This window comes from Gorilla gorilla, chromosome X (genome assembly GCF_029281585.2).
Source record: "Gorilla gorilla gorilla isolate KB3781 chromosome X, NHGRI_mGorGor1-v2.1_pri, whole genome shotgun sequence".
Lineage (NCBI taxonomy): Eukaryota > Metazoa > Chordata > Mammalia > Primates > Hominidae > Gorilla > Gorilla gorilla.
In genome coordinates, this window is record NC_073247.2 from 59037591 (window position 1) to 59109679 (window position 72089).

General features: G+C 48.5%; 2 protein-coding genes and 1 non-coding gene across 4 annotated transcripts; 2 read left to right on the plus strand and 1 right to left on the minus strand.

The window, feature by feature from the left end:
• Nucleotides 1-18881: 18881 nt before the first annotated feature.
• Nucleotides 18882-26401, plus strand: WAS (WASP actin nucleation promoting factor). The gene is made up of 12 exons (XM_031006146.3): nt 18882-19068; nt 19366-19506; nt 20631-20717; nt 20818-20920; nt 21030-21071; nt 21165-21218; nt 21865-22039; nt 23141-23183; nt 23387-23540; nt 23747-24153; nt 24407-24521; nt 26184-26401. Exons 1-12 carry the CDS (start codon nt 18937-18939, stop codon nt 26237-26239), a joined length of 1509 nt encoding a protein of 502 aa, XP_030862006.1. The 5' UTR covers nt 18882-18936; the 3' UTR covers nt 26240-26401.
• A 4243-nt stretch (nt 26402-30644) lies between these two features.
• SUV39H1 (SUV39H1 histone lysine methyltransferase) lies at nt 30645-44103 on the plus strand. Of its 2 annotated transcripts, none has more exons than XM_055375724.1 (6): nt 30645-30961; nt 33993-34138; nt 35184-35846; nt 41357-41503; nt 41590-41719; nt 42524-44103. In XM_055375724.1, exons 1-6 carry the CDS (start codon nt 30910-30912, stop codon nt 42655-42657), a joined length of 1272 nt encoding a protein of 423 aa, XP_055231699.1. In that variant the 5' UTR covers nt 30645-30909; the 3' UTR covers nt 42658-44103. The 2 variants fall into 2 exon arrangements, with proteins under 2 accessions (XP_055231699.1, XP_004064151.1); XM_004064103.4 differs by lacking the exon at nt 30645-30961 and adding an exon at nt 31397-31893.
• Nucleotides 44104-59456: 15353 nt separating this feature from the next.
• LOC115932477 (U6 spliceosomal RNA) lies at nt 59457-59563 on the minus strand. Its single transcript, XR_004068756.1, has one exon. It is a non-coding gene; the product is annotated as a U6 spliceosomal RNA (small nuclear RNA).
• Between the last annotated feature and the right edge of the window lie 12526 nt (nt 59564-72089).

Sequence of the window (72089 nt, forward strand, 5' to 3'; positions counted from 1 at the left end):
ATAGACATTTATAAGGAAACAGCCATTAGCACACCCATATGATACACTTTGCTCTTTTTTTTTTTTTTGAGACATAGCCTTGTTCTGTCACCCAGGCTGGAGTGCAGTGGCATGATCTTGGCTCACTGCAACCTCCGCCTCCCAGGTTCAAGTGATTTTCCTGCCTCAGTCCCCCAAGTAGCTGGGACTATAGGTGTGCACCACCAAGCCCGGCTAATTTTTGTATTTTTAGTAGAGACAGGGTTTCACCATGTTGGCCAGGCTGGTCTCGAACTCCTGGCCTCAGATGATCTGCCCCCCCCCCCCCCGCCCCTTGGCTTCCCAAAGTGCTGGGATTACAGGTGCGAGCCACTGTGCCCGGCCTCACTTTGCTCTATCTTTTGGTCTGGTTTCCCCAGGCACTGTGGAGGGAACACAAATATGAGTCACTGTTCCTGTCCTCCAACTGCTTCCTGCCTCTTCGGGGAGCTCAGCCCTGTACCGTCCAAAGAGAGGACTACCAGCCTGGGCAATATAGCGAGACACCAACTTTACAAAAAATTTTTTAGAAATTAGCTGGGCATGGTGGCACACACCTGTAGTCACGGCTACTTGGGAAGCTGAGGTGAGAGGATCGCTTGAGCCCAGGAGTCTGAGACTACAGTAGGCTATCACAACACTGCACGCCAGCCTGGGTGACAGAGCAAGACCCTGTCTAAAAAAAATAAAAATAAATAACAAAGAGGGGACTAGCAGAGCCATGTGGGAAGTAGTAAGTCACTTGTAGTAATAGCCACTTGTAATTAATCACTTCACAGATCAAAGTAGTTCATATTTAGCCTACTCATCAGCACCTGACTATAAAGGTGCCAGGCCAGAGTCTCCATTTCACAACTTAAATTAAAGTGATTGTTCTCGGCCGGGCGCAATGGCTCACACCTGTAATCCCAGCACTTTGGGAGGCCAAGGCCAGAGGATCACTTGAGGTTAGGAGTTCGAGACCAACCTGGCCAACATGGCAAAACCCCATCTCCACTAAAAATACAAAAAAAAAAAAAATTAGCTGGGTGTGGTGGTGCGTGCCTGTAGTTCCAGCTACTAGGGAGACTGAGGCAGGAGAATTGCTTGAACCCAGGAGGCAGAGGTTGCAGTGATTCAAGATCACACCACTGCACCCAGCCTGGGCGAGAGAGTGAGACTCTGTCAAAACAAAACAAAACAAAAAAAACACCACCAAAGCGATCATTCTCATGTTTGAATTGGGAAATTAATTTAGACTAACCAAACTTTAGTTGCCTCCTTCTCGAATGACATCAGTTCACTTCCCTTCCTTCAGCTGCCCTCCCTCCTTCCTCTTAGGCCATTTGGGCTGCCAAAACCAAATATGATAGGCTGACTAGCTGATAAATGACAGAACTTGAGAAACAGTTCCGGAGCCTGGGAAATCCACAATTGAAGTGCCGCAGATTCAGTGTCTGGTGAGGGCCACTTTCTGGGTCACAGTTGGTGCCTCCTCGTTGTGTCCTCACATGGTGGAAGGGGCAAGGGAACTCTCTGGGTCCTCTTCTCACTGATGTCACTCACTAATCATCGTTCAAGGCCCCACCTCCTAATATGATTATATTGGGAATAAGGTTTCAAGGTACTACTTCTGGAGGGACACAGACATTCAGATAATAGCACTGCCCTCTCTCAATTCCTTGAGCATGGCTCACCTCTCCTCCAGCCCAGGGCACACTGCACGACCATCAGTTGTTTTCTGGGGTCTGGACCTGAACCCACAAGGTCAGGCACATTCACTTTTGTATTACATCCCGGACTCAGCATGGGGCCTGGACCCATGTAAGGAGGCAAATGAGTGTTAAGGGAGGCTGAAGGTTTGTTGAAACTTTTGGAGTACCTCATTCACACGTTCATTCGTTCACTTACTCACTCATCCAACAGCATTTTTTTTTTTTTTTTGAGACAGGGTCTCACTCTGTCACCCAGGCTGGAGTGCAGTGGTGCAATCATGACTCACTGCAACCTCGACCTCCCGGGCTCAAGCAATCCCCCCACCTCAGCCTCCCGAGTAGCTGGGACCACAGGCACACAACGCTATGCCTGGCTAATTTTTTCATTTTCAGTAGAGACGAGGTCTCGCTATGTTGCCCAGGCTGGTCTTGAACTCCTGGGCTCATGTGATCCGCCTGCCTGGCCTCCCAAAGTGTTGGGATTATAGACGTGAGCCACGGCGTCTGGCCACCAGCGATTTCTTAAATGTCTATACACGCCTGAAACTGAAATAAGGCCGGGAAGTCTCTTGCCCACTTAGCAATTACAGAGAAGGAATATATGGGTTTATAGTAAATGTGACGAGTAAGTCCAGGGGGCCCTGGGAACACACGACAGGCACAGAACTTGAACCCAGGGTGTCAGGGAAGGAGTCCTGGGGAAAGTGAGGTCTCAGCTAACATCTGAAGGCTGAACAGGAGTTTGACATATGAATGGGGTGAGGGGATGTGGGAGCTGGGGTCCGGATATCTGAGGAAACAGTTCAGCTTTATTTCAGCTGGCCGTGTGGCTTTAAGCAAACAAGTCACAAAAATTCTCTCAGATTCCCATTACTAAAATGGGGATAAAAGGAGCTGCCTTGGCTGGGCGCAGCAGCTCATGCCTTTAATCCCAGCACTTTGGGAGGCCGAGGCGAGCGGATCAGGAGGTGAGGAGTTCGAGACCAGCCTGGCTAACATGGTGAAACCCTGTCTCTACTAAAAATACAAAAACTTAGCTGGGCATAGTGCCGGGTGCCTGTAATCCCAGCTACTCAGGAGGCTGAGGCAGGAGAATTGCTTGAACCCAGGAGGCGGAGGTTACAGTGAGCCGAGATCGCGCCACTGCACTCCAGCCTGGGCGACAGTGTGAGACTCCGTGTCAAAAAAAAAAAGAAAAGAAAAAGAAAAAAAAAAGAAAAGGAGCTTCCTCGTGCATCCATTGTGAGGGTTAAATAAGATCATGTGGGCCAAATGCCTGGCATATAGTAGATGCTCAATGGACATCTGATGGCATAGGGGCGCCTCAGCAATCCCTCAGCATGACACCCTGTATTAAAGCCAGGCAGATCTCTTGTGTTTTGCCAAAGATCCATTTTGAGATCCTATTCACCTTGGCTCTCAAGCTGAGAGTAGACTAAGAAGGCCTCAAGTGTTCAGCTAGTGATGACAGCTGAGCAAACCAATAGGGAGTTACTGCACACGCCAGGCCATCAGATGCCAAAAAATTTTGTTTTGCAAATTATATAGACCAAAAGGGAAATTGAGCCTGAAAGTTCCAGTGTGTGGATGCGAGAACACACTAAAGAAATCTCTACCTGAAGCCTGGGGAAGGGGCTGCTGATGGTGCTCTGCTCACATCATTTTCAGCTCCTGCCACCAGCAGCAGCTTCATCTTCCTTTTAAAAATTTTTATTGAAAATAGAGACAAGGTCTCACTATGTTGCCCGGGCTGCTCTTGAACTCCTGGGCTCAAGTGAGCCTCCTGCCTCGGCCTCCCAAAGTGCTGGGATTACAGACATGAGCCACGTCAGCAGCCATGTTCTAAGCCAGCAGCTTCATGTTCTAAGAGGGCAGATTTCAAGTTTAGGATCCTGAATTTCTCTGTATGGAAGTGAGCAGATCACACCTTCTCAAGCAGGGAAATGCTCAGCTCTGCCAAAAAGAGAAACAAGTTATTGAGACTGAGAAATCCGACATTTTTGGTGAGTTAGCTGAGTTTGCAAACAGTAAACTGTGTTTTCAAAGACATAATGCTGTAGCAATATCTTCAGAATAAAATCAGGTAATGTAATTGATCCTAAATTTGTTATTTTGGAGCCAAGTAATCAATAGCTGCCTGGTGACCTGGGCATCTTCCTTCTAGATCATGGCTCTGTGAGGACAGCAGCTCTGCCCATGTTGTTCACCACAGGGCTGAACACCATGCCACATACTTGGCATTCAAAATTGTTTGTTCTCCAACCTGGGCGACAGAGTGAGACCCCATCTCTAACAAAAAAAGAAAGAAAAAATTTTGTTGAATGAGTGAATTTTGATTAGATAGATCTAATACATTGTATAAAGTTCATAAGTGTTTCTCTCCTAAGTCCAATCCTGAATTCTTGTGTAGTAATAACCTCATTGAATTATTTTAGCAGAATAATTGGATATCAAGGATGGGTGTGTCAGCTACCAAATCACTCCATCATATTAGACTTCTCTCTTTGAGAACCCTGACACGGCTCCGTGATCCATAGGAACACACGTGTCTGTGTGTGTATGCATATAATGTACACACATCTGTTTGTCCGTACAAAGGCCATATAAAGATTGTGTAACTGTCAAGAGCCTTTCCAGCTCATTAGATGGGTTCCTGGACATCTCTTAACTCTGTGGTTCAGCTTTCCCCCTGCAAAGTGGAGATGTATTTCAGTTTCCTATTTCAGTGAAAGTTTAGAAGAATTATCATGACATCATTTTCCTGAATGACAAATGTCCACTTAGCTGCAGGGAATTCCTTCTAGGAAACTGAAGATCAAAAATTGAAAATTTATATTACAAAGCAATATTAAGATGTACGCCTTTTTTTTTTTTTTTTGAGACGGAGTCTTACTCTGTAGCCTAGGCTGGAGTGCGGTGGCACAATCTTGGCTCACTGCAACCTCTGCCTCCCGGGTTCAAGCAATTCTCCTGCCTCAGCCTCCTAAGTAGCTGGGATTACAGTCGCACACCACCACACCTGGCTAATTTTTTTTTTTTTTGAGATGGAGTCTCGCTCTGTCACCCAGGCTGGAGTGCAGTTTCACAATCTCGGCTCACTGCAAGCTCCGCCTCCCAGGTTCACACCATTCTCCTGCCTCAGCCTCCCGAGTAGCTGGGACTACAGGTGCCCGCCACCACACCCAGCTAATTTTTTGTATTTTTAGTAGATATGGGGTTTCACCGTGTTAGCCAGGATGGTCTCAATCTCCTGACCTCGTGATCTGCCCGCCTCGGCCTCCCAAAGTGCTGGGATTACGGGCGTGAGCCACCGCGCCCAGCCACACCTGGATAATTTTTGTATTTTTAGTAGAGATGGGGTTTCACCATGTTGGTCAGGCTAGTCTTGAACTCTTGACCTCGTGATCTGCCCGCCTCGGCCTCCCAAAGTTCTGGGATTACAGGCGTGAGCCACCACACCTGGCCAAGATGTATGCCTTTATGTTGATCAAAAGCAAACCTACTCACTGCTTAATCAAAATATGAAATGTGGGCCAGGCGCAGTGGCTCACGCCTGTAATCCCAGCACTTTGAGAGGCCAGGTGGGTGGATCACCTGAGGTCAGGAGTTGGAGACCAGCCTGGCCAACATGGTGAAACCCCATCTCTACAAAAAGTACAAAAAGTAGCCGGGTGTGGTGACAGGTGCCTGTAATCTCAGCTACTTTGGAGGCTGAGGCGGGAGAATCCCCTGAACCCAGGAGGCAGAGATTGCAGTGAGCCAAGATCACACCACCGCACTCCAGCCTGGGCGACAAGTGCGAGACTCCCATCTCAAAAAACAAAAACAAAAACAAATATGAAATGTGAACTCATATCCTGAAATACAATGCTCATTTTGGTGGGGGGAAAAGACCGTTTAAATAATCTTGGGTTTTTTTGTTTGTTTTTGAGACAGAGACTCGCTCTGTTGCCCAGGCTGGAGTGCAGTGGCGCAATCTCGGCTCACTGCAAGCTCTGCCTCCTGGGTTCACATCATTCTCCTGCCTCAGCCTCCCAAGTAGCTGGGACTACAGGTGCCCGCCACCATGCCCAGCTAATTTTTTGTATTTTTAGTAGAGACGGGGTTTCACCATGTTAGCCAGGATGGTCTCCATCTCCTGACCTCGTGATCTGTCCGCCTTGGCCTCCCAAAGTGCTGGGATTACAGGTGTGAGCCACCGCGCCCAGCCGGGGTTTTTGTTTTTGAGACAGGGTCTTGCTTGGCTGCCCAGGCTAGACTCCAGGGACACAATCATGGCTCACAGCAGCCTCGAACTCCCAGACTAACATGATCCTTCCACCTCAGCCTCCTGAGTAGCTGGGACCACAGGCATGCACCACGATGCCCAGCTAATTATTTTTTAATTTATACTTTGTAGAGATGGGGGTCTTCCCATGTTGCCCAGGCTGCTCTCAAACTCCTGGGCTCAAGCGATCCTCCTGCTTCAGCCTCCCAAAATGCTGAGATTACAGGCATGAGCCATCGCACCTGGCCTGTATTTTTTTTTTTTAAGAGATGGGGTTGGCCGGGCACAGTGGCTCACGCCTGTAACCCCAGCACTTTGGGAGGCTGAGGTGGGTGAATCACGAGGTCAGGAGATCGAGATCATCCTGGCTAACATGGTGAAACCCTGTTTCTACTAAAAATACAAAAATTATCCAGGCGTGGTGTCACACACCTGTAGTCTCAGCTACTCGGGAGGCTGAGGCAGAAGAATCGCTTGAACCTGGCAGGCGGAGGTTGCAGTGAGCTGAGATCATGCCACTGTACTCCAACCTGGGCAACAGAGCGAGACTCCGTCTCAAAAAAAAATAAAAAGAGAGACGGGGTCTTGCTGTCACCCAGGCTAGACTGCAGTGGTGCAATGATAGTTCACTGCAACCTCCAACTCCTGGGCTCAAGGAATACTCCTACCGCAGCCTCCCAAGTAGCTGGGACTACAGGCATGTGCCACCGCATCCCGCCAATTTTTTTTTTTTTAGTGGACACAGCGTCTTGCTATGTTGCCCAGGCTAGCCTCAAACTCCTGGCCTCAAGTGATTATCTTGCCTTGCCTCCCAAAGCACTGGGCTTACAAGCATGAGCCATGGTGCCCAGCCATATAATAATACTGTACTAGAGAATGTTTTTGAAAATCTTCAGCAAAAATGATACTTCTTTGTATGAGGAGAGATTTCCAGCCACTTAGTGCCAACAAGTTCCTGATGGAGATTACAATTTAACATTATGGGTTTGGTTTTGAGACCAACTGAAAATTCCAACTACTCTTTGGCAATAGAAAGAATTTTGTAATAGACTGAGCAAACATATCAAAACAGGTGATTTTTGACTGGGCGTGGTGGCTCATGCCTGTAATGCCACCACTTTGGGAGGCTGAGGTGGGCGGATCACCTGAGGTCAGGAGTTCGAGACCAGCCTGGCCAACATGGTGAAACCCTGTCTCTACTAAAAATACAAAAATTAGCTGGGCATGGTGGGGCATGCCTGTAGTCCCAGCTACTCAGGAGGCTGAGGCAGGAGAATCACTTGAACCCAGGAGGTGGAGGTTGCAGTGAGCTGAGATCACGCCACTGCACTCCAGCCTGGGCAACAGAGGGAGACTCCATCTCTAAACGAAACAAAACAAACAGGCTATTTCAATAGTCTTTTTCTCTCTTGAAGGATGTTGTTTCTTTTTTTTTTTTTTTGAGACAGAGTCTAGCTCTATCGCCCAGGCTGGAGTTCAGTGGTGCAATCTTGGCTCACTGCAACCTCCACCTCCCGGGTTCAAGTGATTCTTCCGCCTCAGCCTCCCAAGTAGCTGGGATTACAGATGCGCACCACCACGACCGGGTAATTTTTATATTTTTAGTAGAGACAGGGTTTCACCACGTTGGCCAGACTGGTCTCGAACTCCTGGCTTCAAGTGATTTGCCTGCCTCAACCTCTCAAAGTGCTGGGATCACAGGCGTGAGCCACCACGTTCGGCCGACGGATGTTGTTTCATTTGAAATTAGCGCTTTAGCAGGACGCGGTGGCTCACTCCTATAATCCCAGCATTTTGGGAGGCCGAGGCAGGCAGATCACCTGAGGTCAGGAGTTCAAGACCAGCCTGGCCAACATGATGAAACCCTGTCTCTTCTAAAAATATAAAAAATTAGGTGGGCATGGTGGCGGGTGCCTGTCATCCCAGCCACTCAGGAGGCTGAGGCAGGAGAATTGCTTGAACCTGGGACACGGAGGTTGCAGTGAGCTGAGATCGCGCCACTGTACTCCAACCTGGGCAACAAAAGTGAAACTCTGTCTCAAAAAAAAAGAAGGGCTGGGCGCAGTGGCTTATGCCTGTAATCCCAGCACTTTGGGAGGCCAAGGTGGGTGGATCACCTGAGGTCAGGAGTTCGAGACCAGCCTAGCCAACATGGTGAAACCCCGTCTCTACTAAAAATACAAAAATTAGCTGGGCATGGTGGTGTCCATCTGTAATCCCAGCTACTTGGCAGGCTGAGGGAGGAGAACGCTTGAACCCAGGAGGCAGAGGTTGCAGTGAGTCAAGATCATGCCACTACACTCCAGCCTGGGCGACAGAATGACACTCCATCTCAAAAAAAAAAAAAAAAACAATTAGCACCTTCACATTGGTTATTCACACTAATTAGGCATTCAAATTGTATACCATCACTTGCCCACAGTATACCTTGTAGAGACACTTACTTGGTGAAAGTTCGTAATTGCTTTAAAAAACTTTTTTGAATTTCCAGTAGTTATCACCACAATTTCTAAGACAAGAAAGGCTGTTGTGTCATCAGGGTTGGTTTCTGGTGAGGCCTCTCTCCTTAGCTTTCAAACGGCTGCCTTCTTGCTGTGTGGCCTCACATGGTCTTTTCCCCGTGCATGAGCGTCCATCATGTCTCTTCTTATAAGGACACCAGTCCTATTGGATTAGGACCCTCCTTTTATGACCTCATTTAACCGGAATTACCTCCCTAAAGTCCCTATCTCAAATACGGTCACATCTGGGGTTAGAGCTTCAATATATGAATTAAGGGAGGGGAGACACAATTCAGTCCATAGCACCCCCTTTGCAAACAATCTACCCCAAATGCATCTAGTGATACACAAGATGTTTTACTCCATTTACTTGCTTTGATTTCAGTACATGGTTTCTTCTGGGAAAATAAAATCTTTGGGATGAAGAAAGTGGTCCAAAAGCTGGCTGGACCTCTATGGCTACTAACTGCCCTATAGGCTGGCATCTGTTTTTACTCTTTGTGAAACCTAAACCTACAGCAGGTTGTTCAGGGATACTACAAGTAAGTATTCAGAGAGATCTTGGCTCACTGCAACCTCCGCCTCCCAGGTTCAAGCGATTCTCCTGACTTAGCCTCTCCAGTAGCTGGGATTACATGCCCGGCTAATTTTTTAATTTTTAGTAGAGACAGGGTTTCGCCATGTTGGCCAGGCCGGTCTCAAATTCCTGACCTCGGGTGATCTGCCCACCTCAGCCTCCCAAAATGCTGGGATTATAGGCGTGAGCCACTGCGCCCGACCCAGAGTTTCACTCTTGTTGCCCAGGTTAGAGTGCAATGGCGCAATCTCTGCTCACTGCAAACTCCGCCTCCCGGGTTCAAGCAATTCTCCTGCCTCAGCCTCCCAAGTACCTGGAATTACAGGTGCTCGCCACCACGCCTGGCTAATTTTTGTATTTTTAGTAGAGACGGGGTTTCACCATCTTGGCCAGGCTGGTCTTGAACTCCTGCCCTCAGGTGATTCGCCCACTCTGGCCTCCCAAAGTGCTGGGATTACAGGCGTGAGCCATTGCGCCCAGCCAGTTAATAACTTTTTAAAGCTTCCATGAGCAACTTACATCACTCACACCTGCTATGCTAACACTACGTATATGTACATATTTATCACCTAATCTTCTGAAAACTCAATTGATCATAAGATTATAAACACACATACTGCATTTTTCCCTAAGTTGCCAAACTTAGTCTCCTCCCCCCACCAACCCCCACCAAAAAAACTCTTTCTCTTCAAGTTGCCATAATAAAGGTCTAAAATGGGGTTGATGATGGTGATAAAATTCTTACTATTTAAATGGCTACTGATTTATAAGGCAAGCTATATTTATTGGAATGTGGGATTCTTTTTAGCATTTTATTCTATTCAAATAGGCTTTTTCTTTTATTCATAAGCTAAAGATTTTCTTTTCTTCCCTCTTGCCTTCTTTAATTGTATTACTTTTGTTTGTGTTTCTCTAAAAGAGGTTATATAGTTTATTCTGTTTGACTATACCATATTACAACCATTAGGGCAAGATCCCAAAGAAAAACAATGCACCTCTCACCTCCTACGGCGCCTGCGCAGAGGTACTAAAGTGAAGTATGCATGTTACAAGGCCAGCCACCCTCAGAAACATTCAATGATGACTAAATGCTCACACTTTATCTGAACCTTTGATGTGTTGTACCCAGCTCTCTAATCCTCTGCACACGATCTTCCTCGGGACAAGACCTGATACAAAGATCAGTGTGTGTTTTCAGCAGTGGAGGCAGCACTGGGCTCTTTGAGTTTCCAAGCTAATTAAGGGAAATTTGTCCCAGTTGGTGAAGGCAGATGCCTTAGGGGTCAGTCTTCCTAACATTTTGGGCACCAAGTTAAAAAATCAACAGTCCCCCTTCCCTTCATCATGTGACTTACCCCAGGGCAATGAATTGGGTCCCCTCTGCTCCATCCCTATAACTCATACATTTATACATAGTTACATATTTTATTCATTTATTTGTGAGACATAGTCTTGCTGTGTCACCCAGGCTGGAGTGCAGTGGCGCAATCTCGGCTCACTGCAACCTTCGCAACCCGCGTTCAAGTGATTCTCCTGCCTCGGCCTCCCGAGTAGCTGGGACTACAGGCGTGCACCACCATGCCCGGCTAATTTTCGTATTTTTAGTAGAGACGGGGTTTCACCATGTTGGCCAGGCTGGTCTCGAACTCCTGGCTTCAAGTGATCTGCCCACCTCGGCCTCCCAAAGTGCTGGGATTACAGGCGTCAGCCTCCGCGCCCAGCCTTGTTACATACTTTCATAATGCTTGTAATATATACTTCTATTTCAACTTACATAAACATGAAATGTAAAAATTTCAATCTGTAAAGAGGTAAGTGGCTACCTCACCTACGATGTGGTAAATAAGACGTGTCAACGCAGCCATCCTGCCCCAGCCGACCAGACCTTAATGCTCCAAAACCATCCGTTTGCGCCTGGAAAACTGAGGAAAGTGTTTATTCCCTTACACACGCTTCGCCAAAGGCCCTGGCACGTAGGGCTTTTTCACTGCCGCGAACGTTAGACCGGCCTGTGATAAGGAGTACAATTAATCTAACTTTGGTATACTGTATCCAGAGACCACAGGGGGCTCGCTCTGCGATTTATGGTGCGAGGAGGACCAGACACCCCCTGTGCCCGTCCTACTCCTGCAGATCAAACTCACAGCCACACTTTTCGGAATGAGAAACTGGACAGTAAATGAACGCAAGAACCATGGTGCCCAGGCAGAGAACCCCGCTGGGTTTGCTACGAAGGTTGCGGTGGAGGCGCCCAGTGCACCAGGCGCCACGGCCCGGTATGTGACCTCACTAACCTCCGCCAGCGCGCACCCTGTCCTGCCCCTTCACGGGCCAACAACCCCACACGACGCAGCGGTGTGAGAACCAGCAACCGGAACCGCAAAAGCACGGCTTTCCTGGAGCCCGGGCTCTGGACTGGCACCCATTGCGCATGCCCCAGAGCGGCGACCAATGGGAGCCCGGCGCGCAGGGGCGGAGGCGGGCCCGGGCCGCTACCGAGAAGCACAGGGACCCGACTTCGGTCATCGACCAATCAGAGCTCACAGCCCCCCACGCCCCCTCCCCCCCGGCCCTGAGCCAATTGCCCGCTCGGGTGCGGGAGGGCCGGGTCAAGACTAAGTCAAAGGAGGAGAGGGCAACGCGGTGGGCGGGAGAGAGGCCAACGGCCGCCCGGGGCGGGGGGAGCCGGTAGGACGGGACCAGGACTGGCCGACCCGGCCCCGCGCGGGGAAGGGGGCGCCTTCCTCCCACAACACAAAACGGTGCGCCCGGGTTGGCCGCCCCTCCCCAGTGGTGCGGCCCCGGGTGGACGCTTCCGTGCGCGCGTCCATGCCTAGCCATTGCGGGCTGCGGGCTCCAAGGGTCGCACACGCTGGGGAGTGCACGCTGCCGGGTCCACCCACAGGGCTGTAGACACCCCTAGGGTCACACAGACAAGGCTCTGGACACCCACAGGGGCACACACATTGGGGAGTGGGCACTCCTGGGCTCACACAGACTGAGGCGCAGGGAGGTAGGGCGCGCCCGCCCAGAGGGAGTTGGTGGTGGCTGAGGGTGAGGGCAAGGTAGGGACTGGAGGAGACTTCTGGTTCCCTGGTTGGTCCTGGTTGGTCCTGGTGGGGCCTGACTGGGCCAGGGTTTTCCTGTGCAGGTGCGGGGAGTAGGGCGGGGTCTCTGGTTGGCGGGGAGGGCTCCAGGAGCCTGTCCCAGCCCTGGGGGTGTCTGGCTGAGCCCCACAGAAGGGAGCTCTGAGATGGGCTTTGCAGCAGGGGGAAAGAAAAGGGAGGTCGCGCATACTGGCTTCCTGACCATCCACCAATGGTGGTGGAACCTGGAAGCCTGAGAGAAGAAGGTGAGGAGGCGCTTGAGGGAGGGGGGAATCTAGGCGTCAGGGATGATAGTTCATTGATCCAAGTTATTCAGCTATTTCATAGAAACGGCAACAGTAATGAATAATTATAACACGTGCCAAGCTCTCCTGATCACTTTACACAAATCATCTCACTGCATCTTCACAACAACCTTAACTACTATTATCATCTTCGCGTTCTGGATGAGAGACCTGAGGCCCTGTAGAGGTTACCAGAAGGCACACAGCTGAGAAGCGCCAGGGCCAGGGCAAGGGTCACGCTGTGCACTCTGGACTCTGTGTTCTGACCACTGCGTCATTGACTCTACAGATGTCTCTGCTTTCTGTGCTCACCCTGTCCTCATTCCGCCCCCAGCAGGACTGAGGGCCCCTGAAGCATCCATTTGCCCACAGCGTCAGTGAACTGTGTAGAACTCTCTGTGCAAGGGAGCTGGCCCCTGCGCACCGAGTCGTTTTTCTTCCCTGGCTCCCCACGCAGGGGCAGTGAACAGAGGAGAGGGAAGCCTTGTTGGAAGAGGGCAGTAAATCACAGCATAGCTATCCAGACTGTGCAATTGTTTACTTAGTGCACGCAGGGTCTTGTGCTAGGTGGTGGGGATTCCGCGCTGAACCAGACAGACAAGGGTCCTGTTCCTGCCTGCCCTCGGGGTGTGTTTTGGGAATTCCTCCTTGAGGGTGCTTTGGCATTGAATGGGCAGAGGTCTGGTGCTGGGGGGCTGTCCCACACCAGCAAGACTTGTAATGTACATGAATGTGAATGTCATTTCAGGATGGTAAAAGGAGGCCTCCCAAAATGTTTCTTATTAAAAGGGAGCATTGGGTCTGAGGGTTGGGAAATGATATTTCCTTAGGTCAGGCCTGTCCCAGGAAGCAACCCTCAGTCAGGGGTACGGAGGGCCATGAAGATAGTACGGTGAGGGGAGGAGGAAGATATAGCAACGTAAATTTTGCCATCTTGGCCTCAGTTTGGTTTTAAAGGACAGCAGTTGGACCCTCCCCATGCCTAGGTCTCCTGCATGGATTCAATCAGTGGTGGCCCAGGTGTGGAAGACACCACCATGTCTTATTACCTACTCTGGGCTTGGGGTGTGGTGATCAGGACCTTGTAGTCAATATCTTCCCAACAAATAAGAACAAGATATAAACAGGAGGTGATTCATCTGGTGCCCCAAGGGGTTGGAGGGGAAGGTGATGGGGTCCATCCTGGTTCTTGGGGGTTCCTGGTGTTTGCTGTATTACTGTGAAGTAAATTAACACTTCTGCTTCCAGCTGTGTGAACTGGCTTGCATTAGACCAACTCTCCTGCTGAGAGCAACCAGAAAAGCTGGATTAAAGTTCCTGTTTTTGTTTTTGAGTCTATTTGAAGGCCCAGGAGAGCAAATTATCTTTGAGGTCATCATCTCACCAAGTACTGGCATCCAGTGCAGAACAGCAAGAGTTGATGAGAACATCAGACTAGAAGAACGGAGTGAAAAAAATTTAAATTTTTTTTAAAAAGAGTTTGTGGATACATATAAACGTAATAAACCAGCTCCAAATTATTGATGCCAGTCAATGGAGTAATCAAAAAATATGAATATGAAAAGTGATACTAAAATGATTAGTAAATCACTATAGTCTATAATGGGAAAACTCATTCTATTAGGGACTAAAATAACAAAAATGTGCTTTAAGTTTTTCTTTTTTTTTTCTTTCAAGAGCCGACGTCTTGTTCTGTTGCCCAGGCTAGAGTGCACTGAGGCAATCACAGCTCACTGCAGCCTCGATTTCCTAGGCTCAAGCAATCATCCCGCCTCAGCCTCCCCGACTACAGGCATATGCCACCACACCCAGCTAATTTTTTAAAAACTTTTTGTAGAGATGGGGTTTTGCTATGTTGCGCAGGCTGGTCTCAAACTCCTGGGCTCAAGCGATCCACCTGTCTTGGCCTCCCAAAGTGCTGGATTACAGGGGTGAGCCACCACGCCCAGCCTGCTTCAGGTTTTTTTGTTTTGTTTTGTTTTGTTTTTTAGAGAAAAATATACATTTTACACTTGTCTGCTACTTAGAAATAAGAACAGGAAATATACAACTTTAAAAAATTCATTCTCATACCTTGGTAACGAAATATCCACCTTTAAATGTTAATTTATAAAACAACCAGCACAACCAGCAAGGCTGTTGTGGCTCACACCTGTAATCGCAGCACTTTGGGAGGTGGAGGAGGGCAGACTGCTTGAGCCCAGGAGATTCAGACCAGGCTGGGCAACATAGTGATACCCCATCTCTACAAAAAATATGATAATTAGCGAGGCATGGTGGTGCACACCTGTAGTCCCAGCTACCTGAGAGGCTGAGGCAGGAGGATCCCTTGAGCCCAGGAGGTCGAGGCTGCATTGAGCCGTGATTGCACCACTGCACTTCAGCCTAGGCAGCAGAGTGAGACTTTGTCTCAAAAATAAATAAATAGTTAAATAAAACAACCAGCAGCTGCTCTGCCTATGGAGTAGTCATTTTTTATTCCTTTACTTTCTTAATACATTTGCTTTCACTTTATTCTATGGACTTGCCTCCGAATTCTTTCTTGTGTGAGATCCAAAATCCCTCTCTTGGGTCTGGATCAGGACCCCTTTCCAGTAACATCTTCCTGGTGAACCACGAAGGGATGATACTGAGGAGACCCTCGACCCAAAGGAAAAAGACTGCAGCACTGATTGGCCAACTTTGGACTGACCCTGCTTATTCCTGTGAACCAATCAGTGACCTGTGATGGCTCCTCAGAAGAAACAAGAGGAATGGACATCACCTTTTGTTGGAGCTCAGTTATGAGTGGCTCAGTTATGACTGAGCTCCCTTCTACCCTGAATACAAGAGACCCTAATAGGCAGGAATATCATCGCCCCTATTCCGCCTGAAGAAGTTACAGAAGATGAATCTTCCTCCCTCTAAACCCTTAGGATTAAGGGTTTCCTTGTAAAAGGGAAGGGCAAATATGTCAGAGGCGTTTGAACCAGAGTGATTCTATCTTGAATAGGGGCTGGGTAAAATAAGGCTGAGACCTACTGGGCTGCTCCTGGGCTACTCCCAGGAGGTTAGGCATTCTAAGTCACAGGATGAGATAGGAGGTCAGCACAAGATACAGGTCACAAAGATCTTGCTGATAAAACAGGTTGCAGTAAAGAAGCTGGCTAAAAGCCACCAAAACCAAGACAGCAATGAAAGTAACCTCTGGTCTTCCTAACTGCTCATTATACACTAATTATGATGCACTAGCATGCTAAGAGACACTCTCACCAGCACCATGACAGTGCCATGGCAACGTCAAGAAGTCACCCCACATGGTCTAAAAAGGGGAGGAACCTTCAGTTCCCGGAATTGCCCACCCCTTTCCTGGAAAACTCATGAATAATCCACCCCTTGTTTAGCATATAATTAAGAAATAACTAAGTATCCTTAGTCCAGCAGCCCAAGCTGCTGTTCTGCCTATGGAGCAGCCATTCTTTATTCCTTTACTTTCTTAATAAACTTGCTTTCACATTAAAAACAACACCAACAACCAGCAAATATATCAGAGGCTTAGCATCCCCTATTCAAGGGGACAGTTCTGGAGGCCGAGAAAGAAGTAGAAAGGTGGAGAACAAAAGACACAAAGGAGCAGAAGAATTTTATCTTAGCCTCCATGTGGCACCTCACAGCTTGGGAACAACAATTTCTCTCATAATTTTCCTCAGCTCCACCACTCACAAGCTGTGTGACCTCGGGCAAGGCACCCAAGCTCCTCTGGGCCTCAGCTTCCCAGTCAGTACAATGGGGTAACAGTAGTGCTTACGTTTTTTTTTTTTTTTTTTTTTTTGAGATGGAGTCTTGCTCTTGTCACCCAGGCTGAAGTGCAATGGCACGATCTCGGCTCATTGCCACCTCCGCCTCCCAGGTTCAAGTGATTCTCCTGCCTCAGCCTCCTGAGTAGCTGGGATTACAGGTGTGCACCACCACACCGGGGTAATTTTTGTATTTTTAGTAGAGACGGGGTTTCATCATGTTGGTCAGGCTGGTCTCGAACTCCTGACCTCGTGATCTGGCTGCCTCGGCCTCCCAAAGTGCTGGGATTACAGGCGTAAGCCACTGCACCCGGCCAGTAGTGCTTACTTTATGGGGTCATCTGTGAACGTGAAATGAGTTAATAAATGGAAAGCACTTAGAAAAACCTCTGGAACCACTGAATCAAATTGGATATCATTACTGAACCTTCATTCAATGCTTCATTACCCATTTAGTGTCATCTGTCCAAATGCTGGAGATACGCCTAGCACACACTGACTGCTCAGTGAGCAGTGTCACAATGAACACGTGCAATGGCCTTGAAGGCCACGTCGGGGCTTGACCTGATCAGCAGGTTGGAGGTGCTCCAGGCCCGAAGCTTAGCTGTGAGTGGGGACACGGGAGGGAGGTTGGAACTGCCACTGCAGAAGGGGGTCTGAACCTAGGTTCAGGAGAGAGGCTTTGAACCTGCACGTGTGGGAAGCCATGGAAGTTTCCAGGAAGGACTGCAGGTCCCACCTGGAGATGTGCCGTTCCTCCTTCAGGTACCTGGGAATGTCAGTCACACCCCAGACCTGCTCAGCTCCCCCAAACTGCTGTTCCTGTATCTGAGAGCTTCAAGTCTCCAAATGGCCTACCTCATACATGGGGAAACTGAGGCCTGGGGAGGCCGGGGACTGAGCTAGCATTCACTTGTGGAAATAGTCTGGCATCATCTGGAGAAGTTAGAGACATGCAAACCCTACAGCCCTCAGATTCCCGTCTGAGAGTCTGCGTGCCTATGTGGACCAGGAGATGTGTGCGGGAGTGAACACTGCAGTGTTGCTCCCAACATCAAGAACCAGAAACAGCCCAAAGGGCTGTTACAGGAGAATATGGACACCCAGGCTGCACATGCACACCACGGAATGCTGTATGGCAGTGGAAATAAATGAACAGCTACCGCTATAGGCAAACAGGAATCATAGCAACAGCCAAGAGTGAAGGCGTGGAGGGACGAGACCATGCACTCACACCTGGCCTGCCTGGCTCGCACTCCGGGCAAAGGGGTCAGAACAGTGACTGGCACACACGTTAAGTGCTATGTGAGTGTTAAGATAAAACTAGGATGTCCAGTGGGGAGAAAGCAAGCCTTTGAAGATTATGTGCTTTTACAAACTTCAAGTGCAATGAAAACTAAACAAGATGTTGTTCAGGCATTCATATATGATATAAAGTTCCTTTCTTTAAAAAAGGGATGGGCTGGGCACGGTGGCTCACGCCTGTAATTCTAATACTTTGGGAGGCCGAGGCAGGTGGATCACGAGGTTGAGAAATCGAGACCATCCTGGCCAACATGGTAAAACCCTGTCTCTACTAAAAATACAAAAAAATTAGCTGGGCGTGGTGGCGTGTGCCTGTAGTCCCAGCTACTTGGGAGGCTGAGGCAAGAGAGTCACTTGAACCTGGGAGGCAAAGGTTGCAGTGAGCTGAGATCGTGCCACTGCACTCCAGCCTGGCGACAGAGTGAGACTCCATCTCAAAAAAAAAAAAGAAAAAAAAAAGTATGACAAGCAGAAAGTAATTTGGGAGCTGCGGGGAGGCAAGGGTAAGGGATGGGGAAGTGGACCAGAGGCATATGCGTCATTGGCAGTGTCTAAGCACTCAGGATAGGCGTGGATCACAGGGGCTCGCTCTGTAATTAAAAGGAAAAGGGTTTTTGTTGTGTTGTTGTTGTTGCTGTTTTTGAGACAAGGGTCTTGCTCTGTCATCATCCAGGCTGGAGTGCAGTGGTGCAGTCTCAGCTCACTGCAACCTCCGCCTCCTGGGTTCAAGCGATTCTCCTGCCTCAGCCTCCTGAGCAGCTAGGACTACAGGTGTGTGCCACCATGCCTGGCTAATTTTTGTATTTTTTAGTGGAAATGGGGTTTTGCCATGTTGCCCAGGCTCGTCTTGAACTCCTGACCTCAAGTGATCCACTCGTCTCGGCCTCCCAAAGTGCTGGGATTACAGGTGTGAGCTATTGTCCCCAGCCAAAAGGAAAAGTTTTAGTGTAGTAACCCTTCAGGACTAGGGACCTCGGGCCTCAGCCTCAGGCTACCTGGGTGCTTTAGGAAGGAGGCCACCCAGGCCCATGACTACTCCTTGCCACAGGGAGCCCTGCACACAGATATGCTGCCGATGGCTAAGCTCTTGCTGCCAGCCAGAGGGAGGAGGGTCTGAGCCAGTCAGAAGGAGATGGGCCCCAGAGAGTAAGAAAGGGGGAGGAGGACCCAAGCTGATCCAAAAGGTGGGTCTAAGCAGTCAAGTGGAGGAGGGTTCCAATCTGATGGCGGAGGGCCCAAGCTCAGCCTAACGAGGAGGCCAGGCCCACCAAGGGGCCCCTGGAGGACTTGTTTCCCTTGTCCCTTGTGGTTTTTTGCATTTCCTGTTCCCTTGCTGCTCATTGCGGAAGTTCCTCTTCTTACCCTGCACCCAGAGCCTCGCCAGAGAAGACAAGGGCAGAAAGCACCATGAGTGGGGGCCCAATGGGAGGAAGGCCTGGGGGCCGAGGAGCACCAGCGGTTCAGCAGAACATACCCTCCACCCTCCTCCAGGACCACGAGAACCAGCGACTCTTTGAGATGCTTGGACGAAAATGCTTGGTGAGCTGGGGATCTCCTGCCCCCGCCCCGTCCCCACCGTTTCTTCCTCTTCCTCTCCTCCTTCTCTCTCTTCCCCTCCTCCCGCTCCTCCTTTCCCTCTCCATCATCTCCTCTCCTAGAATCTCCCGTCATCATCCACCCTTCCCAGGAAGATCTCAATGTCTACTTGCCTTCCCTCTGGCTGCAGCTCTTCCTTTGGGCCCATGACTGTCATGAGGCAGGAAGGACCAGGTCTGGCTCCAAGACCTTGTGGCTACCCCTGACCAGACTCCACTGACCCCTGCTTTCCCCTCCCAGACGCTGGCCACTGCAGTTGTTCAGCTGTACCTGGCGCTGCCCCCTGGAGCTGAGCACTGGACCAAGGAGCATTGTGGGGCTGTGTGCTTCGTGAAGGATAACCCCCAGAAGTCCTACTTCATCCGCCTTTACGGCCTTCAGGTGACCCCCCCCACCCCCGACTGGACTTGCAAGCCAGTTCTTAACCCACAAACCCAGATCTGTGTCCATATGTGTCCATAGCTTCAAGACCTCAGACCTGATCAGTGAATCCCTGAGCCCCAGAACCAAAGACTCATCCAGATGGCAAACTCTGACTTGCCTTTCTAAGTCTGCAATGACTGGCCCCAGTCTCCGTATCAAGATCTCTAAAGCCCCCAGTATTAGTCTGCTGCCTAAGCCTAATCTTTTCCACAAATTCCAATAAATGAGCACTGTATTTGTACCTGAACCTCAAATCTATTCTAAACTCAACATTTTGCATCCCAGGAATCTCTCATCAAAACTCCTGAACCCCAGATGTTTGCCAAGCTCCTAAGTCATAAATCTGTTCAACAAACCCCAAAGTTGAATATTCCATTGATCCTTGAACTCCAAATCTGTCCTTCTAAATCCACAGCACAGACCCCAGAATTCCCATATTAAAATTCCTGAACACTCAAATACCGAGGTAGTTCTTAAGCAAAAAGTCTTTTCCACAATCCCCTGACCTGAACTTTCTAGGTTTAAGCCCCAAATTCATCGTTTTAAACCCATAAAGATGGACCCAGCATAACTTCCAGATCCCAAGGCTATCAAATATCCACCAAACTCCTAAACCATAACTCTCTCCACAAACCCCAAATTGCACTTACTTTAGCTGGACTCCCCGCGAAACTCCCAAGTCTATGTGTCTGAACTTCAAATCTCAACTCCAACCCCCAAATACTAGAATCCTACCTGTCATGAATTGGGGCTGGGGTGGTGGGGGAGGGCATGGATTAAATCTATGAATGAGCCTCAACTTCCTAAGACTAGAGTCCTAAATTATGAAATTCAAGCCCCCAAGTCCCAGATCTAGGGCCCCAAACCCCAAATCCAAACCTCTCACAAAAGTGTATGGCTCCCAGACTATACCCCACAATCCACACCCTTAGACCCCAACTCTCTGGTGCTGAGCTGAAAATCTCCAAACCAGACTATGAGGCCCCCAAATCCAGACACCCTGCTCCCTGCCCAGCTAACAAAAGCCTGCCACCCCCGGCGTGCCTCAGTGCCACTGTGCCTCCCACCCTACACCTCTCCAGGCTGGTCGGCTGCTCTGGGAACAGGAGCTGTACTCACAGCTTGTCTACTCCACCCCCACCCCCTTCTTCCACACCTTCGCTGGAGATGTAAGTGATCAACCAGCCCTCGGGCCTCACTTGGGGTGTGGAGAGGAGATGGGAAAGTTGCGGGGGACCTGGGAGGTGGCTGACCCCAAGGTATGTGCAGGACTGCCAAGCGGGGCTGAACTTTGCAGACGAGGACGAGGCCCAGGCCTTCAGGGCCCTCGTGCAGGAGAAGATACAAAAAAGGAATCAGAGGCAAAGTGGAGGTGAGGAGGCCACAGGGGAGGAAAGGAAGTTGGGCAGAGGTGAGTGCAAGCGTGGGGAACTAGAAAAGTCCCCTCTCATGGTCCTGGCTCCCAATCCCTCTATCCACAGACAGACGCCAGCTACTCCCACCACCAACACCAGCCAATGAAGGTGAGTCCTCTAGTGCAAGTAGGGGTAATAAGGGGCTAGCCCAGGAACCTGTGGCAGGGCTGTGATAGCTCTCTACACATTCCATCTTCCCAGAGAGAAGAGGAGGGCTCCCACCCCTGCCCCCGCACCCAGGTGGAGACCAAGGAGGTGCGTGCTGATTCTTCCCTGTGTCTCTGGATGGATGGGTAAGAGTGGATGGAGGAATGAGGAGTTGGATGGGTGCGTAAGTGGGTGAATGGATGGGTAGATTGATAGGTATGTGGATGGACGAGCGGGTGCATGGATGTGTGGACTGATGGATGGGTGGATGGATTGGCGGTAGATGGCTGAGTGGAGGGATGAATTGATGGGAGGATGAAAGTCTAAGTAGATAGATGCATAGGTGAATGGGTATGTGGATAAATGAATGAAAAGGTAGATGGATGACTGAGTAAATTAATCAATGAGTGAATGAATGAACAGTGAATAAACGACTAAATGACAAGTTTCAGTCAGTGAAGAAAGCATGATTGAATGAATAAATGAGTAAATGAATATTTTAACAAATTCATTAGTCAATGAGCCAGTGAATGATAAAGCATGAGGGAATGAAAACATGAATGAATCAGTGAATGTATGAATGGTTTGTGGGATCCACCCACTTCTCCATAGACCCTACTTGAACCCTTCACCCACTACCTCCATGACCATCCAACACACACACAGATTTCCCTCAAGGCTTCCGTTTCTTGCCCCTGTGCTTTGGTTGGTTGGTAAGTGGGTCAATGAGCCAACCACCCTATTTTCCCCACAGGCCCTCCAGTGGGTCCGCTCTCCCTGGGGCTGGTGACAGTGGACATCCAGAACCCTGACATCACGAGTTCACGATACCGTGGGCTCCCAGCACCTGGACCTAGCCCAGCTGATAAGAAACGCTCAGGGAAGAAGAAGATCAGCAAAGCTGATATTGGTGCACCCAGTGGATTCAAGTGAGAGCCACTCCCCAGTGGACCCACAGATTCCTGGGGGCAGAGGGGCACATGAACAAGTGGACAGCTGAGTGAATGGAAGGATGGGCAGATGGGCAGATGGCTGGGTGGCTGAGTGGGTAAATGGGTGGTTGGATAGGTAGGTGCAGGGCTGGGTCTAGGGAGAGGTAAATAAGGCACCAAGGGTACAAAATTTAAGGAGGCACTCACTCTCAGAGGCATGCAACTGTAATTCCTGACTCTGAGAGTGAGTGACTCACTTAAACTTTGCACCCTAGGCACCTTACTTGCCTCACCCTGGGCCCACTCTGGGTGGGCTGTTAGGAGAGCAGGTGGGTGGGCAGGTGAATGAATGGATAGATAGATGAGGTAGATGATGGATGAGAAGGGCTGGTGGGCAGGTGGGTGAGTGGATGGGTGGATGGATGGATAAATGAATGGATGAATGAATGGGTTGAAGAATGAATGGATAAGTGGTTGGATGGACGAGTTTATGGGTGGATGGGTTGATGGGAGGTGCGTGGATAGATGGATGGGTGAGTGGATAGGTGTGTGGACAGATTGATATGCAGGCTGATTGGCTCACAGACAAGGTGGATGGGGATGGACAGGTGGACAGATACGTGGATGAATGGACAGTTCAATGGATAAGTGAACAGAAGTGTGTGGTTGCATGGGTAGAAAAATGAGTGGATGGATAGATGGAAAGGTGGGCACATGGGTAGGTGGATGGGTGGATGGACAAGTGTGTGTGAGCACAGACTGGTGGACAAATGGGTGAACAGACATATGTGGGCAGATAGTTGCAGAGACAGATGTATGGACAGATCAGTAGTCCAACAGATGAATGTGAATGAATAGGTGGACAAATGCATGGCTGAATAGATGGGGAAAGAGGGATGGGTGGATGGATCAGCACCACAAACTACGGAGCCCTTCTAATTCCATAACTCCTGCCTATACTCATTCACTCATTCAGTCTCATTCATTAATTCTGGCCCCTCAGAGTCTCTTTGGGCAGGAGAGGGCAAGAGGGTTTCACTATGAAGGGAGGGAAGGAAGGGCAGTGAGGATTCACTGGAGTCTCTTCACCTCTCCCAGGCATGTCAGCCACGTGGGGTGGGACCCCCAGAATGGATTTGACGTGAGTAACTTCAGAGTCTCTTGGACTCCACTAAACTTCCACCCACCCTTCCAAAGACCACTGCTGAGACCCCACCCCCAGACCGTGCCCTTCCCACACCCCTCTCAGATCCCTTGCTGGGATGGACCCAACGACAATCCATGTCGCTTGTCTCCTCGCCTTATTCCTCTACTCCTGCCCCTGGCCTTTTTCCTCCTGGGCAGGTGAACAACCTCGACCCGGATCTGCGGAGTCTGTTCTCCAGGGCAGGAATCAGCGAGGCCCAGCTCACCGACGCCGAGACCTCTAAACTTATCTACGACTTCATTGAGGACCAGGGTGGGCTGGAGGCTGTGCGGCAGGAGATGAGGCGCCAGGGTGAGCCCCTGCTTCCATACGCTCCCTTCTCTAGCCCTAGCAGCTCATAGCTAAGATACGCACTAAGTCACTCAGTCCTTATGGGAGCACCTATACTGCTTCAGTCAGGAGTTGGTCAGTGGGGGTACCCATTTTACAAATGAGCAAAACTGAGGTTCAGAAGAAATCAATGAGAGTTACAGCTATGTGTTATACCCCCTCCACAGAGCCACTTCCGCCGCCCCCACCGCCATCTCGAGGAGGGAACCAGCCCCCCCGGCCCCCTATTGTGGGGGGTAACAAGGGTCGTTCTGGTCCACTGCCCCCCGTACCTTTGGGGGTTGCCCCACCCCCACCAACACCCCGGGGACCCCCACCCCCAGGCCGAGGGGGCCCTCCACCACCACCCCCTCCAGCTACTGGACGTTCTGGACCACTGCCCCCTCCACCCCCTGGAGCTGGTGGGCCACCCATGCCGCCACCACCGCCACCACCGCCACCGCCGCCCAGCTCCGGGAATGGACCAGCCCCTCCCCCACTCCCTCCTGCTCTGGTGCCTGCCGGGGGCCTGGCCCCTGGTGGGGGTCGGGGAGCGCTTTTGGATCAAATCCGGCAGGGAATTCAGCTGAACAAGGTGAGGACAGGCGGGATGGAGGATTGGGGGTCTAGGACTCTGGGGTGTCCCGTCTAAGTCAGGATACTGGGGGGCTGAGGCCAGGACTGAGGAGAGTGCCAGGCCTTAGGGATTCAGTGATAGGGTTGAAAGGTTGGTGGGAAGCCTTGAAGGGGACTGGAGTGTGTGGGAGAGAAAATATTGATGGAGGGGCGGGGAGAAATGCTCCTTTCCCAGGCCCTAAGCCCTCTGTGCTGATCCCTGCCTGCTGCAGACCCCTGGGGCCCCAGAGAGCTCAGCGCTGCAGCCACCACCTCAGAGCTCAGAGGGACTGGTGGGGGCCCTGATGCACGTGATGCAGAAGAGAAGCAGAGCCATCCACTCCTCCGGTGAGCTGATCCTGCCGGGGCCTCAAACCTGGCTCCCAGGGCTAGCACTGGCCTCAAAACAATCCCAGCAGTCACCACCAATAGTGACATCAGCCCCATCTGTTTGACAGCATTAACATGAATCTTGTGTCAGCCTCCTTTTTGACAATGTTAACATTAAGTCATTATGTGACAATAATATAATTCACTCCAACTTTGACAGTAATATTAACATTAATGCCAGGGTGTGTCCACAATATTAATGTCATTCCCACATGTTCAGTACTATTAACATCAGCTGGCTGGGCATGGTGGCTCATGCCTGTAATCCAGGAACTTTGGGAGGCTAAGGCAGGAGGATCACTTGAGCCCAGGAGTTCGAGACCAGCCTGGGCAATAGAGTGAGACCTCGTTTCCATAAAAACTAAATTCAAAAAAAAGTAGTCAAGCATAGTGGTGTGTGCCTGTGGTCCCAGCTACTTGGGAGGCTGAGGTGGGAGGATATTTTGACCCTGGGAGGTCAAGGCAGCAGTGATCCATGATTGTGTCACTGCACTCCAGCCTGGGTGACAGAGATCCTATCTCAAAAAAAAAAAAAAAAATTAACCCATTATGCGATGACAATATTATGAAGAACACTATTGTTGACAATATTAATTTTAATTCCATGTATTAACAGATTTACATTAACTCATTATGACATAACCTAATCTAATCTTTAAAAAAATTTTTTTGAAACAGGGTCTCGCTCTGTGTCCCAGGCTGGAGTACAGTGGTGCAATCATGGCTCACTGCAGCCTCAACCTCCCAGGCTCAAGCGATCCTCCCGCCTCAGCTCCCAAAGTAGCTGGGACTACAGGCGTGTGCCACCATACCTGGCTAATTTTTGGTGGTTTTTTGGTAGTGATGAGCTCTCACTACTCTCATGTTGCCCAAGCTGCTCTGCAACTCCAGGGCTCAAGCGATCTGCCCCGCCTCAGCCTCCCAGAGTGCTGGGATTACAGGCATGAGCCACCAGGCCTGGCTGTTAACCTAATCTTTTTATAATAATGTTACTATTACTCTCTTAATCTGTCAGCAATACTGTCACTAATCCATTATATGATGCAAATATTAGTATCAACCTACTATAGGAACTTCATCTTTCGACAATGATTTTTTTTTCTTTTGAGACGGAGTCTTGCTCTGTCACCCAGGCTGGAGTGCAGTGGCGCGATCTTGGCTAACTGCAGACTCTGCCTCCTGGGTTCAAGCGATTCTCCTGCCTCAGCCTCCCGAGTAGCTGGGACTACAGGCGCGCCACTACGCCCAGCTAATTTTGATGTTATTGTCATTAACCCCATTATGTGTCAAAAATATTAGCGTTAACCAGACAGGAAGCAATAATATATTATCACACCTTTGCTAATATTATTTAAATTCACCCTATTATGTGATAAATAGGTTAACATTAACCCTTTGTTTGACAATATCTCGACTAACCACATTTTTGACAGCATAAACTTCAACTCCAACTAGAACTCAGACCCCAACTATAATCCCTTTCTTGTCCGAAATGGAAACGCTAACTTGCCCTCCTCTAGCATGAGACCTCAGAACCCCAGGGTCCAGTCCTCACCTCCCAGGCCCTATGAAGCCCCCCATCAACCTCCCAGGGCATCTTATCTTTCTCTTTCCCTCCAGACGAAGGGGAGGACCAGGCTGGCGATGAAGATGAAGATGATGAATGGGATGACTGAGTGGCTGAGTTACTTGCTGCCCTGTGCTCCTCCCCGCAGGACATGGCTCCCCCTCCACCTGCTCTGTGCCCACCCTCCACTCTCCTCTTCCAGGCCCCCAACCCCCCATTTCTTCCCCACCAACCCCTCCAATGCTGTTATCCCTGCCTGGTCCTCACACTCACCCAACAATCCCAAGGCCCTTTTTATACAAAAATTCTCAGTTCTCTTCACTCAAGGATTTTTAAAGAAAAATAAAAGAATTGTCTTTCTGTCTCTCTATAAATCTCAGTCTGTTTACATTCCAAATGTGGGAATGGGGTCCCTTTCCCCCAAAGTCCCTTTTATTCATTTATCCCATTTTATTTATTTAGCCTTACATGTATATATTCATTCATTCATTTATTCCCTCAGTCATTTAGCCTGTATTTCTTTGTTTCCTTCTGCCCCTCTGTCTTTCAACATTTATTGTCAGGTACTATTTTAGGGGCTAGGAATCAAGAAGTGGAAAAAAAAACAGACAAGAATTCCTGCCCTTAGGGGGTGAAATCCACATTCTAGGGGAAGAGACAGACAAGAAACAAGAAATCAAATAGAAATAAAAGATAGTTGCAGATCTTGATAAATGCTGTGGAGTGGCAAGGCAGAGATACAGATGAAACAACATTCAGATGGAGCAGTCAGGGACGGTCACTTGGAGTAGGTGATGGTGGTGCTGGACCTAAAGAGAGAGAAATGTCGGCCCAGTTAATATTTGGGGAAAAGGGGTTCCAGGCTGAGGGAGCAGCCAGTGCAAAGGCCCTGAGGTGAGAAAAGGCTTGGCATGAGGCCAGATGTCATGCATTTAATTATTTTTTTAAAAAATAATTCAATCGGCTGTGTGCAGTGGCTCATGCCTGTAATTCCAGCACTTTGGGAGGCCGAGGTGGGCGGATCACCTGACGTCAGGAGTTCGAGACCAGCCTGGGCAACATGGTGAAACCCTGTCTCTACTAAAAAATACAAAAATTAGCTGGGTATGGTGGTGCACACCTGTAATCCCAGCTCCTAATGGGGGCTGAGGCAGGAGAACTGCTTGAACCCGGGAGGCAGAGGTTGCAGTGAGCCGAGATCGTGCCACTGCACTCTAGCCTAGGCAACAGAGCGAGACTCCATCTCAAAAAAAAAAATCATTCAATCAACACAATACTAGATTAAGAGCAGCATACTCAATGAGCAGACCTCCCCATTCTCCATGCCCATAACAACTCACACACCAGGATCTTGATGGGCAGGATCCCCCTCTCATTTTTAAAATTTGGCTCTGCCCAGTTCCCAGTTCAAATCAAGCACTGGCCAATTGCAGTGGAAAAGGCAAAGACTTAATAATCAGACAGATCTGCTCTAGAACCCGGGAAAGATGCCTCACCTCTGAGCTTTGGTTTCCGCATCTATACAATGGAGGTAACTGATTTCCAACGGGGATCCCACTGAGTCACCTCTCTGCCTCCTCAGGACTTGCTCTCCCAGAAACAAAGGAGTAACTCAAAAGCGTCCTTGGCGTTTACAGCTATTTCCAAGGGCATAATTAGAAACTGTTGCACAGCAAAGCCTAGAATTGAGCTCCCTGCCCCTTCCGATTTCTGAAATCTGGTGAATTCGAGATCTCAGACATCCTACCTTTAGAGGAGGAGAAAAAGAGAAAGGTAGTGGGGAGGAAGATAAAGGTGAGGGAGACTCCAGAGAGGGCAGGCTTCTTCTGTCTCCAAGAGCAATGGAAGAATTTCTAGGTGGAAAGGGGAACTCCCCCAAGCTAGAGAAGGAGGGAGTCTCAGGTTTCCTTTAATTCATTATTCTTTACACCGCAACACCACTCCCCACCCCACCCTGACCAGGTCCCCAGATGGGCACTGAGTCTAGGAAGGATCCATCAGCATCATTTATCCCTACTCCCAGTCCCCCACAGAAATCTTAGAAACCCAGTGTTCTGGTTGGCCGGGCGCAGTGGCTCACGCCTGTAATCCCAGCACTTCGGGAGGCCGAGATGGGCGGATCATGAAGTCAAGAAATAGAGACCATCCTGGCTAACATGGTGAAACCTCATCTCTACTAAAAATACAAAAAATTAGCCGGGCGTGGTGGCACATGCCTGTAGTCCCAGCTACTCAGGAGGCTGAGACAGGGGAATTGCTTGAACCCGGGAGGCAGAGTTGTGGTGAGCTGAGATCACCCTACTGCACTCCAGCCTGGGCAACAGAGCGAGACTCCGTCTCAAAAAAAAAATGTGGTATACACAATGGAATACTATTCAGCCATAAAAAACAATGAAATCATGTCTTTTGCAGCAACATGGATGAAACTGAAGGCCATTAATTTGAGTGAAACAACTCAGAAACAGAAAGACAAATACTGAATCTTTTCACTTGTAAGTGGGAGCTAAATAATGTGTACACATGGACATAGCATGTGGAATTATAAACAACACAAACTTGGAAGGGTGGGGAGGTGGGAAGGAAGTAGATGATGAGGAAATTACTTAACGAGTACAATGTGCATTATTCAGGCTATGGATACAGTAAAATGCCTGACTTCACCACTACACAATGTATCCGTGTAACAAAATTACACTTGTGGCCTGGCGCTGTGGCTCATGCCTGCAATCCCAGCACTTTGGGAGGCCAATGCACATTATTCAGTTGATGGATACAGTAAAATGCCTGACTTCACCACTACACAACGTATCCATGTAAAAAAATTACACTTGTGGCCTGGCGCTGTGGCTCATGCCTGTAATCCTAGCACTTTGGGAGGCCAATGTACATTATTCAGATGATGGATACAGTAAAATGCCTGACTTCACCACTACACAATGTATCTGTGTAACAAAATTACACTTGTGGCCTGGCATGGTGGCTCATGTCTGTAATCCGAGCACTTTGGGAGACCAAGGCAGGTGGATCACTGGAGGCCAGGAGTTTGAGACCTGCCTGGCCAACGTGGTGAAACCCCATCATCTCTACTAAAAATACAAAAATTAGCCAGGTGTGGTGGCACACGCCTGTAATCCCACCTACTCAGGAGGCAGAGGCAGGAAAAACGCTTGAACCTGGGAGGCAGAGGTTGCAGTGAACCGAAATCACGCCACTGCACTCCAGCCTGGGCGACAGAGTGAGACTCTGTCTCAAAAAAAAAATATTATATTTGTACCCAATAAATTTATACGAAACAATTAAATGCTTCTGAGATCTGGCTTAATGGTTGCTCAGCCTGCATTCTGGTTCCACATGTAGGTCTGCTTGTGAAAACTCATTACAGTGTTCACCCCTGGTCTGTGTACCCTTCTGTATTTGTGTTACACTCCAATCTGAGGTTTACATTACAATAGGTCAAACCTGTGAAGCTTGCAATGAATAAAACCTTATATTGGCTCCGGCACTGGGCAACGCAGTAATCATTAAATTAATGCTGAATGAACAGACAACTGGCTGGGAGTGGGACACGGTAGCAATAAGATGGCCTCTTAACTTTTGAGGTCTCCTGAAAAAGTGCTAGTCCAGAATGATTCACTTTCCAGATGAGCAGGAGACACCCACCCCAAGGTCACTTACTGGAGGTTTTACAGACCAGTTTAAGAAACTGCCTAAGATCAAGTAATTTAGTAAATGGCAGAGCCTGGATATGAGTCCAGGTAGTCAGGCTCCAGAATCCAGGCTTTTGCCCACTACTTTATAGTGTTTGGGGGCACTACTGGCGACAGACCCTTTTGTCTCCCCCTCAGATCCAGACAGGCAGAGGTCCTGTCTTAAATCACTCTTGTGGGTCGGACAGGTCTCCTGGACACCCGGGAGTGGGAGAGCCCTGCTGCCCGAGGAGACTGGGGGTACATGAGGATGAGCACCTGACTCTGCTCGAGAAGGAATAAGGGAGGGAAGGGGATGCATGGTGGGACTTTCGCTCCTGTCTGTCCCACTCAGGGCAAGCTGGGGCTGACGGAACCTCAGACCAGCCAGTCACTTCTTAATGAGCTCACAGCTGGACTGGCAGGCAGACAGAATATCCGTTTGGTTAACTGTATAACTGTTTGGTTGACTACAGAACTCATGGAGTGACAGGGAGAAGGCGCAATTTGAGGACCTGACAGCGCAGTTTCCTGAACATCTAACTGAATGACAGCCTGCCTAGGACTGGCTGGGGCTGGTAGCCTGACAGTGGAAAAGACAGGCAGCCTCCTGAGGACCTTGCAGGCTGGCTGACTGATGGCCCGTGGTGCTATTGCCTGCCTGGGTGGCCGGATGTTGTGAATGACTATTGTCAGGAATCACAGCTGGCCTGGGGGAATGTCTAGATGTTATACTGTCTGGCACCGTGTAAAGGAGGGCCACCTGGGGAAACTTCAGGCTAACTGATCAACAGATCCGTGGCTGCTTGCTAGGCAGCTGTATCTGGTGATCAACTATCCACGCTGCTCGAATCACAGCACGCTGGAGGGTCTGGCTGGGTGCTCTGACTGACTGATCACCTGACAGACGGTGCGGTCAGTCGGATGCTGAGAATGACTGACGATGTGATGAGGGGCGGATTGAACGAGTCACAGGCCAGCTGGCCAGGAGCAAAATCGGCATAGCTGTCTGACTCGATGGCTGTACGTGGTTACGGACTGTCTGCCCTGATAGAATCTCAGCTTCAACGCATCAGAGGAGACTGACTGACCAATGGTGGGGATGAGTCGCCTGAGAAATGACAGACTGGCTGACCCACTGACAGGTGGTGTGGAGGCTTAATCGTACCTCTAGTTGCTGTGACTATTTGCTTTGAGGGCCCAGCTGGGTGTTGTGACTGATCGTGGTGTGAATGAGAAGTAATCTGAGGGAAAGACAGTGACCAACTGATAGTGCCCGACAGGGCTGTATTAGATGCTGACAGTGACAGCTTGTCCCGATCTAATCACAGCCCGCCTGGGGGCACGGCTGGATGCTGCAGTCTATGAGAGGATTTAGCCAGGGAGAATCGCAGCTGGTCCCAGGGCTATGGTGGGTGGAGAGGAGGACTGATTGATCTGCTGACAACGTGAGGACAGGATGGTCTTACGGAATGATAAGGCAGGCTGGCTAACAGTGCTGTCTGCCTGCCTCCAGGGAGTCGCCGCTGGCCAGGGCACAAATGGAAGCCAGTATTGACTGCCCGGCAGTGTGGATGGGGGCCGGGAGTCTGACTAGGCACCTGTCTGGGGCGACCGCCTGAGCGGTTGGATACGGCACTAGTCCATCTGGGAGCCCCGGCCTGCTTGGGGTTAAAATGAGATGACGGGCTGACTGACGGGGATAACAAGGAGTATGACAGGACTGAGGAACCACTGCGACTGGCTGATAACGTGATTGGCTAGCAGTGTGACAGACAGACCAGCGCACGGGCAAGGCCTCTGGCAACTTTAGCTACCGCCGCTGTCGCTCCCGCTGCCGCCGCCGCCCAGACGCACTCTGGGAAAGCGCGGCGAGCACCCGCCTCCGGGACCGAGCCGGGCGGCAGGGAGGGGTTCGGTCACGGCTCTCCGGTTGGTCCGCGCGGGTGCTGCGAGTCGCGAGCCGCGGCCAATAGGCTGCGCGTTCCCGGCCACGCCCGCGCGAGCGCTCTTCTCGCGAGGCCGGCTAGGCCCGAATGTCGTTAGCCGTGGGGAAAGATGGCGGAAAATTTAAAAGGTGAAGCAGTGGAGGCAGAGGCGCGGGCCCGCTGGCCGGGCCGGGTGGGCTGGAGGGGTGGCGTTGCCGGCTCGGGGCCCCGGCGTCCGAGGCCCCGGCGCCGGGAGCCGGAAGCTCGGCGCGGAAAGGATGAGGCTCGGGGAGCGCGGGCCTGGTGCGCGGGGCTGGGCGGGGCTCAGGGGAGGGGGCGCGCGCCTCGGAACGCAGCGGGCCTGGGGCTAAGTGGGGACGCAGGAGGGGGGCGCGCGCTGCAGATCGCGGCCGGACCGGCGCGCGCACGCGCGGGGGCTTGTCGGGGAGGCCGCGCCCGCGCGCGGGAAAATCGGCCCCTGGTGACCGTTACCCATTCGGTGTCCACGCGAGACGCCGGAAGGGGAGGGAAGATAAGGGGGACAGACCCCCCCTTCAGAGTGCGGGGACAGGGAACTCTTCTGGGGGAACGTATCGCCTCTCGGCGTGATGGGGGAAGGGTTTGGAATAGAGGATCTCCCAGAAGAGAGAAATGGGGCCTTCCTAATAGGACAGCTGGACTCCCCCATGTGCAGGGAAAGAGGGGTGACTCAGTTATGTTGGGGGGCCCCTCTATGTGACAAAAGCCGCAGGGAGGATGGGTTCCACAAGTGGGAGGACCTCCGAGGGGTTCAGGAGAGTCCACCTGTGGCCAGTTCCGGAGCCAGCAGCTGGAGGGTGTTAATTGGGACCACTTAAGTGGGGTTTCAAATGCAAGTGAAGGAAGGGGTTTGCGAGGACAGGCTGTAGGGAGAGGAAAGCGTGGGCACAGGCGGGCTCAGTCTCCACTTGGTCTTGCCTAAGTAGGGGGGGTAGGGCTTGCACACGAAATAATTTTGAAAAGCTCTTGTACGTTTTTAGGTTGACATCTAAAGTTTAGGTGTGATTTTTGCAATGGGAGGCAGAAAATATTAAACATTTTAAAAAGATGATATAGGATGAGGACTGACTGCCCTTGGAATGTTTTGAGACATGATTTGATAAAATGGCTTCTAAAGCACATTGATTAAGAATGTGCCTTGAATCAGAAAGAAATCTGTTTTTTAAAATCCGTGTGTCTTACAAAATTTTGGCAGTCCCAGAAATATACCAGGTATATTTAAAAGAATCAGTGTCACTAATCTGTACCGCTTTGCGTATAAATTCAGAGCATAACCCTTTGGATGAGCTTTACTCTTCACAGAAAGATGGATGAGACAGAAAGTCAAAATGCAGCGTGAAAAAATATACCTTGTGGATTTAAGGCACCCAGATTGATCATTTAAGGAGCCTTCCTGTAATGTAGTATCATTCCACAATCTCTTGCTCATAATTCCGAAATCTAAAAAGCCCTGAAAACTGAAATCCTTTTCTTAAATTTGGCACCATTTATGGCAAAAGTAGATTATAAAGTGGAACTCTTCTGTGAGGCTATTTTATATCTCTATTTCTCCTATTTAATGTGGGAAATTCATACTTTTGCTGCAGGATGGTTAATGCATTTGATTATAGCTTGATGTCCCCTGGCCACGCTGGGGGTGTTAGGTGATGTATGGGATATCCTAGAACTAGTCTTGTAAAATCCAAAAAAATTTGAATTCCAAAACACATCTGGGCCCAGGAGTTTGAGATAAGGGATTAAAGACCAGTCTTTCCAGTTACGCCTTTGTTTGGTGCCCTGGAGGTTTTAATCTTGTCCTCCCATCCGCCCCACCTCGGGGCATTGCATCCTACTGAGATGGGGGGTTGTTCTCTTTCTTTTGCAAAGTGGAGAGAGGGGTGATCAGGTCCTGAACCCAAAGCAGGTTTGCAGGCAGTTTTAGGAATGACATGGAGTTTGAAGCTCTGGAAACAGATTCCTTTAGGACAATTCATGTTGCAAACCCCGCTTAGAGGTCTGCTGCTCCAGGGGCAGCTTTGGGCAGTGAGTATTGGGGTTCAAAGCACATTTCTGTTGTAGAACAGTCTCAGCACTGGGGAAGGCCTGTGGATTAAATTTCCCTGACTCTTAGGCAGTCTTTGGGATGTCCCAGGGAGGATTTGGGGTCCCCTTTGACTCCTGGCCTAGTCAGGCTGCCCAGTAATAGTTCTTTCTGCCCCACTTGATCCAGGCTGCAGCGTGTGTTGCAAGTCTTCTTGGAATCAGCTGCAGGACCTGTGCCGCCTGGCCAAGCTCTCCTGCCCTGCCCTCGGTATCTCTAAGAGGAACCTCTATGACTTTGAAGTCGAGTACCTGTGCGATTACAAGAAGATCCGCGTGAGTCTGGGGTGACCATGCTCTGGGAGGGGATAGGTCACAAGGAAGTTAGTGTCCTGCCCTCTTGTCCCCAACTGCCCACATCTGTTTCCAAAGGGAATTTTCTCCTTTGACCCTGAAAAAACAGGATGAATAGACCCTTTTATCCCTATGTTACAGATAGGAAAACTAAGTAGCTTTCTGGGCAGGAGCCGGAATGAATTCCCAAATAAATCTCTTCCCATCTCCCTAGGAATACAAAGTAATTGCAGAGATTGAGATGCTGAACCCTGGAGTGGAAATGTCAATAGCTAATGGCTATTGAGCACTTTCAGTGTGCCAGGCGTTTCCTCTCGGAAACTCATTTAATCCCCTAACAACTGTGAAATGGGGATAGTTATTGCCAGAAGGGGGAGTGGCAGGATGGTTAGGAGAACAAACTGGAGTCAGCATGCTTGGGTTCCAGTCCTGGTTGTGTTACCCCAGGCTACCTACCCAAACCTTCAGTACTTCATTTTCCTTGTCGTAAAAGAGGGATAACTAGGAGCATCTACCTCATGTGGAGTTGTGAGGATTAAGTTAGTTAATAATACATGTAAGCTGCCTAGAACAGGCAAGGACTTGTCAGGGTCCAGGTGAGCCAGGGTGGTGGCAGTGATGATGGTTTGTCACTGGACGTATTTTGAAGGTGGGGCCAACGGGATGTGCAGAGGGTGGGTGTTGGAAGTGTGAACAAAAGAGGAGTCAAGGATGACTCCAGGAGTTCCGGTCTGAACAGCTAGAAGGGAGGGAGCTGATGATGGGGAAGACCAAGGAGAGGAGTGGGTTTGGGAGATTAATTAAAAGTTGGAACAGTTTGGACAGACAGTAAGGGGGAGAGGAGGATTTGAACCTAGTAATCCTCACTCTAGAGCCCATGCTTTTTAACCACCGCATGAAGTCATTCCAGAAAAGGGGTGGGGTGGGGTAGGTGTTATCCATCAGCTTTGGGATGGAAGCCCCATGAAGGCTGGCCCAAAGATCTCACTACTTACGGTACCCCCGTCCCCCTACCCACCCCCAACAGGAACAGGAATATTACCTGGTGAAATGGCGTGGATATCCAGACTCAGAGAGCACCTGGGAGCCACGGCAGAATCTCAAGTGTGTGCGTATCCTCAAGCAGTTCCACAAGGACTTAGAAAGGGAGCTGCTCCGGCGGCACCACCGGTCAAAGACCCCCCGGCACCTGGACCCAAGCTTGGCCAACTACCTGGTGCAGAAGGCCAAGCAGAGGCGGGCGCTCCGTCGCTGGGAGCAGGAGCTCAATGCCAAGCGCAGCCATCTGGGACGCATCACTGTAGAGAATGAGGTGGACCTGGACGGCCCTCCGCGGGCCTTCGTGTACATCAATGAGTACCGTGTTGGTGAGGGCATCACCCTCAACCAGGTGGCTGTGGGCTGCGAGTGCCAGGACTGTCTGTGGGCACCCACTGGAGGCTGCTGCCCGGGGGCGTCACTGCACAAGTTTGCCTACAATGACCAGGGCCAGGTGCGGCTTCGAGCCGGGCTGCCCATCTACGAGTGCAACTCCCGCTGCCGCTGCGGCTATGACTGCCCAAATCGCGTGGTACAGAAGGGCATCCGATATGACCTCTGCATCTTCCGCACGGATGATGGGCGCGGCTGGGGCGTCCGCACCCTGGAGAAGATTCGCAAGAACAGCTTCGTCATGGAGTACGTGGGAGAGGTAGGGAGATGGGACCCGGTGTGTGTGTGCAGCTCTTCCCACCCTGTGTTCACAGTGTGCACCCAGCTCTCCTCACTGTGTGTCTGAAACTCCCTGCTTTCCCTATGGGAAAGGCCTGGGAGACTGATCTGAGTGTCACAGGGACATTGGGCAGGGGCTAGTATTCCAAGCTGGTACACACCAGCATGACCATGCTGGTGGTTACGGGAACACCAAAATACTTCTGCACTGGGTTGACTTTATCAGGGTACTTAGCAAAGAAGAAAAGTGGGAGCTGAGATCCAGGCAGCCTTAGCATTCCTTGTAACAGGCCATGTGGTCTGGCATAGGGCTGCATCAGCTAGAAAGGCACTTCCTCTTCTCATTTCACAAGGGCCCATCTTATCACCAAGCAGTATCTGCCTGAGGAGCATTGTTTTACCAGTCTGCACAGAAGGAACGCAGTCTGGAGTAGGATGAGACATGCCTTGAACAAAGGTTGGCTAACTCCTTTAGACTTTCAGGACACTGGGGAAGGCCGAGTGTATTAGGCAAGCCAGCCATTGTAAAAACAACCCCCTCATCTTAGTGACTTTGCACATTACAAGTTTGCTTGCTCATGGAACAGTCTATTGTGGGGGTTTGAGTGGGTATCCTTTCACACAGCAACTGGGACACCTAGGCTCTTTCCCTCCTGTGCCTTTGCTGTGCCTTGAAGCCTTGGAGTCACCACCAGATCCTCAGCATTGCCTGGCAGGCGGGCCAAGTGGGGGATAGAAGGGGCCCATCCTAGTGGGCCAGGCCTAGATGCAGCACCCATCACTTCTGCCCATGCTCCACTGGCTGGAACTGAGTCACTGGCCTTACCTCCATGCAAGAGAGGCAACAGGATGTGCTTTAGCCATGTGCCCAGCTGCACAAGGCTAAAGCACAGCCATAACTAGCAACTAGATAACCAGCAAGTATCTACAACAGAAAAATGTCACATTCTAAGATGGGACGCAGTTAGCATTTGGGATGAGATGATTTTTTGTTATGTAGAACTGTCTCATGCATTGGGGGACATTTAGCATCCCTGGACCTTGACCATTTAAATCCATGAGTGTACCCTGTCATAGTGACAACCCCAGATACCTCTATATATAGCCATAGGTCCCTTAGGGGTGTGATATAGTTGGAAAGTGACAGAAACTGGCCTGAGGAACACTCACATGAGGGTGTCCACACTGTAGCACTGATACTGATGACAAGGAGAGGCTCCTACTCTGAGAAACTGTACAGAGGGTCACATCTGACAGGGACAGAGACAATCTTGGGTAGAACAATCTACACCACAGAGGACCCTGACAGTCCGGGCAAGGAGACAGCCACACCCTGTCCAGATAACCCTGCTGGCCTGCTGGAGGAGATGTCTACATGCCACAGGACCTGGCCATCTGGAAGGAGGAGGTGGGGAGGTGTCCACACCCTGAGGGCTCCTGACAGTGGGCGGGGGAAGGAGTCCTGATAATCTGCAGGAAGTCCATGTCCCACAGTGACCCCAGTGACCTGGAGGAAGAGCTTGTGCTCTCCACACTCTAGAGGACCTGGTGGTCTGACTTAGGAAGTGTTCACACCCATGTTGTCATGACAGGAAAAAGAAGTGTCCTCACCCCAGAGGGATCCGGACAGCCTGGAGATCTAGTCTACACCCAAGGGCACCCTGACAGTATCGGGGGAAGTGTCCATGCCTTCAGTGTCCTGACACTCTGGAGGAAGTGTCCAGAGGTTGAAGGAACCCAAACTCTCTGGAGGAGATGTCCAGACCCCATAGGACCCAGACAGTCCACCGTCCTAGGGGCTGCACAGAGCAGGAAGTATCTCAGCCTCACTGTACTGGCATCTGGAGGTAACACTGTCTACCACACAGGGTCCTGACAGTCGAGGAGGAAGACTACACCCCAAGGGCAGCCTCAGACCCTCCTGGGCCTGAGACTTTTCTGGCTGCTCTTCCTTAGTGTCAGTGTCTTTAATCCTCCCAGAGATCCTCTCAGCCCTGTCCTCACCCTTCCTGCTCTCCACACATTCTTGCTGCACTATTTCCTGACCGCCCTCCAGCACCCTCAGACCCATGGGTCCTCCTGATGGTGCCACAGGCCTCCGGAAAGAGCCATACTCATCTTCCCGCATCCCCCTCTGAAGAGACAGTATAGCAAATGGTTAGGAGGGTGGACTCTGGATCCTGACTGCCCGAGGCTGAATCCCAGCTCCACTACTCATCAGCAATCACTAACCTCTGTGCCTGCATTTACTACTCTGTAAAATGGGAACAATAATAGCACTCACCTCACAGGCTTGTTACAAAAATTAAATGAGTTACTATGTATCAAGCACTTGGAAAAAGCACTTGAACAGTGTTCAGTACACAGTAAGTTTGATACAAACGTTATCAGCATAGTTCAAACTTCAGCAAATCCAAAATGTCTGGAAGACCAAGTTTTTTTGTAACCCATCTGGCTACAGGACCCAGCCTGACCGGATAGGGTCCTATTTGTAGTTTTTATTTATCCTACTTGGGGTAATAGTCATACATTTAGTTGCAGCAATTCTAATTTACTTGATTCTGTAGTGCCGTCCCAGATGCTGCCAGGGTGTTACGGAATCAAGGGCCTATCTGCACACCATGCTATCTACTGTCCTTCTTCAGCTGGGACATGTACTGACAGTCTGTACCAAGAGCTCCCTCCACGGGAGCTGCCCTTCCCTCCTTTGCAGCCTCCCACATTGGGTCAGAACTTTCACGTTCCTGCAGAACATTCCCATCCTCACCCAAGAGACAATGCCAGCCTATTTTATCCATTCTAAAACATGCATTTTCTTCCTATTTTAACATCCCGGAAATGAAGATGTCTTAATTAAATCATGGTGTATCATTTATAATTAACAGCAGTTTTTCCTTTCTTGGTAAAGGGCACATAAAATTAAGGGTGTGCCTTACATTTATAACTGGTCCTCATAACCACTCCTAACATTGCTCACTCTCCTATCAGAAACAGGAACACCTTTCACGTCCATGATCTTGTATGGATCTTTACAACAGCCCCTGTCAGGTTGGGATTTTGTCACTGTCATTCCCATTCTGCAGATGAGAAAACTGAGGCCCAGAGAGGTAGAATAACTTGATTAAAATCACAAAAGTAGTACAATGGATAAAAAAATAAAGGCCCAAATAATGTCTAAAACTGGTACCCTGCCAGGCTGTAGCTTTTTTTTTTTTTTTAGCTGAGGAAACAGGCACAGAGAGAACATTCAGGATCCCATATCCAGGAGGGGGCAGAGCAGCAGCTGACTCCAAGTCTTCTAGTTCCCATTCACGTCAGCACCCTCTCGGAACTGCCAGCTTACAGCCTGTCTTTTCCATTCATCCTGGAGAGCTGTTAGGGAGCAGAGACAGGCCCATCTGTTCCCAAGCTTTCAGGGTTGACCAATCGTTAGCGAATGGGACTGAAAAGAAGACGAGAAGGAACCAGGAAGTGTTTGTGCCCTGGAGGGCCTGCAGTATGACTCACTCCTGGTGAGACTGGGAGAGCAGGTAGTGGCAGAATAGGCATGAAGATGGAGACTAGGAAGGATGTGGGCACTCCTCCTGGCTCAAGGAGGGCCTACGGTGAAAAAGATGGCTCATACCCCACCCACTAGGCCTGTGAGCCTGGGAGAGGCTGCCCTTTGATCCCAGGACTTGATCAGACAAGTGGCCAGCTTCTGAGGTAGGGGAGGAACGGGAAGCTTGGAAGGCTGCCTAGAGAGGTCCCATCTGTTTGAGCTGATGCCACAAGGAAGACTGTTCTCCAGGAGATGAAGGGAGACTGATCTTGACATATTCCACCCTCATGTTGTGGCCCTTAGGAGAGAGTCCCCACTCTTCCACCAGGTGGTAAAGCCCTTTTATGATCTGCAACTCGTTTTAGAGAATCCGTCTCTTCTCCATTCCCCCTCAAGCCCTAAGCACTGTTTCCTGATCACAATCTTAACACTGTGGGTGTGTGAATCTGTCTCTCTGTAACCAGACTTTGACCCCTTGAGGGCAGGGACCAATCCTGGTTCCTGTGTATCCCCTACCCACCTGTGACCCCTGAGAATGGACCGGGCCTGGTCCCTGTGTCTCCCTGATCAGACCGTGAGCCCTGCATGCTGGGACTGGGCACAAGGAAGGCCTCAATAAAAACCCTGGCAAGGGAGCCAGGTTCCTCAAGGAACAGAACTGGAGCACGGGGCAGTGGGTAGTGTGGCCCAAGGCAGGGTAAATCTTGGTTTCCTCAAGGCATTGTTAGTCAGCCTTTGGCATGGAACACAGCCTTGAGGGGACAGCCAGGGAGAACACCAGTGTGGCCATCCTAGCTAAGGAGATGGATTCCCAAGTCAGAAGGGCATGGTCACCGGCCCACATGAGGGTGAGCAAGGAAGGAAGCCCGAGAGGGGTCTCTGGAGAAGGGAGGGGAAGGAAGAAGTGTGGTGGGGGAGTACTGGAGCTACCTGGAGGGCCGCCACTTGGACAGAGGACAGGCTGCTAAGCCAGGAAGCAGAATCAAAGTAAACAGCAGTCCCCATGTGTCTCCTGTGTGCTGTGCACTGTCCTTGGCTGAGGTACAGTGGGACCCCTACCCAGGGAAGGGCCTGGTCGCTACGCTTGGGGATTGGCAGGAGGCTGCCGTTGCTGGCCTCAGGGAAGAGGGGCCATGGGGCCGGAGATTTGTTGGGTGGATTGGGAGGCAAGGACAGGCTGGGGCTAGGATGGCAGCAAAGCTTCCCGTTTCCTAGGACAGGTAGGGAACCAGCTGGGGAGGAGGCACCCACTGCCGTCTGAAGCACCAGTTGGCACCGCGCAGCCCTGGGCCGAGGGAGAGCTTCTCTCACTGTGCTCTCCCTTCATCTTTCCTCCTCCTCTGCTGCTGTCTCTGAAGTGTGTGGCCTCAGCCTCTTTCTGGCTCTCTGAACCTGGGCCTCCCTCTGCCTCTGCCTCCACCTCTCTTGTCTGAGGCCCTTGCCCCCTTTCCCCATGGCCTGGGTCTCTTCTTCCCCTCTCTCCACGCCCTCCCTGCTGGGTCCTGCATGGGCTCAGGCTCCCTTGCCTGGATCAGTAAGTATCTCTCCCTGTGGCACCCTGGGTCACTTTCTTTCTTGCCCTTGCTTTGGTCTCTCCTGATCACCTTCCTGCTCCGTCCCAAGGCACTGGAGGCTCCAGGGGTTCTTGGGCAGCTCTTGCTGGGTGGCGGCAGGAGGTGCTCGCGTGGCCCCAGTTGGGCCCTGCAGCCAGGCCAGCCTGCACTCACTGCCAGGGACTCCTCCTGCTAGCCAGAGGCCTGAGACGGGCCGGGCAGTTGCCAGCTGAGGCCCAGCTCCTCAGGAAGGGCCGACAGACTCTCTGAGTCACTGCCCATGTGTGTCCATGGGCAGGGGTGCCTCCTGCTCCCTGTCCTTCAGAGGTCAGGAGCAGTGCCGGCTTTCCTGAGACTTCGCGGCCAATCTCCCCTTACCCATGGCCCTTTCCCTAGATCATTACCTCAGAGGAGGCAGAGCGGCGGGGCCAGATCTACGACCGTCAGGGCGCCACCTACCTCTTTGACCTGGACTACGTGGAGGACGTGTACACCGTGGATGCCGCCTACTATGGCAACATCTCCCACTTTGTCAACCACAGTGTGGGTACCCCCGGCAGGCGGGCAAGGGGTCGAGAGGGGCAGGCTGGGGCCCCTCCTCACTCTCCCAACTGTTCTTTCTCGCCCAGTGTGACCCCAACCTGCAGGTGTACAACGTCTTCATAGACAACCTTGACGAGCGGCTGCCCCGCATCGCTTTCTTTGCCACAAGAACCATCCGGGCAGGCGAGGAGCTCACCTTTGATTACAACATGCAAGGTGGGGGTGGCAAGGGACTGGGGGCAGGGGCGCACTGTGACTTGGGACACAAGGACCCCTCCCAAAGGCACACCAGTCACTCAGAGAACCAAGGAAAATTCTTTAGCGGGAGCTTTAAGATGCTCTTCCTGACTCCCAGTCCCCCATTCGGGCTACCCCTGCCTACCCCTCGAGTCCCCTCATTCCCAGCCCCTGAACCCTAACCCTGAGGCATTCATACCAACTTCTCCCAAGATTCCTGGAGAGTTAAGAAACTCCTGACTCCAGTCTTGACTGAGTTTCCCTCATCCCCCAGCCCCTCCCCACTCCTAGCTCCCTTTGGCCTTCTTCATCCCAAGCCTCTGGACACCCTTGTGGCCTCCAGCCAGTCCCCTCCTTGATAAGCTAGCCACCTCTGAGACCCTCAAGGGCAGGTCTTTGGCAGGAGAGTTCAGATGTACCTCTGGATGCCCAGGTGGCCCTCTATTCCTGCCCCTGCCCCCCCAACACCTAAAACGACCCTCCTGGTTCCTTGACGGCTCCCTGCCTCCCCCAGCATTCCTCAACCCCTGGCCTGAACAACCTCCAGTGCTGAGCCCTGGCCCTAGCCCCAAACCACCAACCCTAAGATCTCCTCCCAACTCAAATCCCAGAGTTGCTCCCAGCCCCAAAGATCCTTGGTCTCATGGTATAAAGGGTAGTGGGACCCTTCATCCAGGCCTTCTAACAAGTCCCCTGCCTCCTTCCCTACCTTCCTCCCTCCCTCCTTCTCCCCCTCCCTCCCTGCCTCCTTCCCTCCTCTCCTCCCTGGCTGTGACTCCACAGTGGACCCCGTGGACATGGAGAGCACCCGCATGGACTCCAACTTTGGCCTGGCTGGGCTCCCTGGCTCCCCTAAGAAGCGGGTCCGTATTGAATGCAAGTGTGGGACTGAGTCCTGCCGCAAATACCTCTTCTAACCCTTAGAAGTCTGAGGCCAGACTGACTGAGGGGGCCTGAAGCTACATGCACCTCCCCCACCGCTGCCCTTCTGTCGAGAATGACTGCCAGGGACTCGCCTGCCTCCACCTGCCCCCACCTGCTCCTACCTGCTCTACGTTCAGGGCTGTGGCTGTGGTGAGGACCGACTCCAGGAGTCCCCTTTCCCTGTCCCAGCCCCATCTGTGGGTTGCACTTACAAACCCCCACCCACCTTCAGAAATAGTTTTTCAACATCAAGACTCTCTGTCGTTGGGATTCATGGCCTATTAAGGAGGTCCACGGGGTGAGTCCCAGCCCAGCCCCAGAATATATTTGTTTTTGCACCTGCTTCTGCCTGGAGATTGAGGGGTCTGCTGCAGGCCTCCTCCCTGCTGCCCCAAAGGTATGGGGAAGCAACCCCAGAGCAGGCAGACATCAGAGGCCAGAGTGCCTAGCCCGACATGAAGCTGGTTCCCCAACCACAGAAACTTTGTACTAGTGAAAGAAAGGGGGTCCCTGGGCTACGGGCTGAGGCTGGTTTCTGCTCGTGCTTACAGTGCTGGGTAGTGTTGGCCCTAAGAGCTGTAGGGTCTCTTCTTCAGGGCTGCATATCTGAGAAGTGGATGCCCACATGCCACTGGAAGGGAAGTGGGTGTCCATGGCCCACTGAGCAGTGAGAGGAAGGCAGTGCAGAGCTGGCCAGCCCTGGAGGTGGGCTGGGACCAAGCTCTGCCTTCACAGTGCAGTGAAGGTACCTAGGGCTCTTGGGAGCTCTGCGGTTGCTAGGGGCCCTGACCTGGGGTGTCATGACCGCTGACACCACTCAGAGCTGGAACCAAGATCTAGATAGTCCGTAGATAGCACTTAGGACAAGAATGTGCATTGATGGGGTGGTGATGAGGTGCCAGGCACTGGGTAGAGCACCTGGTCCACGTGGATTGTCTCAGGGAAGCCTTGAAAACCACGGAGGTGGATGCCAGGAAAGGGCCCATGTGGCAGAAGGCAAAGTACAGGCCAAGAATTGGGGGTGGGGGAGATGGCTTCCCCACTATGGGATGACGAGGCGAGAGGGAAGCCCTTGCTGCCTGCCATTCCCAGACCCCAGCCCTTTGTGCTCACCCTGGTTCCACTGGTCTCAAAAGTCACCTGCCTACAAATGTACAAAAGGCAAAGGTTCTGATGGCTGCCTTGCTCCTTGCTCCCCCACCCCCTGTGAGGACTTCTCTAGGAAGTCGTTCCTGACTACCTGTGCCCAGAGTGCCCCTACATGAGACTGTATGCCCTGCTATCAGATGCCAGATCTATGTGTCTGTCTGTGTGTCCATCCCGCCGGCCCCCCAGACTAACCTCCAGGCATGGACTGAATCTGGTTCTCCTCTTGTACACCCCTCAACCCTATGCAGCCTGGAGTGGGCATCAATAAAATGAACTGTCGACTGAACAAACCAAGATGTGAGGTGCTTGTGTGGGTGGGGGTTGAGGGGATAGAGGCTGGGAGCTGGGTTTGCCCAGGAACATGTTCCTCAAACCTCAGCCATTTGACTCTAATCCTCACAATTTCAGCCCCCACAGCATATCACTTACACCATCATCTATATAACATCTTGACCTAAAATAAGTTTGTTTTATACTTAAAATGCACTTAAGGCTGGGTGTGGTGGCTCACATCTTTAATCCCAGCACTTTGGGAGGCCGAGGCAGGCAGATCGCTTGAGCTCAGGAATTCGAGACCAGCATGGGCAACGTGGTGAAACCACGTCTCTGCTAAAAATACAAAAATTGGCCAGGTGTGGGGGCATGTGCCTGTAGTCCCAGCTACTCAGGAGCCTGAGGTGGGAAGATTGCTTGAGCCTGGGAGGTGGAGGTTGCAGTGAGCTGAGATCTCACCACTGCACTCCAGCCTGTCTGTCTCCAGAAAAGAGCCAAACCCTGTCTCAAAACAATACAATTAAATTGACTGGTTTAGACTGGCCGTAACTGGTTTTGACTGGACTTGACCGATCTTGACCTGTGTTGGCCGACTTTGACTTGTCATGACTGGCTGTGACTGGTGGTAGCTAGCTGTGACTGGCCTCGACTCGTCTTGACCATTCAGGACTGGCTTGGACTGGGATTGACCAGTTTTGACTGCTTAAACTGGCTGTGATCAGCCTGGACTGGCTTGGATTGGCCTGGACTAGCAGGGACTGAAATGGATTGGTTTTGACCAGCTTTGACCAGCCTTGACTGGTCTTGGCCTGCTGTGACTAACCTGGACCAGCTGTGACTGGCTGTGACCATAATTGACTAGTTTAGACTGGCCATGACTGGCTTTGACCCATCCTGACCAGCCATGACCAGTGGTTTCTGGCCTTGACCAGCCATGATCTCTGGTAACTGGCCTTGACTGGCCATGATCGGCTTTGACCAACTTAGACTAGCCATAACCAGCTTTGACCAGTCTCGACTGGCCATGATTGGTGGTGACCAGCCATGACTGGTAGTGTCTGGCTGAGACCCTGCCACCTCCTGCCTGACCAAGTGCCCAGGCCTCAGGGACTATACAGCACTGGGGGGGTGGGGGGGAGGGTAGGAGGAGTGGAGCAAAGTGGGGAGGGAGAAAACCAAATCCACTGCTGTCTAAATGGAAAAACCATAATCACTTGCCATAAGCAAACAAAAATAACCAGAGGAATACATCAATGGAAAGGTTAAAATGTGATAATATTCTAGCTGGACCTTCCCTGCTCTTAAAGGCTTTGAACCCAAAATCTGCCTCCAGCATTCAAAATGAAAAGTTTGTGTGTGCTGGGGAAACTTTTTCTGCAAATATTTATTGAGCACCTATATGGTGCCAGGGTATAAAGTGGAGAACGAAGACCACATTTCAGATATACTTACTCATTTTCATCATCTCTCAACCTGAAAGCCAGTGCTCTTTGTTTTTGCTCAGGGACCTCACGTGCCGTGACAGATACCCAAATATTTCAAAGACCTCATACAGAGGTGACAGGATCCCAAAAAGCCCAGAGACCTCATACACAGGGTAACCAGGACATACACAGGGCACCTAGGGTATAAGGCCTTATAGACCATATACCCTGAATATTGACCCCAAACTTCTCAGAAACCTCATACCCTGGGATACACACCTACATATATCTCAGAGCTCTCATAATTGGACACACCGCAAGTAACACAGGCTTCACTGAAACTATGGGCTACAGACCCTTAAACAGCTCTTAGACCTCACATACTGCCTCATATACTGGGATTCAGACCTCAAACACATCAGAGAACTTTCCTTTGATGACAGATGCACAACCATCTCAAAGACCTTACAACTTGAGATGTCACTACCCAAACTATTTGGAGGCTCCACACCCTGATCATTGACTTCCAAACCGCTCAGAGACTTAGTATCCTGGGACAGACCCCCAAACAACTGAGCTGGCACACCCTGGACACAGACTGCCCAAACACCCGAGATACCTCGCCCTTTGAAAACAGATCCTTAAATGGTTCTGAAAACTCATACCTTGTATAGGGACCCACAGACTGCTCAGAGACACCCTAGAAAACAGACAAGTAAACATCCCAGAGACCTTACACGTGAATATAGTGCCACAAACAACTCAGACTCCAGTCTTTGAAGCAGACCCCAAGAGCTTAGAGATCTCACAGCCTGGAAACAGACCCTGCTCATAGGACTCATACCTGGGAAACAAATCTGTTTACAGCTCAAACATGACCTCATGCCTTCTGACACAGACCCCTCAACAGTTCAAAGCCAAGGCAGCCTAGGAATCAATATATTTCTATTCTATTGATAACAGACAATACCAAACACTTCAGAGACCTCACACTTTGTAACCCCACACCCAAAGAGCTCAGAGACCTGGAAATCTGATTACAGACCTCCGGGAAACTCAGAGACTTCACAATCCGGGATAAAGATCCACCAATTTCTCAGAGAACTCACAAACTGGGACAAAAATGGACCAACAGTTCAGAGACCTCACAACCTCTTCTCAGACCACCAGACAGCCCAGAGACCTCACACCACGGACACAATGCTAGAGAGCCCTAAAATCACTTATGCTGGAACACAGGCCTGAAAACTACTCAGAGGCTCACACCCCGGACACAGATTCCTGTTCAGAGATGTCATATACTGGACACAGAGTTCCCCAAAATAGCTCACAGCCTTTATACACCGAGACAGATCCCCAAACAGCTCAGAGGCCCCACAGACCTGAAAGTGTGAACACAAACCCTCTATAGAGCTTAAAGACTTCACACCCTATGACAAAAACCCTGAGGAACTGAGATCACACCCCCTGGACACGGACCCCAAACAGCTTAGAAACCTCATATCCTAGGCTCAGACCCCCAAACAGTTTGGAGTCTTCCCACTCTAAACGCAGACCTCTAAATGCTTAAGGAATATCACATCCTGGACTCTGTCCTCAAAACCATTCATGGAACTTGCCCTTTGTCCTTATCCAGAAAGATTTCAGATGGCTGACAGTCATGGACACAGATCACCAAACAGCTTTGAAACCTTTGTGCAAAGTTGGCCACAAACAGTAGAGACACTTCATAACTGGAACACAGACCCAAAACGGCTTAGGACCTCACATTGTGGACACAGGCTCCCAAATGACTCAGAGAACTTCTAACCTGGGAGACAGACATGAAAACAGTTCAGAGATATCACATCCTGGCTAAGTATGCCCGCACAGCTCAAGCACCTCATATTATGGGACACAAACCCTCAAAGAGTTAACCTCATAACCTGAAAAGTAAACCCACAAACATGCCAAAGACCTCACACAGCAGACAGACAATGCAAAAATGCTCAGAGCTGACAAACTTTACACCCTAGGATACAGACTCCTTAACAGCCGAGTGACCCAGTGACATACAACCTGGGCATAGACCCCCAAATACTAGAGAGACGTCAGAAACTGATAACAGAACCCCAAACTGCTCAGAGACCCCAAACCCTAGAACCAGACCCCTAATAAGTCACAGACCTCATACCCTGGGACTGAGACTCCCTCAACAGGAACTGTCTCACTCTTGGAAACATAACAGTTGAGGGACCTCAACACCAAGGAATACAGAGATCAGAGATCTGACACTTTGAGACACAGAGGGTGAAGCACTCCAGAGGCTTGAAACAGTAAAAAGACATTATTAGTACAAAGACATCAGACTCTGGAAACAGATCCTGAAACTGCTCAGAAAAATCAACCCTAGGACAAAACCCACGGCATCACAGAGAACTCATTCGTTGGGACATTGGCTCAAAACAGTTTGGCGGTGATACTCAAATACATCAGAGTTCTCATACAAGGGTACAAACACCTCACACCTGAAAAGAGAGACTGCTAAATAGTTCAGAGACATCATACTCTGCACAGGAACCACCAGAGAGTTAAGAAATTTCACACCTATAGACCTTCAAACAACTCAGAAAACTCACTCACTGGCGCACACACACCCATTACAAGCTCAGAGACCTTAACCCTGGAACAAACCCCTAATGAGTCAGATATATCAAACCCCGGGACTGAGCCCTCTGAAAAGGAACAGAGACTTCACGCCTGAAAATATATCCCAAACAGGTCAAGGGACTTTGAAACCAAAAGAGCTCAGGGACCACGTATCCTAGGACACCAGTGGACAAACAGCTCAGAGACCTCACAAGGTAAACACAGTCCGCAAAACAGCCCAGTGAACTCACCCCCCTGGAATGTAGACCAGAAAAAGCGCAGAACCCTCACATTCAGGATTCAGAATCCTTCTCAGACTTAGGGTATAGACCCCAAAATATATTTCAGAGAATTAATATGCTGGATGCAGAGAGGCCTCAAATTGTGGGACGTACACACCCAAAGAGATCAGAGACCTCACATCCTGGACATACACCAACAAACAGACCAGGGACCTCAACCCTGTGACATGTGCGCACGCACACACACACACACACAGCTCAGAAAATCCAAATTCTAGGAAACACACACCCAAAAAGAACGGGGACCTCACATCCTGTGACATACTCACAGAAAGATCAAAAACCACACAAGCTGAGATATACACCCACAAATATTTCAGAGAACTAACATCTGGGGCCTTATACCCACAAACAGATCACAGAACTCAGTCCCTGAGACATATACACATAAAAATACCAGACACTTCACATGCCAGGACATATACCCATGAATAGATCAGAGCACTCACACCTTGGGAAATAAACCAAAGACTACATCAGGGACCTCACATATTACTTGAGGCACACACTCACAAAGAGACCAGAGACTCAATTCCTGGGACATAAACCCAAACACCTCAGAGATCTCGCATGCTGGGACAAAGAAATAAAGACAGGTCAGAACCTCACAACCTGGGACACAGAGCCACAAACAGATCAGAGATTACACACTGTTGACAAACATACAGGAACAGATCAGAACCCTCACAACCTGAGACATACAACCACAAGGAGATCAGAGAGCTCACATCTTGACATACACCCATAACCAAACCAGACTTGACATTCTGGTACGCTGACCCTCAAAGAGATCAGAGAATTCATACCCTTGGACTTACACCCACAAATAAGTAATAGACCTTGCAGGCTAGAAATACACATAGAGCTAGATGGACGGCCTGTCATCCTGGAACATAAACCCAAAAAGAGGCCAGAGAATTTACGTCTTGGGACACACACCTACAGTCACAATAGAGACTTCACATCCTAAAATATAAACCCACAAAGGATCAGAGATCATAAACCAAGGGATATACACCCACAAAGGGAACAGATACTGTCCACTGTGGGATATACATTGAGAAAGACCAGAGAAATGCACATCCTAGGAAATACACTAAAAAATCCTGGGAAATAAATCCACAGACAGTAATGAAACACTGGGATATACAAACCCACAAACAGATCAGAGACCACACACCCTGGGACACATATCCACAGACAGTATGGGATTTCACGTCCTGGAACAAACAGCAAGAAACAAATGAGAGACATTAAACACTTGGCAATACATGTGAAGAGATCAGAGATAACATAGCCTGGGACACTGACAAAATGTTCACAGACCTCGCATGCCAGGAAATTTGCCCAGAAAAAGATCAGAAACCTCACATCCTATGACACACAACCTCAAATAGATCACAGACATAAAATCCTGCAAAACACACCCACAAACCATTCACAAATCTTGCATCCTGGAACATACAATGACAAACAAATCAGAGACCTCACATCTAGGGGAGGTCACACCCATAAAGAGAATACAGATAACAGACCCCGAGACACACGCATACCCAGAAACATACAGATAACTATCTTGTGAATATAGTTGCAAACAGATCAGAGGGCTCACATCATGGGATATACACTGACAAAAGGATTAGAGACCTTACAACGTGGACATGCACCCACACAGATCAGAGACCTCCACTCCAGCAACGTACGTGGACAAATGGCTCAGAGCTCTCACATCCTGGAGCATACAAAAACAATCAGAGACTTCAAATCCTGCAGTATACAACCATAATCCAGTCACACTTCATGTGCTGAAAAACACACCCAGAAACAGATGGTAGACATGACATCTTACAGCATAACTCCCAAGAGATCAGATGATTCAACAGTTTTGGCTTCAAATTTCTCTCTGACCTCTGCTTCTGTCATCGCATCACCTTCTGTGACTCTACTTCTGTTGTCACATGGTCCTCTCTGATGTGACACACACAGTCTTCTCAGACCCTGAAGGTCCTACCTTCCTCATATAAAGACTCTTGTGATGACAGTGGGCCCACCTGGATTGTCCAGGATAACTGCCCCCATCTCAGGATGCTTACCTAATATGTATTTGCAAAGCCCCCTTTCCAGATAAGACAACATATTAACAAGCTCCAGGAATGAGGTGAGGACATATTTGGGGATCTATTATCTGATGAAACAGAACATACATGCACAAAGAGAACCCTCACATCCCGGGACTTTCACCCATGAACTGCTCACAGATCTCACAGCTGGAGTCATAGACCTCCAAAGGGATCGGAGAACTCCCACTCCTGGACATCAATCCAAAAAGATCAGAGAGCCACACACTCTGGGGCATACGCCAAATGATGCTCATAGTCCTCACACCCTGGGGATTAAACCCACAAAGACATAAGAGAACCACACTCTGCCAAGTACATTCTCAAAGAGAACCGGAACCTGACACGCTGGGATATACACTAGCGAAGAGATCAGGGACCCCACATTCTGGGACAAACACCCTCGAACATACCAGATCTCTGACTCTGAGACACAGACACAAAGAACACAAAAAAACACATTCATTGACAGACACCCACAGACAGGTCAGGAACCTCACAAACTGGACATAAAACCACAAAAAGAATGGGACTCCAACACCCTCTATAAACACCCTGAGGAGATGACACACTCACATACGATGACACACACGAACAAATGGATCAGAGACCTATCTGAGAACCTATCTGAGAAACACAACCAGAAACCACACCAGAGACCTCTAATACCACGACATGAAACACCAGGTCACAGGCCTCATATGCAGAAAATACTCCTGAAGAAGTACAGAGACCTGCTGTCTTTGGTATAGACCCAAGAGGAGATCACAGGTCTCCCACAGAGTGCTCCAAAACCACATTGTGGATACATGTACCACAACAAAACCTGACTTCTACTATAAATACCAGCACACAAACCAGAAACTTTATATGCATATCATAAGTACCCCCAAATATTGGCAAAACAGCTCAGAAAATTCATGCCAGGGATATATACCCACAAACAGATCAAAGACCTCATATCCTAGGCTAAGCATTCAGAATCAGATCAGAGAACTCACTTCCTGAGAGAACCCTCTCAAAGAGGTGAGAGGCTGGGCGCGGTAGCTCACGCCTATAATCCCAGCACTTTGGGAGGCCAAGGTGGGCGGATCACCTGAGGTCAGGAGTTCGAGACCAGCCTGGTCAACATGGCAAAACCTCATCTCTACTACAAATACAAAAATTATCCAGGCATAGTAGCACGGGCCTGTGGTCCCAGCTACTTGGGAGGCTGAGGCAGGAGAATTGCTTGAACCTGGGCGGCAGCAGTTGCAGTGAGCCAAGATCGCACCACTGCACTCCAGCCTGGGCAACAGAGTGAGACTCCATCTCAAAAACAAACAAAAAAAAAGAGGTGAGAGACCTCACTCTCTGCTTCATTCACCAGCAGACATACCAGAGGCTTCACACCATGACACAGAGACAGACAAATCAGGGAGTCTCACATCTTGGGACATAAACCCAGAAACAGGGCAAGAATTTCAAGCAAAAGGAAATATACTCACACAGAGCTTGGAATCCTTACACCCTAAACATACGCACCTCAACAGATCAGAGAACTCACACACTGGAACATGTACACAAAATCAGACTGGAGATGTCCCATCCTAGAACATACGCTCCTCCACAAAAGCTGAGAGCACAAATTCTGGGACACACACCACCAAATAGGTCATTAGATCAGAGACCCTGCACAGAAATCAGTGACCTCCACTATCAGACACACACCCTCACAAATAGATCATGGAGTTCACATCCTGACAACCAGATAGAGACAGCACAACCTGACACACTATTGATTTTCTATTGCTGCTGAAACAAATCACTAAAAGCTTTTTGTCATAAAACAATGCAAATTTATTATCTCAGCTGGGGGTGGCTCATACCTGTAATCTCAGCCTTTTGGGAGGCTGAGGTAGGTGGATCCCTTGAGCCGAGGAGTTCGAGACCAGCCTGGCCAACATGGCAAAACCTCGTCTCTACTAAAAATACAAAAATAAGCCGGGAGTGGTGGCGGGCGCCTGTAGTCCCAGCTACTCGGGAGGCTGAGGTACGAGAATCGCTTGAGCCTGGGAGGCAGAGGTTGCAGTGAGCCGAGATGGCACCACTGCACTCCAACCTAGGTGACAGAGTGAGACTCTGTCTCAAAAAAATAAAAATAAAAAAAAACTTATGATCTTACATTTCTGACAAAGAGTCTTACAGGGTAAAAGTCAAGGTGTTGGCAGAGCTGACTTCTTTCTGGAGTTCCTTGGGGAGAATCCAATTTCTTTTTTCTTTTTCTTCTTTCTTTCTTTTTTTTGAGACAGAGTCTTGCTCTGTCGCCAGGCTGGAGTGCAGTGGCGCGATCTTGGCTCACTGCAACCTCCGACTCCCTGATTCAAGCGATTCTACTGCCTCAGCCTCCCAAGTAGCTGGGATTACAGGCACGTGCCACCACACCCAGCTAATTTTTGTATTTTTAGTAGAGACAGGTTTTCACCATGTCGGCCAGGATGGTCTTGATCTCCTGACCTCATGATCCGCCCACCTCGGCCTCCTAAAGTACTGGGATTACAGGCGTGGGCCACCACGCCTGGCCAGAGAATCCAGTCTCTGTAGGCTGCCTACATTTCTGAGCTCATGGCCTCTTCCTCCATCTTCAAAGCCAGAGGTCTGTTTCACCTTCAAATCTTTCTGTCTCTCTCTGTCTCTCTCCCCACCCCCCTTTCTTCCTCCTCCCCCATCTGTCTCTCCTTGTATCCATCTATCTCTAGCTCTCTTTGATCTCTGTATATGTTGTCCATCATCTTTTCTGTACTTCCGTCACTACATAGCCCTCTCTGACTCTTGCCTTCACGCCTCCCTCATATAAGGACACCTGTGATTACATTGGGCCTGCCCAGTTAATCTAGGATAAGCATCCCCATCTCAGGATGCTTAACTTCCACAAAGTCACCTCTGCAAAGTCCCTCACAATCACCTCTGCAAAGTCCCCCTTTCCATGTAAATTAGCATAATTGTAGGTTTCAGGGATTAGGAAGTGCACATCTTTGGGGTACCATTAGCTACCAGAGACCTACATACACACACAAACAATTCACAGACTACATCCTGAGTCATACACTTCCAAATAGATCAGACACCTCCACTCTCTAACAGACATCCAAAAAGAGCAGAGACACATTCTGGGACATATACCAAAAAATACTCAGAGTCTTCAATCACTTGGAATTAAACTCACAAACACATAAGAGAACTCACCATCTGGGACATACACACTCAAAGAAAACATGGACCTGACATGATAGGATATATACCCACGAAGATATCAGGGGCCCCACATGCTGCAAAATGCACCCCCAACAGATCAAATCTCCAAACCTGGGACATACACACACACACACACACACACACACACACTGCAGAAAGAAACATTCTCAGACATAAACCCACTAACAGGTTAGGTATCTTACAATCCGGGACATATTGAATTAGACCTCACATCCTTGACAAATACACACAAAAGAGACACTCACATACTGTGACATTCACTAGCAAACAGATCACAGACCTCATGTAAGAAACACAACCAAAAAGAGATCAGAGACCTTGAATCCTGCAACATGAAACTACAAACAGCCTAGAGACCTTACCTGCAGGATATATATGCAGAATAGGTATACAGACCTGACATCTTGAGACATAAAACCACAAACAGATCAGAGACCTCACAACCTGAGCTAGATACCCATAAACAAATCAGAGGTCTCAATCCTGCAATACAGACCCATAATCAAGCCATAGACCTCACATGCTAGGGAAAAGAGCCAGAAATAGATCACAGACCTGAAATCTTGCAACATACACCCATAAAGAGATCAGAGAGCTTATATTCTGAGACATACTCCCAAATAGGTCAGAGGTTTTCAAACCAAGGGAAATAACCCACAAATAGCTCAATAACTTCACAGCTTGGACACATACACACCTCAACAAATCAGGTATGTATATTATACACACACACACACACACAATATATATGTTATATCTACTATCAGCCCTCGGATTCAACCAAGTCTGGATCAAAAACACTGAGAAAAAAATAATTTAAAAACATAGTAAAAATAATACAAATAAAAACAATGTAGTATAACAACTACTTATGTAGCATTGTATCAGGTATTATAAGAAATCTTGAGATTATCTAAAGTATACAGAAGAATTTACATAGGTTACATGCAAATACCATACCATTTTATATAAGGGACTTAAGTGTTCACGGATTTTAGTATCCACAGGGGTCCTGGAACCAATTCCTCCAACCCACAGATACTGAGGGACAGCTATATTGTTACATATATATATGAATATATATGTCAGCATATAAATCACATATGCTTGGAAATATAACTAAAAAAAAACTTCAGAGGTCTGATAACCTAGAACATTAGAACATGTATGCCCCAACAGCTCAGAGAACTCACATCCTGGGATGTACATCCATAAAGAGCTCAAAGATCAAACATCTCATAGGTCATGCTTTTACAAATAGATCAGAAAATTCAGATCCTATGTTAAAACCCTCAACAAAGGTCAAAGACTTCACACAGTGGTTCATTCACCAGTGAACACATCAGACATTTCACACCATCAGACACCACCCACAAACAGATCAGGGAATTAACATCCTGAGACATATACCAACAGATCAGAGACATAACAACCTGGACATGTATCCAAGAACATCAGAGGCTTCAGGCCACGGGACCTGAAACCACAAAGGGTTCACAAACTTTCTTCCCTGGACACACATACTCAACTAGATCAGAGATCACTCATCCTGGGACATGAATCCAGAAATAGACCAGAGAATTCATATTCTGGGACACATACCCTCAAAGAGGTTAAAGACCTTCCACCCTGGTTCCTTCTCCTGCAAACAGATCACAGAATTCACATCAGATACACCCCTACGTGTATATCAGGGAGTTCACATCCTGGCACATATACTGACAGATAACAGACCTCACAACATGGACACGTAACCACAAACAGATCAGAGACCTCAAATACCAAAAATAGCGCAGAGCCCTCAGATTATGTGCCATTCAGCATCAAACAGGTCAGGGAGCTGAAATCCTGAGACATGCACCCACAAACAGAGTAGAGGCCTTACAACCTGTACATGAACCCATAAAGAGACCACAGACATCAAACTCTGCAACACAATCCACAAACAGATCAGAAACCTCAGGCCCTGAGTCATATATAACAAACTGATCAGAAAGTTCACATCCTGGGATATACTCCACAAGCAATGCACAGACCATACACTCCTGAGACACACACCCACAAACAGAGATCTCAAATCCTTCAATGTACAACTCCAATGAAGTCAGAGACCTCACAGGTTAGGAAAACACCAGAAATAGACCCGACATCTCATAACACAGAACCACGAGCAGATCAGAGAGCTCATGGACTGGGACATTTCTTTACCAGCAAGCAGATCAGTGGCCTCAATCCTGAGACATACATCCACAAAGAGCTCAGAAACCTCACACCCTAGACAAATAAACCTAAACAGACCAGACACCTAACAACCTAACATCCTGGTACATATGTAACCAAACAAATCAGAAACCTCATGTCACAGGAAATACCCCCCAAACAGATGACAGACATAACAACCTGGAACATAATCCTTAAATATCTCAAAGACTTCACCTACTGGAATGTACTCCCAAAAATCAGCTCAAAGATGTCACATCCTAGTACATGCACACACAAACAGCTCAGAGACCACGGATTCTGGGACACACACCCTCAACATTCAGAGACCTCTCAATGTAGTTCATACACCTGCACACAGATCAGAGACTTCCACCATCAGACATACACTCACAAACAGATCATGGAGTTCACATCCTGGGATGTGTACCAATAAACAGAGATCAATGTGTAACAAATCGTAATCATAATGTCATAAAACAACACACATTTATTATCTTACTTTTCTGCAGGTCAGAAGAAAAAAATGGGTTTCAAAGGGCTAAAATCACAGTGTCAGCAGAGCTGCATTACTCCTGGAGGCTCTAGGGGAGAATCTGTGCCCTTGCCTTTTCCAGTTTCTAGAGCTGCTTGCGTTCCTTGGCTTGTGGCCCCTTCCTCCACCTTCAAAGCTAGGAGCATTTCATCTTCAAATCTCTATCTCTCTGATATGTGCTTCTGGCATCACATCTGCTTCTCTGACTCGGACTGTCCAGCCTCTCTCCTCTAAGGACCCTTGTGATTACACTGGGCTCACCTGGGAAATCCAGAACCGTCCCCGCATCTCAAGATGATTACTTAATCACATTTGCAAGGACCCTTTAACATGTAAGGTCACAGTCACACATTCCAGGGATATAAGGATGGGGACCTTCACTCCACCAACCTAAGATATACATCTACAAGCAATGAAAAACATCATTTGCTGAGGTATCCACACATAAGCAACTCAAAGACTCCATCTCCTATGTTATATAATTCCAAAGGTATCAGAGACCTCCTCCCACCTTTGGACATGCATCCAAGAAAGAAGTGAAGCACATGTTCTGTGTCATATACCCACAAAGAGGGTGGGGACTTCACACACTGGGACATATAATCACAAACAGAAGATACTTCACACCCTTGACAAACACACATGAGGAGATTAGAAACTTAAATACTGCAATATAAAGGCAAAAGCAGAATGGAGGCCTCATCTGAGAAATACACCCACAAGGAGATGAGAGACCACAATTTCTGCAATACACTACTCACAAACAGATCAGAGACCTCACACTCCAAGACATCCACAAACAGAACAGAGATCTCAACCTGTAACATACACCCACAATCAAAGAAGAGATCTCACATTCTAGAACAAACAGCCAGAGACTGAGTATACACCTGACATCTTCAGAATACACCCACAGAGAATTCAGAGTTCATATCCTTGGGATATAAACCCACAAAAATATCAGAGACCTCAAGCCATGCATAATGTAGTCACAATATTTATTGTGAATGGTATATTGTGAAATATACCATAATATAATATATATTGTTACTACACAATATAATACAATATATAATATATTATGGTATATTATATATAAATATAATATATACTATATAGTTATCTGTTCATGTTAATATGTTAACATATTATATATACTATTATGTATATATAATATATACTTAACATATGCTTATATGTTAATATATTGATATATTATGATATAATATAATCATATAATAATTATAATGCACAATTATAAATATTGTGAACATATGCATTATATATTATATAGGTTATTATATATATTATTATTACCTCAGAGATCTCACTTACTGGAACATACACTCCAAATCAGCCAAGAGACCTCACATTCTAGGACATTCACCCACAAACAGGTCAGAGACCTCATATCCTGAGACATATACCTGCAGAAACCTCAGAGAACACAAACTGAGGGATAGACACCCTCAGACAGGTCAGAGACCTCCTCCCTGGTTCATACACCCACACACAGATGAAAGATCTGCCACATAAGACACGCACTCGGCGGGGCGTGGTGCCTCACACCTGTAATCTCAGCACTTTGGGAGGCCGAGGCAGGTGGATCACCTGAGGTCAGGAGTTCGAGACCAGCCTGACCAACATGGTAAAACCCTGTCCTCTACTAAAAATACAAAAATTAGCCAGGCGTGGTGGCACATGCCTGTAATCCCAGCTACTGGGGAAGCTGAGGCAGAAGAATCACTTGAACCCAGGAGGCGGAGGTTGCAGTGAGCCGAGATCGTGCCACTGCACTCCAACCTGGGCGACAGAGCAAGACTCCATCTCAAAAATAAATAAATAAGTAAATAAATAAAAGACACGCACTCACAAACAGATTGGGGATTCACATCTTGCACTAACAACCAGACAGAGACATCATGCACCTGGGACACAGTATTCATTTCTTATTGTTGTAACAAATCACCACAATCTTAGTGCTGTGAAAGACACAAATTTATTTATTATATTACATCTGTGTAGGGCAGAAACCCAAGAATGGGCCTTAGGGTACTAAAGTCAGGTGTCAACAGAGCTGTCTTCTTTCTGGAGACTCTAAGGAAGAGCACGTTTCTTTGCCTTTTCTGGGTTCTAGAGCTGCCTGCAGTCCTTCATCCCTTCCCCCTTTCTCCATCTTCACAGCGGACAGCAGTTCATCTTCAAAATGCTCTCTGATGTCTACCTCTGTGTGGCATCTCCTTCTTTGACTCCGCTTCCACCATCACATTCCCTCCCATCATTTAGGGCTCCCTGGTCATATCTCTTTGACTGGACATCTTTGAGGGATGCTTTATTCAGCCAACCACAGACTGGTGTGCACAAACAATTAGAGATTGCACCTCCTGGGATATACTCCCATGAACAGCGCAAGGCCTTCATGAGCTGGGACCCACACCCCCAACACTTGTGTCATCATATCGCTGTCTCTGACTCAGTCTGTGTCATTATATTCAGTGAAAATCCAAGAAAATCTCCCGATCTCAAGATGCTTAATTTAATCACATCTGCAACGTACCTTTTAAAAAAAATTTTTTTTTTTGAGATGGAGTCTCACTCTGTCACCCAGGTTGGAGTGCAGTGGCACCATCTCTGCTCACTGCAACCTCCACTTCCCGGGTTCAAGCGATTCTCTCTCCTGCTTCAGCCTCCCGAGTGGCTGGGATTATAGGCGTGCACCACCATGCCAGGACAGGGTTTTACCATGTTGGTCAGGCTGGTCTCGAACTCCTGACCTCAAGTGATCCGCCCACCTCAGCCTCCCTAAGTGCTGGGATTACAGGCCTGAGCCACTGCGCCTGGCCTTTCAAAAATGTTTTTAATAAACATTTTTAAAATAATTTAATCTTAAATTTTCTGGAACACTTCACGAATTTGCATGTCATCCTTGCACAGGCGCCATACTAATCTTCTGTGTATCATTCTAATTTTAGTATATGTGCTGCTGAAGCAAACACTTAAATTTTTATATATTTAGATATAAATTTTTATAGATTTAGGTGTACAAGTACAGTTATGTTACGTGGCTATCTTGTGTAGTGGTGAAGTCTGGGCTTTTAGTGTACCTACCACCGGAATAATGTACTCTGTATACAATAGGCAGTATTTCATCCCTCACCCCTTTCCCACCCTCACATCTTTTGGAGTCTCCGGTGTCTATTATTCTACTCTGTATATCCATGTGTACCCATTGTTTAGTTCCCACTTATAAGTGAGAACATGCAGTTTTTGACTTTCTGTTTCAGTCATTTTACTTAGGATAATGGCCTCCAGCTCCATCCATGCTGTTTGCAAGGTACCTTTTAGCATGTAAAGTCACATCACAGTTTCCAAAGATTAGGACATGGGCATCTTCGGGGGCCTTAAGTCAACACAACAAAAACATACATGCACAAACAATGGGAGACTTCACACACTTCCAGAAAGCTCAGAGACCTGAAATGCTGGGACACACACCACAAACAGCTCACTTACCTCATCCTGAGTTACACATCTAGAAAGTGATCACACACCTCCTACCTTGAGACATACATCTAAAGAGCGAGCAGACACACACGTGTTCTGGGACATACACCCACAAACAGTTCTGGGATCTCACAAATTGGGACATACACCCACAAACAGAACAGACCTCATACCCTTGACAAGCAAGCAAAAGAGATTTTTTTTTTTTTTCAGACAGGGTCTCACTCTGTTACCCAGGCTGGAGTGCAGTGGCATGATAAAGACTCACTGCAGCCTCGAACTCCCGGGCTCAGGCAGATCCTCTCACCTTAGCCTCCCCAATAGCTGGGACTACAGATGCACCACCAAGCCTGGCTAATTTTTAATTTTTTGTACAGACGGGGTCTCACTATGTTGCCCAGGCGGGTCTCAAACTCCTGGGCTCAAGTGATCCTTCTACCTCAGCCTCCCAAAGTGCTCGGATTATAGGTGTGAGCCGCCATGCCCAGCCGAGGTTTTTTTTTTTAAACTCACATACTGTAACATACACACACAAATAGATCAGAGACTTCATCTGAGAAATATAACCAAAATGGATCAGGTCTAAAATCCTGCAACAAGAACCCACAACATGTTAGCAATCTCACATCCTGGCAAATACACACTCAGAATAATTAAAAATACTTGATATCTTGGGGTACACACCCACAAAGAGATGAGAGAGCTACGATCCTGGGACATATACCTGCAAACAGATCAAAGGCCTCGACCCTGAGACATACACCAACAAAGAGCTCAGAAACCTCATACCCTGGATGTATACACTTTAACAAATAATACGCCTTGCAACCTGTTATGTATATGAGCATACAAATCAGAAATCCCATACGCTTGTAAATAATGCCAAAAGCCTAAGATATCTACCAACCTGGGATGTATATCCATAAATGGCTGAGAAAACTCACACCTGGGATATATATCCACAAATAGCCCTGGGACATCACATCCTAGGATATGTATTCGGAAACATTAGGGAACTCGCATTCTGAAAAAACTCCTTCAAGGATGTCTGACTTATCTCAACCCGGTTCATTTACCAGAAAACAGATCAGAATCTTCACACCATTAGGCATATACCTACACAAAAAAAAGATCAGGGATATACATCAGCAAACAGATTAGAGACCTCATAACTTACCTCTGTGTGTAACCACACAGAGACCACAGGCCTCAAACCCGGCAACATATACCCATAAAGATACCAGAGACGGCCGGGCGTGGTGGCTCACGCCTGTAATCCCAGCACTTTGGGAGGCCGAGGTGGGTGGATCATTTGAGGTCAGGAGTTGAAGATCAGCCTGGCCAACACGGTGAAACCCCGCCTCTACTAAAAATGCAAAAATTAGCCAGGCATGGTGGCGGGCACCTGTAGTCCCAGCTACTTGGGAGGCTGAGGCAGGAGAATCACTAGAATCCGGGAGGTGGCGGTTGCAGTGAGCTGAGATTGTGCCACTGCACTCCAGCCTGGGTGACAGATCAAGACTGTGTCTCAAAAAAAAAAAAAAAAAGATATCAGAGACCTCACACTCTGAGATATACACCAACAAACAGATAAGGGAGCTCATATTATGGGATATACTCCAAAACACATCAGAGACTATATATGACCAGGGATCCTAAATTCTGCAACATACACTTACAAGCACATCAGAAACCAGACATGCTATGAAAAAAAGTCAGAAATAGATCATAGATCTCATAACCTGTGACATACACCCACAAAGAGATCATAGAGCTCATATCCAGGAACAGGAACCCACATGTACCCACAAAGAGATCAGAGGATTCAGACCAAAAGATATACATTCACTATGGGCTCTTTGAAACCCCACACGCTGGACATTCACAACTAAACAGATTATATTAGGTACATCCAGAACATATATAGAAACATGTGAGAGTCCTCAAAGCTTGGTATGTATATGCATAAAGAACTAAGGCTGGGTGCGTTGGCTCACACCTGTAATCCCAGCATTTTAAAAGGGAGGCTGAGGCAGGAAGATTACTTGAGATCAGGCGCTCAAGACCAGCCTGGTCAACATGCACAAACATGCCCGTCTCTACTAACAATACAAAAATTGGCCGGGCGTGGTGGTGCATGCTTGTAATCCCAGCTACACAGGAGGCTGAGGCAGGAGAATCACTTGAACCCGGAAGGCAGAGGCTGCAGCGAGTCGAGATCGCGCCACTGCACTCCAGCCTGGGCGACAGAGCGAGACGCCATCTTAAACAAATAAATAAATAAATAAAAATTAAATTCTGCAGTATATACCACAAACAGATCAGAGACTTCACATACTGGGAAATCAACTCAGAAATGAATCAGTCCTCTCAAATTGTGACATACCACCCAAAAGAGACAGGAGAGTTCATATCCTTGGGAATAAACCTGTAAAAAAAAAAAATAGGGGCCTCATATCACAGAATATACACTGTCACACAGTTGAGAGACCTCATGTTTGGAAACACACTGAGGAATAGATGAAATACCTCACACATCCTCGAAAAGATCAGACATTACATCATGGGACACACGCCTGCAAACAGATTGATGATGCCAAACTGTAGGAATTAAATCCACAAACTGATCAGAGACCTAATATGCAGGGACATATAATCACAAATAGATCAGAGACCTTACATTTTTTACATGCACCCATGAAAAAGATCTCACATACCAGGATACACAATGATACAATGATAGCCACGGACCTCACGCACAACAAGAAAAAGGTCATAAGCCTTATATCCTAGTAAATAAACCCCCAACCAGCTCAGGAACCTCTCACTGTGGGACATACTCCACAAACAGATAAGAGAACTCATACCTAGGTTCATACAATCACAATCATATCAGAGAACTTCTATTCTTAGCATATACCCATGAAAGATGCTTCACATACTGATAATTACAATGACAAACACATCACAGACCTAAAATCCTGGGACATACATGCACAAACACAGATCAGATCAGTGACCTCACACACTGGGACATACATCCACAAACATGTCAGAGATCTTCTATTCTAGTAAATACATCTACAAACATGTCAGAGACCTCAACCTCACATCCTGGGACATACTTGCAGAAATAGCCCAGATACCTAAAATTTCTGCATAAACCATCCCTTGATTTGCATGTAACTAAAAGGTGGGCATAAATATGACTGCAGAACTGCCTCTGAGCTGCTACTTTGGGCATACTGCCTATGGGTAGCTCTTCTCTGCAAGGAGCAGCACATCTGCTCCTGCTATACACTGCCGCTTCAATAAAAGCTGCTATTTAACACCACCAGCTCACTCTTGAATTCCTTCCTAGGCAAAGCCAAGAACCCTCCTGGGCTAAGCCTCAACTTTGGGGCTTGCCTGTCCTGCAACCAGATGAAAGATCTCAAACTCAGTGTATCCATGAACAGATCAGAGACCTTACATACAGAGACATATGTGGGCACATGGATCAGAGACTTCTTACTTGGGAACATACATCCAGAAACAGACCAGAGACCTCATATCCTGAGAAATACACCAACAAACTGACTTTGACACACACCAATGAAAATCACATACTAGTATACAGCAACAAATGGATCAGAGACCTCACATCCTGGGAAATATACCACCAAACAAATCAGACACCTCACACCTCTGCATATATACCATCAAAGAGCTCAGAGACTTCACACCATGGGACTTACACACCCAAAAAGATCAGATACTTAAATCCTAGCTCATATAACCACAAACATACTTGAGAACTCACTCTGAGCAATCCACCCCCAAACAGATTAGAAACCTCATATCCTGGAACATATAGCCACAAAAATATCAGAGACTTCATACCCTTGACACTTCACATATACAGGGACATATACAGGGATAAACAGATCTGAGACCTTACATGCACCCACTAGGAGCTAAGGGAACTCACATCCTGGGAAATATACCCACAAACATTTTGGAGACCTCATACCCAGAGATGTACACCCACAGTCATAGCAGAGACCTCATGCCCTAGGACGTACACCCTCAGACAGAATAGTCCTCATATTCTCCAACACACACCAAATAGACAGATTAGAGTACTGACATCCCTAAAAAAATACAACCAGAAAAGCTCAGAAATATAACATCTAGGGAAATATAGCCACAAAAAGCTGAGACTCACACCTTGGCACATACACCCACAAAGAGATCAGAGATCTAACATTCCGGGACATAAAACCAGAAACAGATCAGAGACCTCAAACCCTTGACATGCATTCATGAAGAGAGACCTCACATCTTGTCATTGTATAATGACAAGCAGATCAGAGGCCTCATACCCTGGGATGAATACTCACAAGCACATTGGAAACCTTACACCATTGGACATATACCCACAAACAGAACGGAAACCTCGAATATACTTCCAAATGGATCACAGAACTCACATCTTGGAATATATACCCACAAAAAAATCAGAAATCTCTTATTCTGGGAAATATAGACTCAAACAGATTAGAGACCCCACAACTTTGGACACACACGATCAAAGGGCTCAGATACCTTACACCCTGGTATATACACCCATGAACAGAGATCTCATATACTGTGACATAAATGTCAGGGATACTCACAAACAGTTTGGGAGCCTTACATCCTGAGATATATACTCATAAACAGTGCAGAGTACTGATTCCCTCTGCTCTCAAACTCAGAAATATCAAAGTCGGGACACAGGTTCTCAAACACATTAAAGACTTCATATCCAGGGACTCAGTGGCCCAAACAGCTGACACCTAGTGTTCTGGATGCAGACTCCAGTCACCTTGGTGATGTCTCTTCCTGGAACTTAGAAATCCATATACCTCAAAGAATAAACAGAAACAATACACCATCCTCCAAAGAGTTCATGGATGTGAACCTGGGACACAGACTGCCAAACACCCCAGTGACCTCATACCCAGAACAGACTGCCAGAGAGCTCAGATAATTCAAATTCTGGACTTGATCACGTTCTGAACACGAACAGAAAAAAACAGCCCAGAATCCCCATGCTTTGGGACATAGATTCCCAAATAATTCAGAGATCTAAAAACCTAGAGAGAGAACCCCAAAAGGTCACTTAAAAATGCGAAACACAGAATGCCCAAAAGACCCAGACATCATGGCATGGATACAGACCACGAAAAAGCTCCAAAGTCTCGAACTCCAGACAGACCATCAAAGAACTCAGAAACACCTCTTATGAGTTATCTATTGCCACATAAAAAATAACCCCCAAATTTACCGGCTTTTGGCTGCTTGAGCATCCTCGAATGATGGCTGGCTTCTACTACAGTCAGTGATCCAAGAAAAAGTACAGCAGAAGCCATAGTGCCTTTTAAATTTCCCTCTAGGTAAGTACTGCTTTGCTGCATCCCACAAATTTGGTAAGTTTTATTTTGATTTTCATTTAGTCCAAACTATTTTTTATTTCTCTTGAGACTACTTTGAGCTACTGGGGCCCTGCATCCTCCCCTAAAGTCTTTCTCTGGAGCTCATACCTTGCCTCTCACATAAATGTATAAACCTGTCTCATAAGCACAGTTTTCAGAAGAGGAACAAAGTTTTTTCTCACTGTGCATCCTTGCCTCATGGTGCACAATCTATTATGCATGTTCTCAAGAGAACAACTGAAGTAAAACTGTGGATTTACTAGAGATGAAGACACAATTCTGGGGAGTGTTTACTCTTTCTTAAACCCAACATACATTTACATTAAACAATATGTGCACATGATTCCTAAGTTCCAACTGAGACAGTCCCAAGCCCACATTGGCCCCCGGCATTTATATGGATTGCTTGCTTCCCTTCCCCCAGCCCTGAATTCTACTTTCAGAAGGGGTGTGGGATTAGGGGGAAGGGACTGAAATCAGGAGAGCGTGTGTGGACTGTGCATTGTCCTACCGATTCTTACCAGTCTTGTAAAAACCTCAGCAGCTCAAGGTTTAGAGAGATGATCCAAAACGCTAGACTCTCCTACCATCCAACCAGGACTTGGGGGTTCCAGGCTTTGAAAGAGGGTCTATCAGGCTCCAAAGTCCATGTGTTCTGGGTTATCATCAGTGTGATCATAGCCTAAGGGAAGATGGACTCCAACATCCATCTGAGCAACGTCCATCCTGAGAGATGGGGGTCCCCACTCAGTGGCTGATGTCAGGAGACACAGAACAAACATCTCCCTACAACACAATCTCCACAAACAGTGTCAAGGGAAACTGTGCCCTCCAGAACAGAGGGCAAGATAGGTTCTGAAGGAAGTTGGTAATTTATACTTTATGGTCTAGGCCAAGCTTGTCCAACCCAAGGCCCATGGGCCACATGCAGCCCAGGACGGCTTTGAATGTGGCCCAACACAAATTCGTAAACTTTCTTAAAACATTATGAGATGTTTTGGCGATTTTTTTTTTTTTAGCTCATCAGCTATCATTAGTGTTAGCTATTTTATGTGTGGTCCAAGACAATTATTCTTCCAATGTGGCCCAGGGAAGCCTGCTGGTCTAGACAAAGAGGCTGGGATTGCTGTGAATCCCGATCCTAATGTGTACTGGAGGAGTTCACAACCAATTGTGGGGTTCCTACTTCTCACCACCTTTCTTTTTCTTTTTCTTTATTTTGGAGACAGAGTCTTGGTCTGTCGCCCAGGAGTGCAGTGGTGCGATCTTGGCTCACTGCAACCTCAGCCTCCCAAGTAGTTGGGATTACAGGCATGCACCACCATACCCGGCTAATTTTTGTATTTTTAGTAGAGACGGGGTTTTGTCAGGTTGGCCAGGCTGGTCTCAAACTCCTGACCTCAAGTGATCCACCCACCTTGGCCTCCCAAATGCTGGGATTATAGGCGTGAGCCACCACACCCAACCCTCACTGCCTTTCTGAACTGGCATATGGTCCAGGCAGAGGGAAAAGGAGATGTCACACATACCTCATGTCTGGATTTGGTATGTGAAAAGGTCACTAATTCCTGATATAGCACCCCGAAAGAGCTCAGAGCTTTCAAACCTTGGAACAGAAACCGTAAGACAGACCACAGACCTCACACTCTGAGACACAGACCCAAACACCTCTCAGAGAACATAAACCTCAGACAAAGACCCCCAAATTGTTCAAACGCTTCATACCCCACAGACCAGTGGTTCTCAACCAGAGGCGATTCTGCCCCGCAAAGAACATTTGGCAATATCTAAGGACATTTTGGCTGTCACAAATATGTGTTGCGGGGGTGCTACTGTCATCTGTGAGTTGAAGCCAGGGATACAGCTTGCCAGTGTCCTTTAGCCAAAGACCCCCGCCCCACCCAGGAACATACCTGTAGTGGAACAAGTTGGGATGATTACTCATTGCAGTGAGGGAGAACGCACTCCATGGGGAAGTGTGGGGTGGTCGGGTTTGATTGAGTGATTTGGGGGTAGGGTCTAAGGAAGTGGGGGCTCACTCTAGATTAGATGCTGTCAGAAAACAAGGGCAATTTTACAACTGGGTGTTTCAATAAATCTTATCTATAGGGAGGGCAGACTAGAGTGAGGCTAACGCTGTCATTGGTAAGGAAGTGGCAGTCACTCATTTTAACCAAGAGAGGAGAATGTTTGGTATTTTATGGGCAACACAGTGAATCCTTATTTTTGTTTGTGCTTAAACAACATTATAAAGTGGCTGTGCTCTATTTTATTATTATTATTATTATTATTTTGAGACACAGTCTCGCTCCGTCACCCAGGCTGGAGTGCAGTGGCGCGATCTTGGCTCACTGCAAGCTCCGCCTCCCGGGTTCACGCCATTCTCCTGCCTCAGCCTCCCGAGTAGCTGGGACTACCGGTGCCCGCTACCACGCTCGGCTAATTTTTTGTATTTTTATTAGAGGCGGGGTTTCACCGTGTTAGCCAGGATGGTCTCGATCTCCTGACCTCGTGATCTGCCCGCCTCGGCCTGCCAAAGTGCTAGGATTACAGGCGTAAGCCACTGCACCCGGCCTATTTTATTATTTTTTTGAGACAAGATCTCACTTTATCCCCAGGCTGTAGTGCAGTGTGGCATGATCTCGGCTCACTGCAACCTCAAATGCCTGGGTTCAAGCAATCCTCTGGCCTCAGTCCCTCAAGTAGCTGGGATTACAGGCACCCACCACCATGCCCGACTAAGTTTTGTATTTTTTGTAGAGACGGGGTTTCACCATGTTGTCCAGGCTGGTCTCGAACTCCTGAGCTCAAGTGATCGGCCCACCTCAACCCCCCAAAGTGCTAGTATTACAGGTGTGAGCCACCTTATCCGACCAAGCTCTGTCGATTTTATCATGGTCTCAGACTAACCTTACCTGACGCTGGTATTCTGTGAGATTGTTCATGTCCGTTAGGAGAATAACATGGCCTACCTATGGGGGCCAGGCCTGCTTCTGGGTGTCAGAGGCTGCTCCTTTCTTCCCTCCCTTTTTCTCTCATGCTAAACGTCTCTTATGGGTGAAATTATGTCCCCTCAAAATTCCTACGTTGAAGTCCTAAACCCCAGTACCTCAGAATGTGACCTTATTTGGAAATAGGGTTGTTGCAGATGTAATTAGTTAAGTCAGAGATCATGCTGGAGTAGAGTGGGCCCCTAATCCTGCGCCACTGGTGTCTTTATAAAAAGGGGAAATTTGGACACAGACACACAGGGAGAATGCAAGGTAAAGATGAAAGCAGAGATGGGGTGATGCAGCAGAAACCAGGGAACAGCAAAGACTGCCAGCAGGCATGAGAAGCTAGGAAAGATGCAGGGCACACATTCCCCTCATAGCCCCCAAAGGAACCAACCCTGCCAACACCTTGATCTCACACTTCCAGCCTCCAGAATTGTGAGACAATACATTTCTGCTATTTAAGTTACCCAGATTGTGGTACTTTGTCATGACAGCAGCCCTAGTAAACAAATACAATAGACCCTACAATGCACAGAACAGCCCTCCATAACAAAGAATTTTCTGGTCCAAAATGTCAACAGTCCCAAGGCTGAGGAACCCTGCCCTGGATACAGAACCGAAAAGTTTTTATTGACCTCATAATCTCTGATAGAAGACAATAAAAACCAGCTGACAGTATACACATCTTTGAACATAGTCCTTCAAAGTGCTCAGAAACCTCACACCTTGAACATGGAAGCCCATACAGCCCAGAGAAGACAAGCCTAAAGAGACTACTAACAGGTCAAAGACATCATACTCTGGGACAAAGACTACCAAGATGACGAAAGACCTAGCATCTAAAAACATATACCAAATGTTCAGAGACATCACATCATGAGACACAAAACCCAAGAGAGCTCTGGGTCCAAAGAGCTCAGATATTTCACACCCTGGACACAAACCGGTGAACAACAGCTCATAAATAACCGTGTCATTCATTTCCTGATTTTAAAAATTGTACTAAGATTATATAAGTTAGCATTAGGAGAAAAAGAGTATACAAGAACTCTCTGCACTATTTTTATAATTTTTTTAAGTCTAAAATGCTTTTAAAATTTAAAAAATGTTAAAGGCTGGACGCAGTGGCTCACATCTGTAATCCCAGCACTTTCAGAGGCTGAGGTGGGGAGATCGCTTGAGCTCAGAAGTTGGAGACCGGCCTGGGCAATATGGTGAAACCCCTTCTCTACAAAAATACAAAAATTAGCCAAGGGTGGTGGTACACACCTGTATTCCCAGCTACTTGGGAGGCTGAGGTGGGAGGATTGCTTGAGCCCAGGAGGTCGATGCTGCAGTGAGCCATGATCACGCCAGTACACTCCAGCCTGGGTGACAAAGCAAGACCCTGTGTCCAAAAAATAAAATAAAATAAAAATTTTAACAAAAATGATCACAGGACGTAAAAGGGAATTTAGAAAACTTAAATAAGGCCAAGTGCAGTGGCTCATGCCTGTAATCCCAGCACTTTGGGAGGGTAAGACAGGAGTCCAGGAGTTCGTGACCAGCCTGGGCAACATGGTGAGACGTGGTCTTTACAAAAAATAAAAAAATTAGTGGAGTGTGGTGGCACATGCCTGTGGTCTCAGCTACTCAAGATCAGGAGGCTGAGGTGGGAGGACTGCTTGAGCCCAGGAGGTCGAGGCTGCAGTGAGCCATGTGCATGCCACTGTACTCAGCCTGGGCAACATAGTGAGACCCTGTCTCAAAACAAAACAAAACAAAACTTAGATACATCTTGCCAACAAGCACAGAAAACAATGTTAAGCCCTTCTAGCAGTCACAGAAACGCCAATAAAAGAAAAATGAAAATCAATTTTAAGAAAAAAAAAAAAAAGACTGAGTGTGGTGGCTCACATCTGTAATCCCAACACTTTGAGAGGCTGAGTCAGGAGTATCATTTGAGCCCAGGAGTTTGAGACCAGCCTAGGAAACAGAGGGAGACCCTGTCTCCACACACAAAAAAAATTATTTTGGGACAGGGTCTTGCTCTGTTGCCCAGGCTGCAGTGCTGTGGTGAGATCACAGTTCACTGCAGCCTTGACCTCCTGAGTAGCTGGGGACAACAGACACGTGCCACCATACCCGGCTAATTTTTTTTTTTTTTTGTAGAGATAGGGTTTCACCATGTTGGCCAGGCTGGTCTCGAACTCCTGGGCTCAAGGGATCCACCCACTTTGGCCTCCCAAAGTGCTGGGATTACAGGTGTGAGCCACCGTGCCCAGCCTACAAGAAAAAAAAAAAAATAGCCGGGCCAAGCGTGGTGGTACGCGCCTGTGGTCCCAGCTACTTAGGAGGCTAAGGTGGGAGGATTGTTTGAGCCAGAGGTCGAGGCTGAAGTGAGCCATGATTGCACCACTGCACTCCAGCCTGGGCAACAGAGAGAGACCCTGCCCCTAAAAACATACAAAAAGGCCTGGGCAACATAGTAAAATCCCACCTCCACAAAAAATAAAGAAAGTTAGCCGGGTGTGGTGGCACGTGTCTGTAGTCCCAGCTACTCAGGAGGCTGAGGTGAGAGAATCACCTGAGATTGGCAAGTTGAGGCTGCAGTGAGCCGAGATCACACCACTGCACTCCAGCCTGGGTGACAGAGCAAGATCCTGTCTCAAAAATAAATAAATAAAAGTAAAGACACACAAAAAAAGAAAAGAAAAAAAAACTCCGCACATCCGGGGACAAAGATCCATAAACAGCTTAGAAACCTTGGGACATTCTGGACCAACGTAAACAGAAAAACAGAAAAGAAAAACAAAAAAAAAAAAAAAGAAAGAAAAAAGAAACCAACCCTGGGACAGAGACCCACAAAGATCTCAAACACCTAAACCTCTGAGACACAGATTTTCAAACAGCAAAGAGACTTCACAGTCTTTTTATAAGTCATACCCTGAACTGAGATTCCAAAACAAATCAGACTTCACATCCTGCACACAGTCCTCCAAACTGCAGAGTGTAATAACTACCCTATGATGAGCTGACTTGACTTGAGAATCACTTTCTTCCTACTACCTACCTACCTCACCAGCCAAACACCTCCCCTGTCTGATGTTTAAAATCCCATCATTTAAAAGCGTACTCTTTTAAGTCTTGCCCCCCCTTCCAAAATTCTCCTTGTAATTGCCACAAGCTCTTCAGCATCCCAGAGCGTGAAACCATGCATCTCTCTTTTAGTCACTTATGGCCCACCCCATCACACTCCTAGTCAGGCCTGGTCCTAACGGAAGCCTCCAAATCACCCTCTTCTGGGAGATGGGGGCTGGCCTGGAGGAGGATCATGAGATCACCTTGAATCTTATCTGCTGGACTCAGACCTACAGGTAGCCTGAAAGACAAATGCCAGGGACCCTGAAGAATTTTTCTTAGTGCTGTTGTGAATGGTGAGTGGGTCCTGAAATCAATATAATGGGATGCAATAGGCATTGCTTAAAAAAAGAAAGAATAGGTAAAAGAAAATGGAAAAGATTACCCGACACACTCTGTGCCAGCCCTTGAGTACAAGCCAATAATGCCAGCTTCTTTTATAG

Bases quoted from the DNA above. Each gene is read 5' to 3' on its own strand.
- SUV39H1 (XM_055375724.1), top strand. From the start codon at position 30,910: ATGGTGGGGATGAGTCGCCTGAGAAATGACAGACTGGCTGACCCACTG. The intron at 34,139-35,183 runs GTGAGTCTGGGG...CACCCCCAACAG, and splicing joins GCGATTACAAGAAGATCCGC to GAACAGGAATATTACCTGGT. The intron at 35,847-41,356 runs GTAGGGAGATGG...CCCTTTCCCTAG, and splicing joins TCATGGAGTACGTGGGAGAG to ATCATTACCTCAGAGGAGGC.
- WAS (XM_031006146.3), top strand. From the start codon at position 18,937: ATGAGTGGGGGCCCAATGGGAGGAAGGCCTGGGGGCCGAGGAGCACCA. The intron at 22,040-23,140 runs GTGAGAGCCACT...CACCTCTCCCAG, and splicing joins GGTGCACCCAGTGGATTCAA to GCATGTCAGCCACGTGGGGT. The intron at 23,184-23,386 runs GTGAGTAACTTC...CCTCCTGGGCAG, and splicing joins ACCCCCAGAATGGATTTGAC to GTGAACAACCTCGACCCGGA.